The 66,063-nt window shown below is 35.4% G+C and overlaps 1 protein-coding gene across 1 annotated transcript; it reads left to right on the forward strand.

Moving 5' to 3' along the window:
• The first annotated feature begins 5,858 nt into the window (after window positions 1-5,858).
• On the forward strand, window positions 5,859-40,025 carry LOC105230750 (zinc finger protein 423 homolog). The gene is made up of 5 exons (XM_011211719.4): window positions 5,859-6,540; window positions 19,794-20,320; window positions 35,963-36,105; window positions 36,235-38,574; window positions 38,632-40,025. The coding sequence occupies exons 1-5, from the start codon at window positions 6,450-6,452 to the stop codon at window positions 39,374-39,376; spliced, it is 3,846 nt and encodes a 1,281-aa protein (XP_011210021.2). The 5' UTR covers window positions 5,859-6,449; the 3' UTR covers window positions 39,377-40,025.
• The last annotated feature ends 26,038 nt before the right edge of the window (window positions 40,026-66,063 follow it).

The raw sequence follows: 66,063 nt of genomic DNA on the forward strand, positions 1-66,063 counted from the left end.
TTGTCAAATGTGAAAGTTTTCCATACAAGAACTTGATTCCGATCGTTCAGTTTGTATGACAGCTATATGCTATAGTTAACCGATCTGAACAATTTCTTCGGAGATTATATTGTTACCTTAAGCAGTAATCCATGCCAAATTTCGTGAAGATAGCACGTCAAATGCGAAAGTTTTCCATACAAGCCCTTGACTCCGATCGCTCAGTTTGTATGGTAGCTATATGCTATAGTTAACCGATCTGAACAATTTCTTCGGAGATTACATTGTTGCTCTAGAAAATAATCTATACCAAATTTGGTGAAGATACATTGTCAAATGTCAAAGTTTTCCATACAAGAACTTGATTCCGATCGTTCAGTTTATATGGCAGCTATATGTTATAGTGGTCCGATATCGGCCGTTCCGACAAATGAGCAGCTTCTTGAAGAGAAAATGACGTTTGCAAAATTTCAAAAGGATATCTTAAAAACTGAGGGACTAGTTCGTATATATACAGACAGACGGACGGACAGACAGACGGACATGGCTAAATCGACTCAGCTCAACATACTGATCATTTATATATACACTTTATAGGGTCTCCGACGCTTCCTTCTGGGTGTTACAAACATCGTGACAAACTTAATATACCCTGTTCAGGGTATAAATATGGTTGTCAGATGTGTTGAGTATCCATAAGCACATCTATACTATAATTTAATAACGAAAATGTGAAAAATCGATTCACAAATTTTCCCACCTTCTACATATATACTAGACATGTACAGTCGACGCTCGCAAATTAGAACTTTCTGTAATTAGAATTTCCAGAAATTAGAATCAGTGCTTGCAATACATTAACGCTTTGAAATTAAAATCAAAAATTTGAAGTTTTGAGTGTATGATTTAATAATTTATACATGCAGTGAATTATTCTCTACTAAGCAAGTTAGTGATCTTTTGGCTCTCCGATATTGATGTTTCCGATTCAAAATAAACAAATAAAACTGACTATATCTACATATATCAAGTAAAAAGTGTTGAAAATGGTGATTGAAGCGTCCATTTTATACTCGTAATTTATATCTTAGCTTTGAAAATCTTCGCAATTATCTTTATTTTTACTGAGAACACATTATATTTTTTTTTAATTTTAACGAGAAAAATATTTTTGGTAAATGTATTTTTATGTATGTTTTATTTTATTGAATCTGTTTTGTACAGCCATACATACATATGTATATGTTGTATTGAACGTGATCATGTCATTTGTGTTGAACTGCATTGTTTCCTGTTTTTTATTAATAGTGAACATAATACATATACAAATAAACTTCCAAAAATAAAAATTTTTCAGAAATTAGAATCACCTTAAAAGCAAATTGCTTCTAAGTTGTGAGCGTCGACAATGTAAAGCTTTTCGACAATGAAAACTTTATGCTGATTATGTCGATCAGAATGTCAGCTATCTTCATAAAATTGATAATAAAAACATGTTCTTGAGTACTCTTGAATGCTTGGCGTTTCCTAATATGTTTTCTTCGTTTTCACATATGAAGAGCATTTGGTTTTTGTTTTAATTTGAGTACCCAAATAATATAGATTTTAAAAGATAGAACTAAAACTTTGTTATAATACCAGTAATTATTGATATAATTCTGCTAATAATATAGATTTACTCTTTAAAACCTATCTATTCTCCATTAACACTTTTACTCTAATAAAACATTTTAGAAGAAATATTTATACTGTAACGACATATGTATGTACATACATTCTTCCACACTATCCCCACCGAACTGCCACAAAACTAATGTGTGATGCCATTATATATGTGTATGTACATATGTTTATAGGTAAAAAACGTATATTGTATATTTGCGGATGTAACTAAAAGTATTTGTTTCGTTCATTTTAAAATCAAAAGACTTAAGCGAGCAACATGTATAAACTAAAGTGATTTTATTTATATACTTATATAACAATTAACATAAGATATGTACGTATATGTACATATGTATATAAATTTATATATTTGCTTGCTCTCTGTATCATCACTACACCACATACATATATTGATAAGTATATAAAAGGAGAGAATTCACGCTTTAACGTAGCGCATGCTCCGCTCCACCTTCAAAAGAGTCAAATTACTGATCTAAGCGGCCAATCAAACTTCGTAAATGAATGAAGTAGAGAATTCGTTGACCAATCAGCGTTAAGCAATTTCCTACAATAGCATTAACGTTGCTGATAAATGTTTTACAAACTGATTCAAATATTTGTCCCTATTTAAACGATAGACGTACGATATTTCACATATCCACATAAAATATAGCCGTGTACACGAAAATCTGCCCATTCTTCATTAAAAAAAACTTGTTACTGCTAGTTCACTAGTATTTGAACAACTAAGTAGCGATTACGTTATACAAGGGAGTATTTTTTATAAATTATTTTCAATTATTATTTATTTATTATTAACGAAAGCAAAAAACTCGTTCAACTAAGCAATGTAATGCAGTAAAATTCCCCAATGCGGACAGTCCTCATAGCCGGACACCCGCTATAACTGGACAATTTTCATGAACATAACGTTTTCATTATTACTTTTATATAAAAGCAATTCCCATAAGCGGACATGAAAGCGTTCTAATGACCGCACATGGACACTATTTTGATAATATTTCGTTCAAACTATCTCTGATAAACAGGGAAATTTCGTCAAGAAAATTGTGTACAATTTATAGTTCTAGCTTAATTAATTTTTGTTGTTTTGCGACAGTTTTTTTTATAAAAATATAATATGTAAAATGATCATAGCAAACAAATGTCTTGAATTCAACTGAAAAGAAATTTGCTATGCTCATTTGCTTTTGTGGGCGAGAAATTTTGAGGTCCTGTGCCTTTTGATGTAGGCTTTTCAATAAAAATATTTTTTCCTGTTCCACGTTGTTTTCTTCAGACCATTTGATACACTTCTCAAAACAGTCGATGGCATCAGGATGCTTTTTTGGCGGCACAGCTACAACTGCAGCGGTATCACTTTCCTCCTCTTCCGAAATTTCTATAGCTAGTTCATTTTCAGCACTCGGGTTCTCTTCTACAAGTACATTGTCTACACTGTTCCATGCTTCCAAATTATCTGTGTTGAAGTTTGATATTCGCCTTTCTTTAACGATTGTCGTCTCAATGTGCCAGCATGTGTACCTTTAACACTTCTTATCACTTTCCGGCAATTTTTTAAAATTGTGCAAACACTCGATTTTGGAATACCATATTTCAAAGAGATTTCTTTCAGGGTTTTCCCCTTTTTATTTTTGTCAATTATTTTTAATTTGTCACCCAAGCAAAGCCGTTTCCGAATTGAATGCATTTTTAAATAATTTATGCGATATCCTCACTTTACCACTTTGAACTCACAACTGATATTTCGCGCAATGAAGCGTGCATAAAAAAATAAATAGAATTCTTTAAAGAAAATAGCTCAATAATAACAAGAACTAACGGGTATTTAACTGCCTGCATTGTTTATTGTTGTAATACAACCAAAACCAAATACAAACGCCATACATTCGTAATATCGAGTTCATCCAATTTCCAGCTTTCGTTATATAGAGTCATCAATGTATTGAAAACAGCTTTCGTTATACTGGAGCACCACTGTATTTAGATTTAATGCGTAGAGATGGAATTATTTGAAATGTTCACAGAAGAAGATGAGCATAGTCGTTCTTCAGATGGTGGTCAAATTAGAACTTTTGAGTTGGTAATTAAAGGATTATTTTTTTTTAATGTAAAGCTTAATAATATTAATTAATCTGGAAAGCTATCAGTGGAAGTCTTTAAAACTGAATTATGAAGCAAAGGTGAAATGTCGGTTTGAATTTTAGGTTTCAAAGTGAAAAACAAACTAAAATCCAATACAAAGAAGGCAGCAGACTACAATTTTCGGTAAATTTATGGAGCTGGTAACACAGCAATCAGCCATTTCAAATATTTTTTGGTTGTAAGTTATTGTTGGCACTATATTTTATTTGGCGATAATAATATTAAAACCATTCTCAAATAATGCCAACCAGATTTTTAAAATTCTTTTATTAAGTATATGGGGTAAATATTAATCCGATATCATAAATTTATGGCCTTGCGATATATTATTAACACGAAATGATTATCTTTGAGTCACCTCAATATATGAATTATAAAATCAGTTGGATGTTTGGAAATTCTTATATTAGTTATATTAGCTACATATGTATATACATATATATGGGCTAGAGAAGTATTGACTCGATTCAATGAAATGAAATGAAAAATTCTCTCTGAATTTCAATAATATATCTTCGAGATTGACAGATATGTCGGTAGAAAATTAGCCATAGGCTCGGGGTTTACATATTCTATATCTTGTACTGGAGCAGTTATATCTAAATTTTGCAATTTATCCTGAAGTGGCTAGTTATGCAAAGATTTATCATAATATATTTACTGGACCTGAAAAATTTTTATTTCACTTAAAGGTAGGCGGTGCCACCATTGTCTAGTTTTAGTACCGGCCCCAAAAGAAGCTTTTTCGTAGCATTTTGGCTGTGCAATTCTAACCAAACATTACCGTTATATAAAGAGTGGACTGCCGGAAAGGTTGATAACTCTTTAGTGGTTTTAAAATTTCTTAAACCACAGATCCCCTCTGTAATAAGAGAACAAAAGATATAACCGACGCGCCATTGTATACTTGGACGAAATCCCTGAAATCTATTAAGAATGTAGAAAATTTCTTATTATGTTATGTTCTCTTATTATACAATTTGCATGCTTTGTCGCTGTTGTTCACAACATAGCTTCTAAGTGAAAAAATATCTGTAGCAAATGTGGTTTAAATTCATTTTCTATTAAACTTTCTACGTATAACATAAAAAACATTGGTATAAAATAGTTGGAGACCATACGTACATTTATACATGTGAATAGATCGCAGTTTTTAAATATATAATAAATAGTTTCATTTAGCACTGCAATTGCCATTGGTAAAAACTTGGTCAAGACAAGATTTGTAGTTTGAGGAACATTTTTGTTCTAATAATGTATTCTTTCACTCGATTGCTTGTATAAATGTATGACTCAACATAAAGATAAATTAAATTTTATTTAGTAATATAATCAAAAACATCTATATAAAGATCGAGTATGTGCATACATACATGCATTTAATTTTTTGGTAAATCGCCATGTACATTTAGTCATAAAATATAAACCAATATTAAAACATTAATTATGCTTAAAAATTTACAATTTTTACAAATATATACATACATTCATATGTATATATGTACATATATATGTATGTATATACTTGTTACCTTTTGACAAATAGTATGTGTATATAAGTATTTTAAATAAGTGACTTATTACAGTTAACATATGTAAAAGTATATGAATATGCTTCGTATGATTTACCCTACAATTGGGTATTTACATTGCCATCTCTTTTCTGCACTAATAAACAATATATGGCTTTGAAAACAAAGGCGAATATACACGAATGAACACACCAATAGCATCGTTGATTTCAGTACAAGAACCAACACCGTGAAGGCACGAAGTATCATATCGTAGTAAATTATAAAAATGCTTCTGTCGACTGCCGACGATAGCAGAAAATATGTGTGGGCGCTAGCGCCATTTAACAGTTTCGGACAATAAAATCGCCGCCCTTACATCCTGTCTGTATTCTTTCACCCTCTATATACGACAGCAAATCGTGTTCGCTAACGTGCCTTGGCTGACGAACAACAAACTTAACCTGCATTATGTCGCTGTGTTTGTGAAATCAAGTTCTCGTCGGGCCCGTTAACTCTGTGAGTATCAACAAGCATTGGTTTCTCCTTTTAGTTTCTCTGCTGGGAAGATAACATACACACATAGGTGTTTGTCATCAGTGTATTTTTGCTCCCAATCCCAATGCGCCACCAGCAGTGGCTAAGCTACAACGCCACCAAACTCATCAGTTGTTGGCGAACGGTCGTGTTTAACAGTTGTGTTCTAGTGGCAGTACTTGTTCTTGTTTATGGTTTATAGTTTCTAGTTGTAGCGTTTACACATACCAAGCGTACAAATTAAAATTGTTAATCTTAGAGCGAATATCATGTTGATTGCTCAATTAACCCTTTGAGGAAATTACATGCAGATATGAAAACGCCATATAGAAATAGTTAAAGTTCAACGTAGCACCTAACATCATTTATTTAATACAGTGGTAATCATGATTTCAGTCTGGCTTCGGTGTTCGCGTAATTAAGTTGTTTGATAAATATAAGAGCAAATATTGATAAATTGAAGTCAAGTTGTAAGAATCACAGTTACATAGATGATTTTATTAAATTTTAAAATATACGTAAGTGAATATACTTATGTACCTACATATAACAGTAGAACATTAAAAATAGTGAACATATGACTCTAATATAATGGCTGTAAAAATGCTCTATCGAGGGCCAAGTTCAAGACTTGAAAATTTAATTGAAAAGATACAGGCTACAAAGGAAATTGAAACTTCAGGTAAGCTTTCAACAAAACTCAAATTTTATATGTAAATATATATAAATGTTTGATTTAGATCTACTTTGATACAGTGAAATCCGAATATGCCGCCACTAGGACAAGCGAAAATGTCTGATTCTCGAGAAGGCAAAATTTTTGATATTTATTTTTTTCTTCGATTTCGCATGTGTTGTTTAGTTAGGTAGTTAGCACATAGAGTGGTTGCGAACTTGTACTTCATAAATAATTTTGTGTTTTTACACTGGACAAAAGTTTCGACTTTAAAATTTACAAAATATTTGAAAGATTAGCTTTATTGAAAATGATTTAAAAGATGCATTTGTTTCATAAGAATTTAATGTATCTTAACCAACATTGTATTATGTTAGAATCAAAATTTAATGTTGGTCAACAAGTAATATATATATTTCATGGAAATATAAAATATAACTACAAAAGAAACAAAAAAACAATTTCATAGAGCTTCAGAACCCTTTAAAATTCTCTAAATTATTTTTAAGCAAAACTCGAGTGGCATCTTTTTAAACAAATTTTTGAATTAAAAAAATATTGCTTACATTTTATTTAAATGGGAAACTTTGAATGCTTATCAACAATTTTGATACTTAATCTAAAAACCATGCCTTGGAAGGATAATTTTTTCTCTGTATCATTAATAAAAATTCATATGTATTTCTAAATGGCATGATTAGAACGGAAAATAATTTATTAAACTACATTTATAAGTAATGACTGCCTTTTGCCGCCTCTAAACTTTGATACTTTAGATCCAATCATTTCAAGTACATTTGCTCTCAATGAAATTTCAAATTCCAAGTTCCATTGGACTCGTTTCATCAACGTTATTAGATATTATATTTTTAAAGTAAAGAATTATCCCTGATTCGGAGGCATATCTTCAACTGTTGAACTTGTGGGACACCCCCCCACCTATGAACGAGTCGGCATTTTCGGCAGTTTTAATATCATAACTAAAAATTTGAAAGTTCATTTCGGCAATTCCAGTAAGAGTTGCCAAGTACCCGGAAATTTGTTGTCAAAACTTATTGAATATTTTTAAGATTTTCATCAAAATATATTATTGCACATTAATTTTTACGTCATATCCATTGCGAATTCACTAGCCGGCATTTATGAAAATTCTAACTTCAGTAAAACGCAATAAATAGCTCTATAATTGCGGAAGCAAGCTTAAAAAGACACCTTTCCGTAACTTCCACGAGGATTATTAAAACACTACAATGTTCGAATAACAGTGGTTGAATATATTTTTTTTTTAGTTCGAAGAATGAATTTACTATCGATCGTCATTCTTTCAAAAGTCGGTTATTTACTTTTATATGTGCAATATTTATATTCACAAGAAACTCGATCTGTTTAAATTGACGAAGGAGATTATGATTAGTTTATCATATCGTATCATATATGTAGGTATACAGCAATGTTAAAAATTTTAACTTTAACGTTTTAGAAACACTCTACGTTTTTTTCTGGAAGTACGAAACGTTTTCTTAGTTTGCGAAAAGAAATAAATGATATTGAGAATGCATTGCAACTGAAAAACATGTCAATAACACGATGGACTGCTCGGGCTGAAACAGTAAAAGCTGTGTGGATTTCTTTCGAAGGTATTGTTAACGCTTTGGAAGTCATTCAAAAAGATTCAGAAAACAATTTTTGATAACAATACACGTACATTAGCTTCTGGTCTGCTTAAAAAAATTCTGGATTTTGATTTTATTAGCTCGTTATTTTTTTGTAAAAATGTAATGTTTAAAGTAAAAAATTTGACAGAAAGTTTGGAGGCCGAGAAATTGAACGTCATTGACGCAATATTGCTGATTGAAAGCACATCAGCGTCATTCCAACAAATGAATGACGATTCACAAATTAACGCATTGCTAGCGAGTTCAGTTGCATTTGCTGAAAAGTGTCAGATCAACACTGAAAATGAACTTTCGAAACACCACAGAACACGCCGTGCTCCGAAGAAATATGACGATAATCCAGCAACTGCTTGTAATTTTGATTTCCAGACATTTTATAGAAAAGAATTCAAAATTGTCCTCGAAACTTTCACAAATTGTATTCAAGATAATTTGCAAGAAACTATGTCAACCTTCAAACCCATTCAAGAGATGTTCAGGATTCCAGCTAACAAAAGTAATATTACAATAGAACCTATGCAATTTGTTGTGCAATTGGAACATAAGTTCTTCAGTGAAGATCTAGATTGTATTTTTGCTGAAACACAAATTCTTTTTGATTCATGTAAAGAGTGTAAATCTTTCGACGACATTTCTATAGTAGCGTACAAATTGAGAAAGGTCATTCCTTCTGCGTACAAAATTATTCATTACATAATGACTGCTCCTGTCACGTCAGCTTCATGTGAACGTTTTTTTTAGTAAATTGAAATTTGTTTTCAACGATTTGCGTACAACAATGGGGGATGAACGTTTGAATTCTTTGATGCTGCTTTCTTCTTCAAAGGATAAAGTAGACGAAATCGATCTGCGCGATGTTGTTGGAAAATGGTCAATGTTGAAACATCGCAGCGTGAAAATATAACTCAGAAATTTATATTTTTTGCAATTCAAATTCTTAAGAAAATCTTGTTTTTTCCCGCCTAACACGTCGCTGAACAATATATGTATTTTATATTAAGAGAAACATATTAAATGATGATTATACTAATATGTAAAATACTTATTTGAGAATAAAATAATGAATTATGCTATTTTGTTGTCAAACTTCTCCGTAATACCAGAAATGAAGATATCCTTATTTTATATATATTTATAAACATATACATTAAATCGGCAAATTCTTGAAATGAGTCGGCATTTCAAAGGGACTCACCCCCCCGTGATCTGGATCCTCGCGACGCCCCTGGTCAGACGTACAAGGCCGTGTAAAATTACGCTTTACATAACTTCAATAATGACTTTGAAACGTTTTCTCAGCTGTTGTTTTTTGGTGTTAAAACACCCCCTAAACTCAGAGAAAAATAATATTACGAAAGAAGCTTTGTTGCGAAAATATTCATCAACACGTTCTTTTTTAGTAATATGTATATCATGCGCACTATAACCTGCCCCTGCACACCATTTTACGTAGTAAATGGTCAACTTTACAAGCTCCTCATTATCACGTGCATAATTATTTGTCAAGTTGCATAATTAACTCATTCTTTTCCACAGTATAAAAAGGTTTTTCGCAATTCAACTATCCTTATACCCATTTTTGTGCACAAGACAAAACGTGTCCTATAATAACTGAATTTTCGCGAGGGAACTGCTATATTTAAAATACGTTGAGTAATAAAACATTAACAATAAACCACTGACTCGACTCCAGTTATGATCCTACGGAGCAGATCTGGGTCGTCGCGGACTGAGTCTAACATCACTTGAGCCATTTTGGCATAAAAAGCGAATACGAACCAAAACAAGTCCAAGGAAAACAGCTGTTATAAATTAACAACGTTTAAAATACCAACATAACGAAACAACACAATCGAAAATTTAATACATGTAGCTCACAAATGCTTAAATTTCGTAATTTTTTTTTACAAATCATTATACACTATACCACATTAAATGTAAAAAATCTACTTAATTCCATTAAGATATCACAAACAATTTTTTTTAATTAAGCAGTATTATCTGCAATATATACATTTGTTTTAAATATATACACAGTATTTACAATACTTAATTTTCCTCATACTTATTGACCGATATGTACGATATTTATTGAAGTGGAAGTTATAAAGTAGTTCGTAGTAGGTATTCGCCATTTTGAATAGAAAATAGTGTTATTAGAATACACTTTATATAATTATAATAAACGTGTTTTTGTGGGTGTGTGTAGTATATGATGACATTTGACGTTCCCTTTTATTATACCCTGATTAGGGCATATTAAGTTTGTCACGAAGTTTGTAACACCCAGAAGAAAGCGTCGGAGACCCTATAAAGTATATATATAAATGATCAGTAAGTTGAGCTGAGTCGATTTTGTCATGTCCGTCTGTTTGTCTGTCCATCTGTCTGTATATATACGAACTAGTGCCTCAGTTTTTAAGATATCGTTTTGAAATTTTGCAAACGTCATTTTCTCTTCAAGAAGCTGCTCATTTTTCGGAACTGTCGATATCGGACCACTATAACATATATCTGCCACACAAACTGAACGATCGGAATCAAATGTTTGTATGGAAAACTTTCACATTTCACAATATATATTCACGAAATTTGGCCCAGGTTATTTTCTAAAGCAATAATGTATTCTCCGAAGAAATTGTTCAGATCGGTTAACTATAGCATATAGCTGACATACAAACTGAACGATCGGAATCAAGCTCTCGTATGGAGAACTTTCACATTTCACAAGATATATTCACGAAATTTGGTATAGATTATTTTTTAAGCCAACAATGTAATCTCCAAAAAAATTGTTCAGAACGGATTACTATAGCATATATAGCTTCCAAACTGAACACATAGTAACAGAAATGCACCTACGAAGGGTATTTAGCTTCGGTGCAACCGAAGTTAACGTTTTTTCTTGTTTTCATTTATGTTCGTATTATTCAGGTACGTATGTACATACATATGAATATTGAAATGGTGTCGGTATTTAGCTCTCATGACAAAATAGTTTGGTGTCTAGATATCATTCATCATAATTATTTATGGAGTTCATTTTTGAAATAATTTGTTAGTGTCACAGGGTGTACAGGTAGGTGGTAACGGAAATTCTTCGATTACAATAGTTATAAATCTATGCTCTGCAAATTTCTGAACATTGACCATTAAATATACCGGGTCGGTTTATTAGGAAGGTTAAATCTTTAATTGACCGGGAGTTCCATCGGTCTTTATACTCAGGGCTGGAAGTGTTCAAAAATTAATAACAAAAATATAAAGTAAATTTTGAAACTTCAAAAAATAGGAAAGCCAGCCATAGGAAATGTCAGTAATAATCTCTTCAGTCGTACGTATTATTTCATACAAGCAGAAGCATGTATGATAAAATAATGATAAGGAAAAGTATTGATGAGATGTTACGACGAAAGCACAAGCCCTAACAGCTACTTTGCATTTCAAGTGTCGGCACTGGCAATTACATCCTCTTTAAGTAATATTAACTCAGGCAACGAACAGCCATTAGTAAATACGTATGTATCTACGTAGACAAAGTATACTATATATGTATGTGTGTGCTATATACTTGTAAGTATAAATGCGTGTGATCCATCATACTAAAGATTTTATGATACAGTTCTCTAATATTTATCTAACTACTTGGTTGTATGTTCTTGTATATATTATATATATATATTATATGTATTTATAATGTTTGAATGTCTTTTTTTTAATTAATGCTTAAGGCTCAGACAGTCTGACATAAACTACCAATATCGAATGTATCTGTGATAAATATAGCAAAGCATATTATCAGCATGCACAATATGTATGTGTATTGTATATCTGTATATATAACGGTATTTTAATTAAATTAATTTCGTGATGTGTCTCCCGCATGATTCGTTGAAATTAGATTTCCGGTGTTTTTAGCGCCTTTTAACAAAAGCTTAATAATTAATACAGCCTTAGTTAATAAGGATGTGAGTGACACCCACGCATATGCGTATATGTGTGTAGATACTGGCAATTAATCGCGTGGGCTGTTCAGTTATTAAATGCGCTTTTAAAGCAATTAGCTCGATTAAGCTGTTAAAGGTTTCGAAATATTCTTAAGCTCAATATGCTCATTAAGACATTATCTTTGAGCATACAAATGTTGTATAGTCCTCTTGAAAAATATAATTTATTGAATATAAGTTCCACAAAATTATATAACAAAGTTAGTTAGTTCTTAAAAAACATAATTTCTTGACACAAAAATATATTACAAATTATATCGTTAGAAACATTAGATCTGGACAAAAAACCATTTTATAATCGCCTTGGGCTAGAGCGTTAATTCCATATGTCTTCTATAAAAATATATATTTTAACTCATTAAAATAAACACATTTTGTTTACTGTTTTTGATACAAATTCGATCTTTTGTTTTGAATTCATTTCGCTAACTTTGTTGCAATAATTAAGAGCACTTGTGAATGGCTTTTATTTATTTTACAAAACTGAGGTACACATACGAATTTAGAAATTCGAACACAAATTTTTTCTTGTCGTTGTACGATCCAATGACGGGACACGGACAATATTTTGTTCAAATTATCTCTGATGAAGGAACCAGATTATATAAAATTATAATATGTTATATTATATCCAATATTAAAAGTTTAGTTAATTTCGACGAACTCTTCAAGATCTTACCATATATAAGGTTTATAGGAGTATTGACCCGGTTTGATCTTTTTTGCCAATAAATGCTCCCAAGTTTCATCAAGGTTCCTCACATGTAATTACTACACATATTGAATAAAACCAGCCGGGTGTTCGAAAATCCCGACATTAGTCAAAGATAGGCTAAGTCAAGTTCTCGCCTAATGTTATGTCATTTTGGCAAAAAGATACTCTGTTTTGAGTAAAACACGCCCTCTTAATTTTATTGCGATAACTACATATTGATTAATATTAGGGTGCTAAAAGATATATTGATTCAACCCATTTTAGACATACAGGTACATACATTCTTTTATCAGGAAAGAATTTTCTCCGAATTACAATTATGTATCTCACACATTGACCAATATTTTATGTAAAAAGTTAATTATAGGTACTTAGGTCTGTAAATTAGGTACCTAGGGGCATGATGCGATTTGCACAATTTGAGGTGGCATATTTCAAAGGCAATATGCGTTCAAAGTTTTATCTCGTATTTTATTTTTTCTAGGTTTGTACACTGGGACGTCAAAGAATCAAAAACAATTTACTGAATTTGGTTGAAATCGGTAGTGGGGTCTTGAGATATGTGATCATTTATAAGTGGGCGGTGCCAGGTCCATCCTCCAATTTTGATCCTGGCTCCTTTAAAGTCCTTTCATACTATCTCGGTGATAGTATTTTATGTATGCCCGTTATATAGGAAGTGAGTCGGATTATAATCCGATTTCAACCACTTTCACACTGTCGCCAGGAGTTCTTTCAAAACTTACGATAGACGAATTTGGTTATTGTAGCTATAGTGGTTTTCATTGGTACTGTTTTTTGACGTGGCGGGTCTCAAACCCAGCGCACAACCCTGTGGAGGGGCTTACACTCCTGCTCTCTGAGATTCGGTATAAGGAAACTGTGGGACGGCATTTCAAACTCTTTGCGTTTAGCTGCAACCGAAACCATTGGTTTTCGGAAAATGCAAAAGAACTGCTGGTAGGACTAGGGGTGCGGTGTCGCTGCGGAGAGAAAGCAGACTACCTACCTCACAACGGTACGATCGACCACAACACGTGCGGGATGGGATAGATACCGAGAGTTGAAAAGGGAAGCGGAACACATTTGTAGACAGAAAAAGTAAGATGCCGAAATGAGTGAGTATGAAGCGCTTGACAAGGGTAATGCTCAAAAATTCTACAAAAATATGCGGCGGCTAACAGAAGGTTTCAAGACCGGAGCATACTCTTGTAGAAGCCTAGAAACCCAGTGAATGCATAACGTCAGGAGAAGGCGAACCCGATTCCGAAATCGATGTCGATGGAGCAGACGTTTCTTTGCCCGACCATGAAGAAGTTGCCGGCCGAGCTATCCAAACACGGCGGTGAAGAACTGATAATGAGCATGCATCAGCTTCTTTGTAAAATATGGTCGGCCGAAAGCATGGGCAACAATTGGAATTTAAGTGTGCTCTGCCCAATCCACAAAAAGAGGGACCCCACAATCTGCGCTAACTACCCTGGACCTTATCAGTGTGGCTTTAGACCTGGCAAACCAACATCCGACCAGATATTCATCATGCGCAAAATCTTGGAAAAAACCGTGAAAGGAAAATCGACACACACTACTTTTTCGTCGATTTTAAAGCTGCTTTCGACAGCACGAAAAGGAGCTGCCTTTATGCCGCGATGTCTGAATTTGGTAACCCTGCAAATCAAAGCTGTGTAAACTGAGTTTGAGCAAAAAAGCTTCGTCAGGATCGGGAAGGACCTCTCCGAGCCGTTCTATACCAAACGAGGTTTCAGACAGGGCGATTCCCTATCGTGCGGCTTCTTCAATCTGCTGCTGGAAAAATAATTCGAGATGCAGAGCTTAAACGAGTAGGTAAAATCTTTTATAAGAGTGTTCAGCTGCTGGCGTATACCGATGATATTGATTCGCGTTGGCCATGGCGAATATCGCATTCGATGGAACGATGAGCTGTATGAGATATATGATGACATTGACACTGAAAGCATAATTCAGTGAATTAAAAGAGAGCGGCTACGCTGGCTATATCATATTGCCCGAATGGACAAAAATGCTCCAGCTCTGAAAGTATTCGACGCAGTACTCGCCGGAGGAAGATGAGGAAAAGGAAGACCTCCACTCTGTGTAAAGAAGGAGTAGGACCTCGCTTCGTTTGGAATACCCAATTGGCGCCACGTAGCGAAAAGAACAAACGACTGGAGCGCTGTTGTTGACTCGGCTATAATCGCGTAAGCGACGTCTACGCCATTAAAGAAGAAGAAGCTACAGTGGTTTAGGATATATGGACATTACACTTATTGGAGAACGGGGCTACGTCCACTTTTTTCGGATGACTTTACTCCATATGATTAGTGATGGTATATGAGGTACCTTAATGAATCTCAATTAATGAGTTTGTGGCATGTTAATAGTAAGTAGTATTAGTAAAAATAAATAAAATCGGGTCGATACCACCCCAAATCCTATATTCGACATATGAATAGTGTGCCGAATAAACATTATGTCGAATTCGTTGGTCGGTGTATGAGTTTTGTATATGTATATACATATATATATACCGGCTAGAGTTATGTTATTTTTGTTCAGAATTGTATGTAATTTCATCATGGAAAGTCTTTCGTTTGAACAAGGTCTATAAAGCATTTAACTGTTTTATTAAAACTCACGTTCTATCACGTTCGCACGCTTCGCTCAACTTATATAATATATCAACATAATCGACCATGTGAGAGCATTATTCGCCACACCATCTTAAGACCCAGTATTTATTCCGTCATTCGCAAAAACTCTGACTGACGTATGGAACGTTTTGACGCATTTTACGTTGGGATCTTAAATTGGAAGCATACAAAATACAGCATGTCCAAGAACTGAAGCCGCGCGACCTTCCCAAGCGCGATCGCTTTCAAGAAGGTTCGACATTTTCGAGACAAATTTTGTTCAGCGATAAGGTCCATATCTGGCTCAATGCGTATTTGAACAAGCAAAATGCAGTAATTGGGACGTAGAGTAACCTCAGTGGCGTAGCTACAACTTCGGACGCCCGGGGCCAAGGATGTTCTGCCGCTCTCCTTTATCTACCTACCTACAAGTTTCATGAGGTGGTTCGAACAAAAGTGTTTTTTTACAAAATGTCTTCGATATTAAGTATATAAAATTTAGGAACTAGAAGCCACACAAATTCTGAAGTTCCAAAATTCTCACCATACGGTTTTTGAGGAAATTGATAGTAAATTTACAAGACATCTTATTAAAAGCCATAGAAAAAACCCATTTTCGCCCTATACGAGTATCTTGTACATTTTTGACACAATTTTCAGGAATTTTTGCCCGAATTAGAGTTTTTAAATACCATTTTTGAAAGTTTGGAGAAATAAAAGTATTTGTTACATTCAAAGCATAAATTAACTGTGAGAGTGACACGTCGCGAGGACTTTGGACTCAACTAATGAACCATCAGAGACGCGGCTGAGGCCAACATTTGAAAGCAATAATCTTCAAAAATAAATGCCAAAGAACGTTTTTTCGAATGATAATAAACATTCCTCATTAAATTGAAGTTTCTGTGTTTTTTCTTTAAAAACCTCGAAATGGATTACCCTTTTTATGTATGTATGTATATTTTTGTATAATATATGGATTCCGATCCTCTGGTTAACGTAATAGTAAAAACTGTTCTTTTGCATCCGAATATAGCCCGTGATGTCGTTATCGTATGGCTACGTACAAATATACAATTTTTGGTCACCTCTAGTGAAAGGAATTGAGTTATTTTTCATTTTGATAAATCGTTGCGTGCGTATTTGTTCAATTTAAGAATACGATATAAGTAAAGTGGTACACATTCATCTATATACATAAATAAAAACGAATCGCCAAAATGTATGTACGCGCATCACTTTCATACGACTGAACCAAATTTGATAATTCTTTTTTTAAAATGTTCGTTGAGGTTTAGGGATGGTTTATGCGGAGAAAAAAACTCGAAAAATTGCCGGAAAACCCCTAAAAGCGGCCCTTTTCTTTTTCCCATAGAAACGAATGGATGTTTGTTTATTAGCAACGCTAAGGGAACGACTGAACCAATCTTGATGAAATTTGCAGAGAATGTTCTGCGTGGATTGGGGAAAGTTTAGAAATAAAAAAACCTGTATGTCATTCATGAGGAAAAGTCGGAAAATTGAACAATTCCAAAAAGTTAATTTTTTCCATACAAATTTTTTATTCAATTTTTTTGTTTTGGTTTTCAATTATTTAAATCTTTCAAATTTGGCGTTTGCTTCAAAAATTTTTTAAAATTATACAGTGAAAATGTTATGTGTTTTTTACACAAAGTGATCAATTATAGATTGAAATTTGTCACGATGCCATGAAGAGGTCGCGCTAATATCGGTCGGCGTTCTTTTTGGCATCAACACATTAGCAGCCCAAGGCACATGAACGAGTGCTCCCAGGATGCGATGACATTCGTACGGTATTATGGGTCGCGATCAATCAGAAAGCGATCGTCACGATGTCACAGCAAGACTTTTCAAGCAACAGCTTCGATGGACATTATCTTGAAGCAACGCATATATGGTGCTGTTAGACGCTAGATGTACCCTGTTGAGTGGCAAAAGAGAGGTTTGCCGCACGCACACATTCTTCTTTGGATGGTGGAAGGTGATTACACCAGATCAAATTGATGAAATCATTCAATCATGCGGCAATTCCTGATGCAAAGAAAGATTCAGTATTATACGAAGTGATGAAAACCAATAAGATTCATGTCAATAAATGCACGAAACAGTATCCACGTACTTTTCTTTCGGAAACACAAACTAGAAATGATGGATATCCACTCTATCGGCGTCGCTCACCAGACGACAACGGCAGAACATTTAGCATTCAGTTAAGAGGCGGGAGTATCGAAGTTGACAACACATGGATCGTACTATATTCTCCACTGTTGTCTAATTCACATTCAAAACTCATATCAATGTTTAGTATTGCAGTTTGGTGTAATCGATAAAATACGTTTGTAAGTACGTCGCCAATGGACGCAACATGGCGATTATTGGTCTTGAACGATACGGTCGATACGTGACCTGCAATAAAGCGCTTTGTAGGATATTTACTTTTGCAATTCATGAAAGTTTTCCGACTGTTGTGCGTCTCGCAGTTAATTTGGAGAATGGCCAAAGAGTGTATTTCAACCCAGAGAATACAGTATAGCCAGTGGAAAACATCGAGAGCAACAAAATTAACATTGACGAGTTTTTTCTCAACTTTCGTCAGTGATTCGTTTGTGAGAACATTGCTCTATTCGAAAATACCTTGGTATTATACATGTAATGCATCGTCGAATAGTTACGCAGAAAGTAAGGCCAACCAGTAGATTGACATCCAGGTGTCTTATCAACTAATGCATTAGGACGAATTTACACAATCCAACCGAAAAACGACGATTGTTTCTATCTTCGGTAGCTATTGATTAATGTACGCGGTTCAACTTTATTTGAGTCATTGTTTACTGTGAATGGTATATGGGAATATGTGAAAGTTTTGGAGAAGTAAGCCAGCAATTACAAATGCTGGAACACGCTAATCACTGGAATGAAAATGAAGTTCGCATACTTTTCGATATAAACATCGACATTGTCAAAGACATTTCACATCCTCTTCGCTAAAAATTGGAAATGGTACAATAACGGTTGATACTTCCGGTGGTTCGATATCAATTCCATCTTCCCTTTATCAATTCACAAAAGATGAACTCATCACAAATGTTCGGACATTGGCCAAATTATCGTAACTACGATTCCTTAAGTGCACGTGCAATGTTAGCTGCCAAAAATACCGATGTTTTTGACTTCAACTGGAAGATTTAAAGTCAAATCGATCGATCGTATGAAGACGATGCCGTGAATTATCCAGTGGTAGTACTAAATTCTTTGGACAGGCTTGGTATGCCACCGTATCATTTGCGTCTCAAAGTAAGATCCGTCCGTGTGTAATGGAACCTGACTGATTGTGACGCACCTATCGAATACAAGGAGGAGAATGCTTGATTCTACGAATTCTTTTGAGGTCTAAGGATTTCTCTTTTAAGTTCAAAGGTATTCCGTTTCCAGTGAAAATTGAATTTGAGATGTCAATCAACAGGACCTAAATATAGTCGCATAGTGTGAGGCATAAATTTGGAAATGCTATGTTTTTCACACGGCCGTGGCGTGCTCACGAGTTGGAAAACCACCTTTTCTGTACACCGGAACAGAAACCGAAAAATGTTGTTTATAAAGCTGCGTTACATTGAAAAAAAAATTAAATGAGAAATTTAACTTTCTTTTCATTACAAACCATATAATTTCACGCAGGACAACGGCTGCGGGGTCAGCTAGTTTATTATATATCTGCCTTTTTGAAAAATCCGTTGTAAATTCATGATTTTTGACATGATTTGCGACTAAGGTATATCACTGTATAGAGGATGGGGCGATGATCCGATTTCGCGCACAGGCAATATCAACATTCTCAATGTTCCAAAGTTCCAAGGAATAAGGGCAAGTTTATCAAGATATCTCAATTTTTACTCAAGGTATCGCTTTCATAGACAAATGAACAGACGAAAAGGAATTTAATTCGCCTCGTCATTTTGATATTTATGTACATATAATATAATATTATATCTTGATTAATTTTAAGTGTTACAAGTAATTGTTAGATGAACCATTATGTTCTTTATACCATGTTACGAACTTAATTAATAAATAAATCACCAGTTGTATTTGTTAAGTGGAGTGTAATACGAAGGGTATAATGTTAATATTCACAAAAATATATACATTTTTGCAAATTTGATATCGAAAGTTTGATATTTTTTATTTGCAGATATATACTCAACGCAAACATCCTCAAACTATTCACCGTCTGTATCGGATGGCACATTAACACCAAATTCGGTACAAAATCATGAACACATAACACCACATCTTGCTCATATACAAACCATGCAATACTTTCCGCAACAGCGTTCCAACGGAGGTGTTAACCAAAACGAAAATCAAGGTAAACGAGTTAATATTGACGGAAACGAAATGGGAGGTAATGAAGATGCCAAACCAACAGAAAAAAGTTCTGCGGAGACACTTAACACAACTAAACTTGAAGAAAGCAATGTTAATTCGAATATTCAACACAAACGACAAGTGCGCCTTCATCGGCAGCACCTTTACCACCATGGAGAGTATCACACTGCGAAGCTTGTTACAAAACTGAGAAAAATCGAAAGAGTCGCGACAAAGTTTGATAAGTTGACAGGAGATGGCATTAAGGGAAGCAACGTTGATGGGTCTTATCAATGTCAGTTCTGTGAAAAATCATTTCCGCGGCTTGGTTATTTAAAAAAACACGAACAGGTGAGACTCAGTAAGATAGGGGTAATAATACCCTTTATAATAGTATAAGAAAAATTAAATTTTTTAATTTTTGTTCATTTTGATTTATTTACACTATATGTTTATATCAATTTAGTTAAGTATAAGATGAGAAGAAGATTAGGAATAAATTTCTTATTAATTATGGCAATATGGTATGTTGGTTTAGGACCAGCTTAACGTATGCAATAAAAATATAAAATATTTTGATTTATGAAATGCATTTTTGGTAAATCCCTTACGACTCTTGTTAATTGTATTTGAATATTTGCTTACATTGCGGATATAAGTTGGTAAGCAAGCAAAGTATCCTAAATTGATAAAAACTAATATTGAGAAGTATCGACGATCCCGTATTTTCCTCAAACATAAACTTTTTGGAAATATTTTGATGTTTCATAAAGAAACAATAATTTTTTTAAACAAATTTCTTGGTAAATTTAAAAAGCCATTAATGATAATAATGATTTCCATGATAAAAGAGAGGGACTATTCTTGGTACTTTGGAAGATAATAATACTTAATCTGTTCTTCTTCTTCTTTATTGGCGTAGACGCCGCTTACGCGATTATAGCCGAGTTAACAACAGCGTGCCAGTCGTTTCTTCTTTTCGCTACGTGGCGTCAATTGGATATTTCAAGCGAAGCCAGGTCCTTCTCCACTTAGAGTGGAGGTCTTCCTCTTCCTCTGCGTTGAATACTTTCAAAGCCGGAGTGTTTTCGTCCATTCGGACAACATGATCTAGCCAGCGAAGCCGCAGTCTTTTAATTCGCTGAACTATGTCAATGTCGTCATATATCTCATACAGCTCATCGTTCCATCGAATGCGATATTCTCCGTGGCCAACGCGCAAAATACCATAAATCTTTTGCAGAACTTTTCTTTCGAAACTCGCAACGTCGACTCATCAGTTGTTGTCATCGTCCAGGCCTGTGCACCATATAGCAAGACGGAAATTATGAGTGACTTATAGAGTTTAGTTTTCGTTCTGCGAGAGAGGGCTTTGCTTCTCAATTGCCTACTCAGTCCGAAGTAGCAGCACTTGTTGGCAAGAGTTATCCTGCGTTGGATTTCCAGGCTGACATTGTTGGTGGTGTTTATGCTGGTTCCCAATTATACGAAACTGTCTACAACTGTCAACAGTGACGTGAGAGCCATGTCGCGAGTGCGACGACTGTTTGTTTGATGACAGGAGATATTTCGTCTTGCCATCGTTCACCGCCAGACCCATCTCCTTTGCTTCCTTGTTTAGTCTGGAGAAAGCAGAACTAACGGCGCGGGTGTTGAAGCCGATGATATCAATGTCATCGGCATACGCCAGCAACTGTACACTCTTATAAAATATTTTACCTGCTTGGTTAAGTTCTGGAGCTCGAATTAATTTTCTCCAGCAGCAGATTTAAGAAGTCGCACTATAGGGAGTCGCCTTGTCTGAAACCTCGTTTGGTATAGAACGGCTCGGAGAGGTCCTTCCCGATCCTGACGAAGCTTTTTTGCTCAAACTCAGTTTACACAGCCGTATTAGATTTGCGGGGTTAGCAAATTCAGACATCGCGGCATAAGGCAGCTCCTTTTCGTGCTGTCGAAAGCAGCTTTGAAATCGACGAAAAGGTGGTGTGTGTCGATTTTCCTTTCACGGTTTTTTCGCAGATTTTGCGCATGGTGAATATCTGGTCGGATGTTGATTTGCCAGGTCTAAAGCCCCATTGATAAGGTCCAATCAGTTCATTGACGGTGGGCTTCAACCTTTCACAAGCTCGATAGAAACTTATACGCGATGTTGAGGAGGCTTATCCCACGGTAGTTGTCGCAGATTGTGAGGTCTCCCTTTTTATGGATTAGGCATAGCACACTTAAATGCCAACCGTTGGACATGTTTTCGTCCGACCATATTTTACAAAGAAACCGATGCATGCTGCTTATCAGTTCTTCGCCGCCGTGTTTGTTATTCTTCAGGCGGGTAATTGCTATTCGAACTTTTTTTTGATGGATGAAGTCATGTGTAGAAGTTCACGCACGTGAGGAAAGTTCTCTGATCGCCATTCACTTGGGAGTGGCCAAAAGCGATTCTTTTACATATGACTCAAGCAGCTCACGACTTCTGGTCTTTCACCAAGTATTCTCTGGGTAGCCTAAGAACATCCGATTGAAGGCGAGCTAAAGTGAGAAGGCGAAACATCCGCTACATAGGCTGGGTTTGGGACCCGCCACGTAAAAAATCATACCAATGAAAAGGAACATAATCTGTTACTAATATAAAATAATTACTTTATATTAAATAATGTTGCGAAAGAATTGAACATATATATAATATAATACATTATTCGGCGAAAGAGTGAAGTCATTGTTATTTTATCTATATAAATAAAAATGAATCGCCAAAATGTATGTACGCGCATCACTTTCATACGACTGAACTAAATTTGATAATTCTTTTTTTAAAATGTTCGTTGAGGTTTAGGGATGGTTTATGCGGAGAAAAAAACTCGAAAAATTGCCGGAAAACCCCTAAAATCGGCCCTTTTCTTTTTCCCATAGAAACGAATGGATGTTTGTTTATTAGCAACGCTAAGGGAACGACTGAACCAATCTTGATGAAATTTGCAGAGAATGTTCTGCGTGGATTGGGGAAAGTTTAGAAATAAAAAAACCTGTATGTCATTCATGAGGAAAAGTCGGAAAATTGAACAATTCCAAAAAGTTAATTTTTTCCATACAAATTTTTTATTCAATTTTTTTGTTTTGGTTTTCAATTATTTAAATCTTTCAAATTTGGCGTTTGCTTCAAAAATTTTTTAAAATTATACAGTGAAAATGTTATGTGTTTTTTACACAAAGTGATCAATTATAGATTGAAATTTGTCACGATTCCATGAAGAGGTCGCGCTAATATCGGTCGGCGTTCTTTTTGGCATCAACACATTAGCAGCCCAAGGCACATGAACGAGTGCTCCCAGGATGCGATGACATTCGTACGGTATTATGGGTCGCGATCAATCAGAAAGCGATCGTCACGATGTCACAGCAAGACTTTTCAAGCAACAGCTTCGATGGACATTATCTTGAAGCAACGCATATATGGTGCTGTTAGACGCTAGATGTACCCTGTTGAGTGGCAAAAGAGAGGTTTGCCGCACGCACACATTCTTCTTTGGATGGTGGAAGGTGATTACACCAGATCAAATTGATGAAATCATTCAATCATGCGGCAATTCCTGATGCAAAGAAAGATTCAGTATTATACGAAGTGATGAAAACCAATAAGATTCATGTCAATAAATGCACGAAACAGTATCCACGTACTTTTCTTTCGGAAACACAAACTAGAAATGATGGATATCCACTCTATCGGCGTCGCTCACCAGACGACAACGGCAGAACATTTAGCATTCAGTTAAGAGGCGGGAGTATCGAAGTTGACAACACATGGATCGTACTATATTCTCCACTGTTGTCTAATTCACATTCAAAACTCATATCAATGTTTAGTATTGCAGTTTGGTGTAATCGATAAAATACGTTTGTAAGTACGTCGCCAATGGACGCAACATGGCGATTATTGGTCTTGAACGATACGGTCGATACGTGACCTGCAATAAAGCGCTTTGTAGGATATTTACTTTTGCAATTCATGAAAGTTTTCCGACTGTTGTGCGTCTCGCAGTTAATTTGGAGAATGGCCAAAGAGTGTATTTCAACCCAGAGAATACAGTATAGCCAGTGGAAAACATCGAGAGCAACAAAATTAACATTGACGAGTTTTTTCTCAACTTTCGTCAGTGATTCGTTTGTGAGAACATTGCTCTATTCGAAAATACCTTGGTATTATACATGTAATGCATCGTCGAATAGTTACGCAGAAAGTAAGGCCAACCAGTAGATTGACATCCAGGTGTCTTATCAACTAATGCATTAGGACGAATTTACATAATCCAACCGAAAAACGACGATTGTTTCTATCTTCGGTAGCTATTGATTAATGTACGCGGTTCAACTTTATTTGAGTCATTGTTTACTGTGAATGGTATATGGGAATATGTGAAAGTTTTGGAGAAGTAAGCCAGCAATTACAAATGCTGGAACACGCTAATCACTGGAATGAAAATGAAGTTCGCATACTTTTCGATATAAACATCGACATTGTCAAAGACATTTCACATCCTCTTCGCTAAAAATTGGAAATGGTACAATAACGGTTGATACTTCCGGTGGTTCGATATCAATTCCATCTTCCCTTTATCAATTCACGAAAGATGAACTCATCACAAATGTTCGGACATTGGCCAAATTATCGTAACTACGATTCCTTAAGTGCACGTGTAATGTTAGCTGCCAAAAATACCGATGTTTTTGACTTCAACTGGAAGATTTAAAGTCAAATCGATCGATCGTATGAAGACGATGCGGTGAATTATCCAGTGGTAGTACTAAATTCTTTGGACAGGCTTGGTATGCCACCGTATCATTTGCGTCTCAAAGAAAGATCCGTCCGTGTGTAATGGAACCTGACTGATTGTGACGCACCTATCGAATACAAGGAGGAGAATGCTTGATTCTACGAATTCTTTTGAGGTCTAAGGATTTCTCTTTTAAGTTCAAAGGTATTCCGTTTCCAGTGAAAATTGAATTTGAGATGTCAATCAACAGGACCTAAATATAGTCGCATAGTGTGAGGCATAAATTTGGAAATGCTATGTTTTTCACACGGCCGTGGCGTGCTCACGAGTTGGAAAACCACCTTTTCTGTACACCGGAACAGAAACCGAAAAATGTTGTTTATAAAGCTGCGTTACATTGAAAAAAAAAATTAAATGAGAAATTTAACTTTCTTTTCATTACAAACCATATAATTTCACGCAGGACAACGGCTGCGGGGTCAGCTAGTAAACTATATTATAGGTCGTAGACTCACTTAGTCTTGATATCTGGAATATTGGTACTAAAACCCACCTCAAATGAGATATATGTGATATAAACTCAACCAAAGAGACTATATTTAAAATCCTGAGTGTAAAAATTCAAGAGAATATATATATATACATATATATATATGAGACGGATATCACTATATTAGGTATAAGATCTTGATGATCCACTTTTCGTTTCCTATAACCATTCGCTTCAGAAATGATTCGATTTCATTTCGTTTCAGCAAAGACTTTTCTTCGACTTTTACAACGACCAAGGTGAAGTGCATCTTTCACATCGAAATTTCCAAAACGGAAGCAAGAGAATAATTGTTTTGCTACACTAGCTGATACAGCATCGTCTCCGCAAACTTCGCAAATTTCATTGGTATCTTGCGCGGCATTCTTCCCTCTTTTATACAAAAATTTCAAAATATAGCGAATTTCTTTATTATTTTCACTCGTTTTCGAACAGCTGTAATATTTTTCCCAACTTCGCCGAATTTAATTTTATAGTTAAATGAAGCCTAAAATTTCACCTTTCCTGTACTATAAGATATAACACAATGTGATTGGTAGCACTGGAGATATACGACTGCAACGACTTTTTTGGTTTGTGAAATATGTATATTAAACCCATTAAGGGGAGGGGTCACATACTAAATAAGAGCTTTATGTCATATTGTGAAGCGTAGTTATCACACTTCATAAGTTTTCATTTAGTGGCCGTGGTAGTCTTCAGATTACGCCCATGAGTCTCCTTTGGATGCCAAGGCACACGTATACCAAGTTTCAAATCTTATTAAAGTTAGCAAATAAACGGATAGACAGTCACTTAAACTTATCCCGTCATCCTGATCATATTTATATATAAAAAGTACGTGTCACGTTGTTTTTCAGCGATGGACTCCTAAGCTACTGAACCGATTTTAGTAAAATTTAGCACACTGTGTCCAGTTCGGACCAACTTAGAAGATAGGATAGTTAAAACCATTCATAAATAAATAATATAGTGAAAGCTTTCTTAAAAGAACGCGCTATTAACCACACGCATTGTTGATGTGTATTAAGAACGGTCTATTATGCGGACAATTTTATTAACTGGACAGAAACACTAGTAACCAGACATTGAAAAAGCAGTCTTAAATTCGTTATTTTTATACTCTCGCAACAAAGTTGCTAAAGAGAGTATTATAGTTTTGTTCACATAACGGTTGTTTGTAAGTCCTAAAACTAAAAGAGTCAGATATAGGGTTATATATACCAAAGTGATCAGGGTGACGAGTAGAGTTGAAATCCGGATGTCTGTCTGTCCGTCCGTCTGTCCGTCCGTCTGTCCGTGCAAGCTGTAACTTGAGTAAAAATTGAGATATCATGATGAAACTTGGTACACGTATTTCTTGGCTCCATAAGAAGGTTAAGTTCGAAGATGGGCAAAATCGGCCCACTGCCACGCCCACAAAATGGCGGAAACCGAAATCCTATAAAGTGTCATAACTAAGCCATAAATAAAGATATTAAAGTGAAAATACAAAGCACAAAGGATCGCATTAGGGAGGGGCATATTTGGACGTAATTTTTTTGGAAAAGTGGGCGTGGCCCCGCCCCCTACTAAGTTTTTTGTACATATCTCGGAAACTGCTATAGCTATGTCAACCAAACTCTATAGAGTTGTTTCCTTCAGGCATTTCCATACACAGTTCAAAAATGGAAGAAATCGGATAATAACCACGCCCACCTCCCATACAAAGGTTATGTTGAAAATCACTAAAAGTGCGTTAACCGACTAACAAAAAATGTCAGAAACACAAAATTTTACGGAAGAATTGGCAGAAGGAAGCTGCACCCAGGCTTTTTTTTAAAATTGAAAATGGGCGTGGGGGTCGCCCACTTATGGACCAAAAACCATATCTCAGGAAATGCTCGACCGATTTCAATGAAATTCGGTATATAATATTTTCTTAACACCCTGATGACATGTACGAAATATGGGTGAAATCGGTTCACAACCACGCCTTCTTCCAATATAACGCTATTTTTAATTCCATCTGATGCCTTCTCTGTATAATATATACACTAGGAACCAATGATGATAGCGGAATAAAACTTTACACAAATACGGTATTTGAGCTGAGGTATCACGTTTAAAAAAATATGTAAATGACGGATAATGAAATCTCGATTATCACTTTATCATGCGAGAGTATAAAATGTTCGGTGACACCCGAACTTAGCCCTTCCTTACTTGTTTCCAATGAATTTTATTTGTATGAACATATTCAAAATTAAACCTTGAGTACAATCCCTTGGATTCTTATACCTACAAAATGTTTTCGCCTTTATACATAAATAACAACGCGTGGCCGGATCCCCCAGTTTATATATATTTGAATTCTTGCCTATCTCAATTAATTTTCACTATTACAAACAACCGTTAGGTGAACAAAACTCTCTTGAAACATGTTGCGAGAGTATAAAAACAATATCAAAATAATTAGTTCAGGTCAGAAATTTGTTATAGTAAGTAAACAAGAAAACCGAACGCATTTATTATATATAGCTTTCTAGTAATTATAAAGCATTATCCATGAAGTCCCAAATTTAAACTTCCAACTTCGAGTTTTCACACACACTCTCAATTTTATTAAGATAACCCAAATATTGGCCGAAATATGCGGTATAAAGTCAGCCGGAAGTTCGAAAAGCTTTATTTTAGGTATATGGAGACTAAGAGAAGTATTGACACCATTCAACCCACATATAGCACACAGACGTACTACTATCAGGAAAGAATTCTCTCTGAATTTCAATTATACGAGTATGTATCTAACACATTGACCAATATTTTCGGTAAAAAGACCACTACAAGTATAGACAGTTCAGTACCTAGGGGATTGAACAGTTTTAGTTGAATTTCGACAATTTTTGGTCATAAAGTGCAAAGTTTATCCCCTTATAATAATTGCTTTTGATTTGTACACTCGAATAGAAAGAATCAGATGGAATTTAAATTTGTATTCTAAGGAAAGTAGGTGTTGCTGTAGTCCGATTGTAACATTAAAATGTCAGAGGACTGCCACATATCAAATTTGGTAGAAATCGGACTAGCGGGTCCTGAGATACGTGATTTTACCCAAAAATCGACGGACTACTCCCATTTTACAATATTGACACCGGCTTGTTCAAAATCCTCTCATAGCACCTCGGGCAGTGGCGGATTAAGTATTTTGCCGCCCTAGGCCCTGTCTGATTAACCGTCCTTTTTAAAGGATGAAATTTTATTTCTTTGAGTCCGTTCATATTATTAAGATATAATATTTATTTCATAAAAGTATAATTATTAAACAATACAAATAAATATTAACAACATAAATAACAGTCAGTTTTCTTAAACTATAATGTATAACTTAATTTTCAAATATCTTCTTTCTGGCTTTCGTCTGAGCAAAATCATCAATTATGTCGTTGTAATCAATTTCTTGAACTAGTTTGGGCTTCAATTGACAGTAATGCTAAAGCATTGAGTCTCTCTTGGCCCATACTTGCGCGTAAATACGTTTTGACTCTTTTCAAGGTGGAAAAAGATCTTTCTTCTGAACAGTTCGTAGCCGGAATACTCAAAAAAAATACGTAGAGCAATGTCTACATTGGATAAACATCTTGAAGATTTTGAGAATGCAAAAAAATTGTATATTCCTTGCGCGGAACGAATATCTTTTGTGTTCATTAGAGAATCTTTGAGTGCAAATGAACACATTAATTGGGGAAAGTATCTTCCAAATCATCAGAATACTTAGTAACTAATTCATCTGCAAGAATTTTTAATTCATCGGTATCTATTTCATATAAATTGTCAAAAAAATTAAATTTTTCGTAAAGATTACTATAAGCACTATTACGTCCTGTCAATTGTACACTTAAAGTACCTAAAATTAGATAGTAAACGTTGGTTCGAAAATTTTCTTCTCCAGATAAAGCTGTTCTTTCATTTTCCCGTGACTCGTCAGCCTGAAGTTTTCGGGTTTTTCTACTACGGGTGTCATAGTGGTAATAATTTTGAACTCCAGATAGTGCTTTGGCTTTTTTCATTATCAGAAAATTGCTTATCTCTCATATCATGGAGAAATAATGCCAAAGAATTATATATTCTTATCACAGATGATAAATCAGCTTGAGAATCCTGAAGCTTCTTACTCGCAGCATTAAAGCGATCCAAAATTGCATTCCAAACAACGACTAGAATTGCTGTTTCTAGATGTTGTAATTTTTGCTGCAGTCCTTTAGCTTCAGCTCGCGTAGGAGGTTTTTCATCTTTGTTTTCACCAATAAAGTTTAGTGCAACAATTATTCCAGGCAACTCTTTTTCTAATGTGTAGCATGCATGCATGTCGAGCCGACCAACGACTTTGAGAAAGGCTTTTAAGTCTTAAACTTGTATGCTGTCTTAAAATTTCCCAACGATGTGTCGAAACGGTAAAAAAATTATGTAATTCTTGCAAAGTAGAAAAAACGTCAACTGCTTCGGTAACAGATTCAGCTGCACAAGTTCCCACTAAATTTAAAGAGTGACCAGCATAAGGAACATATTCAGCAAATGGATTAGTTGTTTTGATTTGTGCTTGCACTCCTGAATATAAACCTGACATGTTGCCTGCATTATCGTAAGATTGACCATTGACCATGACAATTCATTATATTTAAACCATTATCCTCAAGAGATTTTAACAAAGCATCTTCAATATCTTTAGCCTTATGGCCAGTATTTGGAATGATTTCCAGAAATCTTTCGACAATTTTACCATTGTTACGTACATATATAAAATACTTAGCAGATTGCACTTCTTTAGAAATATGTTGCAATACTTTATTTTGAATTAATAATATAATTTATTCGTAGATTGTTTTAGATAAATACGAAGTATTTCCACGGCCAGGGTACGCATATAATTTTAAATGTTCTGATAAAAACGGATCAAATTTAGCAAGAAGCTCGACTGAACCTAAAAAATTTCCATTATGGCGATCTCCAATTCATTCTGAATGTCCTCTAAATGACAGTTCTCTTATTGCGAGAGATTTAATTATCACAATTACTCGATGCAAAACTTTTTTCCAGCATAAAATTTCTTCATCGAGCTGCTCCATTAAACGTTGATCAACACGGTCTTGAATGACAGCTCGAGCTTTGAAGTGACTAATGTTAGTTTTGTGAAAATCAGAATTTTCATGAGCTTCAATGCGCGCTTTTGAGTTTTTCCGATCTCTAAACCCTTCACCAGTAAAAGCGTTTACTTCGCCACTCCTACCAAATAGTAAACATAGAGCACAAAATACTGATCCTTTACTTTCTGAATAAATTAACCACTCACGATGTTGAATTTCTCCGTTCTTTAAATTACTTTGGAATAAGCTTTTAGAACAAAACCTCGTTTTATCATTATAAAAATTTCGTGAATTTTTAAAATCCGTTACATTACTTTGTGGTAAACCGTTTATAGTTATAAAATCTCGCGTTTCATCATTTATATTCCATAGAAAAGGATCACCACTCAATTGAAACATATCAGTTGTTGATTGACTTTCTTCCGTATTTTCTAATGAAAGAAAAGTTGACGATGTTTTGTTTGTATTTGTATCTTGAAATAAAGGAGGATTCGATTGTATTTCTTTGGTATCTTGTGCTAAAGTGTCATCTAATCAAGGCTAAAAACCAAATATTCTTTTAGCCACGGGCATTAATTCATTCATTAAATTAACAAACAAATAATGATATTTTTAGCCCTTTTTAGCCTTTTAAAGAACTTTGTCAATTGTATAAGCTCTTATTGCTTCTTATGACTATGTGTGCTATTTGTGTGAACTCGCTGTATATATACTTGAATTTTAATAATATTTTACAATAATTACGAATTATTGCTTTAAGCTATAAAAGATCGTTAATATGCGTCAATATAATTCACAATATTGCGAAAATGAAACATCAATGTTATTAAATTTTTATTTTCTTCAAATTGTTTCTATTTTTCAAAAAATTGGCTATAAAATGAATATATGTATTCAGTTATTTGATTCTATAGAAATCATTTTTAAGAATAAAAATATTTTTATATACAAACAAAAAGATGAATTTTAAATGAATACTTATGTACATCAATTCATATATGAAACACCGGAATCATTGTAAATAAAATTATAAAACATTGTTCAATTTTTTAATCGGCACAATTGTAATATTAACTATTAAAGATACAACAAGTCAACAGAGCTTTGAAAATTCGTCAGAAAAAGCTTATCAATATTCAATTATTTCTGTTATAAAACATTTTTGATCAGTATTGCACTCACGAATAAAAAAGTTAATCAGAAAATGAATTACATTCTATTCCATAGAATTTGTAAATTTATATAAAAAAAATCAAAATAAATTCTTAAATTGTATTGGCGTTACATTATATCAGATTTAAAATTTTGACATTCTGAAAAATTTGCCGCCCCCCAAATTGTGCCGCCCTAGGCCCGGGCCTCGCGGGCCTAGGCGGTAATCCATCACTGACCTCGGGGGTTAAATTAAACGTCTCTAGCACATTTAGGCTTTAGTGAGGAGTTGACGAGGTTAAGTATTATCCGATTTCATCCATTTTCACGCTATCGGTGGAGTCCTAATAACATCTGTATTAGAAGAAGGCCACGCCCATTTTATGCCCACAGGTGTCCCTTGCTACTGTGATCCCTTGTGCAACTTATGGCACTTTATATGTACGTTTTCGGTTAATGGCGCTTTGTAGGAGTGGCAGTCATTTACGAACTCGTACTTTTTTTTTTGCAAACGAACGCGCGTACCCAGTTTCATCAAGGTATCACAATTTTTACAGCTTGCACGCATGGACGGACGATCGAACATACAGACAGTCTCGCGAATTTCTACTCGTCTTGTCATCTTCATCATTTATATATATAACCCTATATGCATCTCGATTAGTTTTAGGTGATACGTACTTCCAAGCAACCATACTATAATCTCAGCTTCTGTATACACTCGTTTCGATGTTACCAAAAGTGTTGTAAATGGTATAAAATAGCAATTGGGTTTAACCGCAAAAACACCATTTCATGGTGCCACAGTTATGCTGAAACGACAGCAATAAAGTGTGCGAGATTCTTATCATTTGTAAAATTTTGCACTGTCAAGTTTTGATATACTTCATCAGTTACTTGTTTGTCTTGACTAGCCGACAGCACCTCCGTTGCTACTACCATTTGTCTTACGATATTTTCTGTATTTATGTTCATGTCTTGATGATTTGGTGAGCAGTTTAAAAAACCATAACCAACACGATAACTTGTTCATATGGTGCAATATGCGTTATGAATCTGCATACAAATTGGCTCATTTTACGAGTTCGTAAGGCGTCTTCGGTGTCAGCGTCAACGTCGGCTGGTACCATCACTGTTCAAAGCAAAAATGCCGCTAAAACGGCTGAAACTATGATTCACCATGTACATATGTACATACAGTACATACGAAATTGAAATGTGTATGTATGTGTTTCTGTGGTGTATTTAAACTTAGATTCATTTAGATTTAGATGCATACTAAAGTATTAGTAAAAGGCTATAGAAGTTGGGGGAAAAATTTATTAAGATGTAAACAAATTTATATCTTGTTATGCCAGTTGGAATGTAGCATTTTGAAGTTTAAAACGAACACAATTACACAAATAAAAATATTAATGAAACGAGAAAAATATTATTACATTAAAAATTTGAGAACAGATGATGTTGCTTAGCCTACTACTACGCATTTGATATATGCACACTAGAGTGGGTCAATTTGTATGGAGCAAAAAAATGCACCAAGCGGTTATCAAAATCGTAAACTACGATGAATTCTAAGAAAATTTGCCCAAGAAACCATGGCTCTAAAATCAAAACGGAGCCTCCGGTTTTTAACGAGAAACTTTTCATTTTGTTTTTTTTTTTTTCAATAAATGAAATGGAAAATAGTAACAACTACTGGAGCCGAAAACATCAAGCTGTGACCGTACAGGTGCTGCTACACCTTCTCAGCAGCGTTCTTTTTGTGATGCATATCAAGTTGATCTTAAGATCTCTATATACTTGCAATTTTGAGAAAGTGCTCTACACAAATTTAAAACATTCAAAAATGTTATTGAATCTTTTAAGAAAACTAACAGTAGTGGTTATGTCTGGATTTGTTCGAAATGAAATTCCAACAGCTTTAGAAGCTGTATAGATAACGGTCTAATTTTGATGTTTAGCTTAATGTTAAAAAAGTTTTTTATGAAATTGGCCATTAAATCATCAATACACAAGAAATGTAAAAGCTCATGGGTTTTGTAATTTTAAGAAATAAAACGTTGTGACCCTTAAAAATAAATTAGATATTTATAAAATAATAGTATTTAGATCGGGTTTTAAAAAGCTTCGGTGATCGGACGAGAACCGATGTATTCAGCGTGGTATGGTCGTTGGCCGCTGTGGTCGGTGTGTGTATATGTTACCTATCCACCCATAAAAATTAAAATAATAATAAATAAAATTCAAACTTTAATAGCTTTCATCTTCCGCGAAATCGTATTGCAGTTAACAATATCATTTTATATCTATATATAAAACAAAAACTTAACTGTTAAGGGCCAAACAAAATATAATATACTTCTAAAGTTCAGAATTAATTAGTTTTAAGGTCTTGTTTGCTGTCCATCCTAGATGTTGCGTTTCGACTTGCAACCGTGACTGCCATAACACCATCGCGATTTTTTTCTATAGTTCGACGTGAAACGCTAGTCAGCAGTTGCACAAAGCGCTCGGTTCCTTGAATATGTGGAGGAATTTGTGGATCCGGAAGTGGAGGATTGTCAAATTCTATGTATTCGAGCAAATGGTCATAGGGTATGTTTGCAGTGAAGGGCGGCTCCGACAAAATGCTATTGTTATCTAAGTTTGATGTTTTTTTTAATAAATGAAAAGGAAAACAGTAAAAACTACTAGAGTCGAAAACATAAAGCAGTGACCGTACAGAAAAATACCGTTATATGGGAGGTGGCCGTAGTTTTTGCCCAATTTTAATCATTTTCATAATCTCACCTAACTAGGTACAATCTAAAATGTGTACCAAATTTAGTCGAAATCGATAAAGAAGTTCCAGAGATTTACATATGCACTCAAAAGTGGGCGGTGACATGCCAAAATTTTCATATTGTCGAATTTCTGGCTGCAATACAACACCGAATACCAAACTCAAGATGTTTCCCTTCAACAGTTATTAAAATTTCCGATCTTTAGTGTTTTCAAAAATTACCGTTATATGGTAGGTGGGCGTGGTTATTATCCGATTTCGATCATTTTCCAGATATCTCTTAAGTAGGCATTGTGTAATATGTATACCAAATTTGAACGAAATCGGTGGGGTGGTTCCAGAGATATGCATATGAACTCATAAGTGGGCAGTGCCACGCCCCCTATAAAAAATTTCTGTACTGTCGAATTTTCTGCTTAAATACAACATCACATACCAAATTTGAGCAAATTAGCTTCGATAGCTACAAAACAAGCAAACAATCGACAGTGGAATAGGAATTGGATTTTTTTTACAAAATACAATATACGAAATTTTCTCGCTAAAAACCGGAGGCTCGATTTTCATTTTAGACCCATGGTTTCTTGGGCAAATTTTCTTAGAATTCATCGTAGTTTACGATTTTGATAACCGCTTTGTCAAGAAGAAAATTGACCCACTCTAATGCACATACATAACCTAGGCATTTATATATCTTGAATTAAGATCAGATTTATCATAATGATACATTAAATTAGCAATCAGAATTACCAATTTTCTACCATTTGGCTCGCAACCTAAATATGTATTAGAACTTTTACTAAATACATGCTTAGATGTGTTACACAATTTTGTGCTTGAGTAATGCAAATGAACGTATGTACATGAAAAAGCGGCAGATTTTATTATTTTTAAAGTAATAACGCGACTAACTTTCTTATTTCAATAAAAAATAAAATAAAACATTAATTACAATTATAGTACAAATAAAATAAAAAAATTAAAAATATATTTTTTTCATCGCATGTCAGTCTCTTATACAATATTTCGAGCTCAATTTGTAAGGCACACTAATTTTGAAATTACTTAGTCTAAGCCCTGAATGAGTTTTGTTTTTAATTGTTAATATTTATGATAAATAGCATCTCACTAACTTAAGTATCGCTATAAAGTGTTGACAATATGCGCAACACTTGAAAACTTTGAATCGTATGTTGTGCGTGGCCACAGGTGTAACACAAAGATCGCCCATACATATGTATATCATGATACCGTAAATTTTTTTGTTTTTAATTCTGTGAATTTCTTTGATAAAAAACATTGGGTATCTCTTTTTAAGCTCAGTAATTACTTCCTTTATTTAGTTTTTAGGGTATAACGAAAATATCTCCTTGTCTTATTTATATTTCATTAGCCTAACAATATTTATAGTTACTTTTTATAATATTGCCATATTTTACTTATCCAGATATGTATGTATATGACTATATTTTTAAGTAACAAAGTACAATTATTTTTTCAAATATCGTTGTTAATTAGTTACACGCTACTACGAGTAGCATAGTTAAAGAAATGTTTTATTGTATACAATATAATAACGAAGATTTGACATGGATGTAATAAATTGTAATTTTTTAGAGTCATGCCGAACATCTACCTTTCAAATGTGAATATTGCGCTAGACTTTTCAAACATAAAAGGTCTAGAGATCGGCACACCAAGCTGCATACTGGGGATCGACGATACCGTTGTCCACACTGCGAGGCAGCTTTCTCTCGAAGGTAATAGAGATGTAGTGAAGAATTTTCGTAGTTGAAATGGTCTAGTTTTCAACCTATGAAATTTTAATTTTATTTATATAAATGTTGAACTGCCGATAAAATTTTAATTATTAAAACTTTTAATTTTAGTGATCATCTAAAAATTCATATGAAAACCCACGATAATCAGAAACCATTCCAATGCACGGTATGCAATCGTGGCTATAATACAGCTGCAGCATTAACTTCGCATATGCAAAACCACAAGAAACAAGCAGCCATTTTATCGGCAGGGGGAAACCCTCAAGCTCTTAATTACAGTCCTCGATCAAGTGGATCGGTATCAAGTGGTGGAAGTTTACAAAAAAGGAGCTATGGCGCATCATTAATTACCGGTGATGGTAAAACCAATCGAATGGACCATCCGAAACGACCCAGCACAGTCAATCTGCTGACGTGTAATTATTGCTCCAAGTCCAAGTTTATTTCTATTGAGCAGTTCAATGAACATATTAGCTCGAACCATAGCAATGATTTCATTTCCGTAAAGAAACCGGCTTCACAGCTTGCTATAAGTAACGCTATTTCGGATACAAACCCGTTCCAGCTGAGTTGTGAATATTGCACTAGAGAGTTTGGAAACCTTCCAGCTTTATTTCAACATATACGCCTCGCACATGTCGATCGATTGGCCAGTCCCAATTCATATTTTGAACATTTCAATCGTTTGGCTGCATGTGGTACTTTTAGTCCTCGTTTGGTAAGTGACAAAACAGTTGAAAGTGAAGGCATCATGGTAAATGAGAGTAATATAAAACTAGAGCCACTTTTACCTTCAGCAAACGTCCATGCTGAAAAACAAGAGGATGAGCCCACTGATCTTAGTCAAAATAATCGACGTTCATCAACTGCGCTCCCAATGCCCGAAGAGACTCTCCAGCCAGATATGTTTTTTTGCAATCAATGTAATGCTGGATTACCAGATTTTGATACGTTTCGAAACCACTTAAAAACACATATAACGCAAGACTTAAACCTTATTTGTCATCATTGTGGTTTGGCTTTACAAGAACAATCAGAACACGAACGGCATGTGATTTCACATTATTTAATAACAAGTTCTGAATATATTTGTGCAGGCAACAAGTGTGCCAAATCACATTCAAAACCGGAGGAACTTCAAGATCACATGTTTGAGCAGCACGCAATCCCTATGTTCAAATGTTCTGTGTGCTCCGAACTATTTGAGTCAAAAATGGCAATTCAGATGCATTTCGCTTGTACACATTCCATTGAAACTAAAATATTCCGTTGCTCAGCCTGTATGGAAATATTTCGATCTGAAAATGAGTTTAGTACGCACGTCAAATCACATCATCCTGGTCTTAATAGACCGATACCCAATTCCCTTCAATGCATGTTTTGCCGCACTATCTGTTCAAATGAATTAGAGATGCATTTTCATTTAGCTGCACATGCTCGTCAATTCCAGTGCCCTTCATGCCCGGAAACATTTCATGTAGAATTTCTTTTAGATCGACATATGCAAAATCATCACACAGACAATAATCGAGAAACATTGTCTTCGAACGAAACATACGAAGAAGTATCAACATCATCAAATATGCCGAGTCAAATAAACTCTCTTTATATGAATTCCTTAATAAACAAAGCGCCACAAATGCCTATTTCTTCGCAAAATAACAATACTAGCGTTCTTGACTACAATATTGCTTTTGCGGCACATCTTAATAAAAGCATTTTCCCTGGTCCCCATGAGGCTGCGACAACATTGACCAATGGCAAGTTTTACAATGCTTTGCAAGTGGATACAGACACCGTGAAACATCCCGATCTCATGTATGGCCTTAGTCGACGGTATTTTGACACAAGCCGGACATTGATAGAGATGTATGCACAGCATAGAATAGAGAAACCAAAAACTGTGGAAAACTATTACAACAGACCAAAACAACAACATTTAAAATCTCAAACAGATTCAAACCGAATACGATCACCCGTAGAGTCAATAATTCCAACTTCCATTTCTTCGAACTCTTCAAAGGGTTATAACTGTGATATTTGCGAACGTAATGACTTTCGATCAGAAGGAGAAGTTAATTCGCATCGTAAAATCGTTCATAACATAAAAACGGGTGTTAGTCTGCGCTGCGCTTATTGCTCAGGAAATTTTAAGTCACGCACTGAGTTGGAACATCACATGAGAACTTGTCATAATTCCACCGGTAAACACAAATGTCTCATTTGCGATGAAATTTTTCCCTCGCCAGCTATATTGGCAGAACACAAATTGCAACATTCCAAGGTTGGTCAATCCGGAAAATGTTCCCACTGCAGCAAACCATTGGACGATGTTGCAGCGTTTAAAGCACATCTCAGTGAGCACAACATTGAGAGTCAGCTTCCCATGCAATGTATCTGCTGCCGACAATCGCTCCACTCTGATTTTGAAATCAGCTTGCATGCTCAGTAATGAAACAGATAAATAATTTTGAAGTATAAATTATAAAAATATTTTATTTTTAGGTTCCATACTAAATCTTCGAACGTCCCAGAAAGTGTATGTGCCCTTTGCTTAGAGTCTATTCCGAACCCGATTAACGGAGAAGCAAAAGTTTGTGACAAATGCTGCCGGAAACACAAACTTGGCGCACATTTTAAGGGCCAAAGGTTACGTAATGTCCCTTATGAACCAAGTTCCGAAGCTTGCCGAAGCACATTGAAGGTTGAAAGTCGTTGTAATATCTGCAAATTGATTCTACCATGCACCCAAAAACTCCAAGAACATTTAGTCGAACACACATTTGCTGGTTGTGAAGAGCGAGGCTTTAATTGCTATATATGCTCTGCTGTGTTTACTGCTCCAAGTGGTTTGCTATCCCACATGCATGAGCATGGATTGCAGAGCAGGCCCTACGACTGTAATCTATGTAGCGAAAAGTTTTTTTTCCGAACGGAACTTGAGCATCATTCACTGACTCATGAGAAGCGGGACCTTCTTGAGCCTAAAAATAAAGAAAAATGTGAGAACAAATTTTCATTTCTGAAAGAAGTCGATAACTCTGCGTCCCATCTGACTGAAGTTAAAAGGGAAATACTCCCGGTTGATGATAAAATCATAGCAGGCGAAGAGGATGAATATATCGAAATAGAAAAAGTTACTGATATCCATCAGACATATAATAATGTAAAGCAAACTTTTGTCACACATAAAGAAGGCTTACCAATGGAAGAATTAAACCAAAATTGTGCCGAAGAAAACCGTATTTAATTATTTATAGTTGTCTACTTTGATGCCTCTTAGAAAATATTTAATATAATTATACATACATATGTGAACATACACAATACTATTGTTGTATGTCAACCATGTTAAATTATTCACATAAATTTGCAATTGATTGTTTCTTTTACAGTTCAGCGTTTTAGCACTTTTACAGTTATGAATTAGAACATTTTGTTTTTTGTGATTTTATTGTTATATAAATGCCCAACACAAAACGCAAGATAATTTTCCACTAATCTAAAATAAGGCGATTTTGTAGAATGTGAGAAGTAAGATACAAGAAACTTATAAATACGTATTCAGATTTCATTCTATAAATATCATTTCAATGATTATTGATGATATATTTAGTTTAATTGTAGAAAATTAATTTGATTATTAACCTAAAAATAATCCTGCTTACATAAATCTAGAAACAGTAAGCATGAACCTAAGGGGGTACTAAATAGGATATCTATTATTATATATTTATGAAACTTTTATCAAACGAGCAAATATATGTATAACAGTGTGACTATAAACTAATAAAAACTTGTTTTACTCTTCATGATAGCTGTTAAATACCATATATACATACATACATATGTAAGTATGTATGAGGTTACAATTGCTTCGCAGCACCCCATATTTCACTTGAATCAGATAAGTATACACAGACACATACATAGGCATATGTCTATGTCAGTGATGCCCAGACGCACACTACCAAACTGTGTGCTTGTGTTGGAGTATGAGAGAGCTTGCTGCTACACCCAAAAAAAATACAAAACTTTAGTATTAATTAATATAAAAAAAATTTGAAAGTGATTCGACAACTTTTACAAAATTCTGAAATTAATGAAATTCCTTATTAATTTTTTATCAATTACAAAAATAAAGACAATTCACCTGTCAAAAAGAAATTAAAATTCAAAAAATTTTAAATATTGAATTTATGTTGAAGTTTTCACCTAAACGGCTGTATGAAAAAACTAAAAATCAATATTTTCATGGTTTTGAACCAAAATTGTTAATCAGCGCGCACATACAAATTACATGCGTAGCAGTCAACAGTCGTTGATCAAGTGATTTTCAAATGCACATTAATTTTCCACAATGTATAGAGAGCGCTTGACTAATACGTGTGAGCAAATCTGTGAGAGAGCAATAAAGTCGGCCGCCCGCGGGCTAGGTAAAGCGCTTCACTGGTCTATGTGATCTTCTCTGAGGAGTTAATCAGCGCAACGATTATTGTCGACGCTACCCTACGCATACCCTGCCAGCCACGGCTAACCACTTTTCTCAAATATTTCAATACAACTACGCCCCTTCCAACCACGGCTAACCATCCCAGCCATCCACGGCTACCCGTATTTCAACACAACTACACATTTTTTCTCTATGCACTAACACCAACGCATATTTTCGGGTTATTTTTTGTTGTATGATCACATGTATACGTACGTGAGTGGGTTAAATATTCGCTCGGCCTAAGACACACTCTATATGTTTATCCCCACGTTTACCCCATGTTACCCACTGATTATCTAGTTTTTTACCCGCTGATGGGATTTTTCTCAAATATTTCAATACAACTACCCATTTTTTCTCTATGCACTAACACCAACGCACATTTTCGGGTCATTTTTTGTTTACCTAAATGCGATGAAAAAAAGTTTCTTACATTTCTTGATTTATTTGAATAAGTGCGAAGGAGAAAACATAATTGTCAATAGTGCCAAAAGAAAATACCAAAAAGGGTAATAAAAAAACGATTGATCGTGCTCGTACAACAAGAAGGTAAGTAAGTGAATTTTATGTGATTTTTTTTTTAAATAATTTGCAAATAATTACTTCATTTGTCATAGCATTGGAAATAAGAATGAATTGGAAATAGCAGCAGTAGTAATATCATCAGAAGCAGCAAATATCAATTGTTAAGTAAGTATGTGAAAAAAAGATTTTATCACTATTTTTATTTAATTAATCTTTGCGTTCAGAGTAAATTCTATTTTTATTTAATATATTTTATTTTTTTAGATAATATTGATCTTTTCTTTCAGATATTATTATCATTTTATACAATTAATCTTTCTTTTTCTTTTAGATATTACAAATTCAATGTAATTATTATTTATTTTCAGGTATCAATAACGTTTTTGTTTAATAAATCTTTTTTCAGATATGAATTATTTTTTAAATTAAATATATTTTTATTTATATAAATTATAATTAATTTTATGTAAATATGTAAAAAATAAAATAAAATAAAAATTTTTAAAATAAAAAAGTTTTGTTCGAAATTTTAAAAGTAGGAATCAAAAAATGCAACCCTTCATCAGCTGATTAAAAAGAGAAAATGCAACCCTGCATCAGCTGTCGATTGGCGATATTAGAACAGGACAGATATACTTTTTTTATATGACACTGCTGAATGAGCGCAACAGAGATGTATGATCACATGTATACATACGTACATATGTGTGAGGGGAAAAGTGGTAGCCACTTTTATCACTACTTTTGTACCTACTGTTTCACGAGTTTCCCTTCCACACTTCCATATGACCCCAAATGTAACGACCGGTTGACACATTTCAGACTGCACTTAACTCATATGTATCTTCGCATTGCCGCTGTTTTGCCGTAGTGGTGCCAAACATTTCTTCCTTTGCTATTAAAAAGTAGCTGAATTTTTTATTAAAATTGTACTTAAAGTTTAACCTTCTGTTAAAAAATACATAATACTAACTCCATACATATTCACTGAATTTACTTATAAATTAGAGACGCATGAGGTTTTCAGTTGTATATTTATTTTTTATTACACCGAGCGAATTTCTAATTTGAGATCGTCTGTAATCAATTCAATCCAGAAAAATCGACTAAACCCCATGATTCAATAATTGTTTTGTTGTTTTAAATATTAAATTTATTCACCAAACTAATAGGATATAACAAATTGACCAAATTGCAGGGAGTCTCACCACTCACCACACGAGATTTTTAACCAAAATAAAATATATCTGGTTGCTTCGAATTAAAAGTTTATTGTGTACGAATTACAAAAGGGATGTATTATAAATCTATTACCCTATATTATAAGTTTTATTATATATATAATTCGTCGATTCGGCGCGACAAACAGCCGATGTAAAAAAGCTGTCTGCTCGAGGACAGACGTTTTTGCTCGTTGGGCGCAGGAGAATTACAGTGGGTTGGTATCCTACGTGTGGTGATGTGTGCATATACCGCAGATTACCGGTGTGATGTATTGATTGTGAGGTCGGTGTGGACTGCTTTTTCCTGATGTAGAGTGTTGTATGGTGTATGTTTTAAATAACAGGAAGGGAAGCTTAACTCCTTTCAACGTACATATATTCAACGAGAATAATAAAATAATTATAGACAAATAGTCGTACATAAGGGCAATCAAGATTTTATTTATTATTTTCCGAATATCCCCCATCTAGTAGTAGTAAGTAGTCTAGTAAGCGACTACAAATTAAAACAAGTAAGGAAGGGCTAAGTTCGGGTATCACCGAACATTTTATACTATCGCATGATAAAGTGATAATCGAGATTTCATTATTTTATTTATTATTTTCCGAAAATCCCCCATCTAGTAGTAGTAAGTAGTCTAGTAAGCGACTACAAATTAAAACAAGTAAGGAAGGGCTAAGTTCGGGTGTCACCGAACATTTTATACTCTCGCATGATAAAGTGATAATCGAGATTTCATTATCCGTCATTTACATATTTTTTTATTTTGCTGTAAAATTAATTAGAATTAAATTCTGAGAGATTTACCGATATTTTCGGTGAAAAATTAGGTTAGGTTAGGTTAGGCACTGAGTTCTTCGTGTTCGATATCAGGGACCTTGAAAAGTTATAGTCCGATCACGACAATTTTTCCACAAGGGATACCTCAGCTCAAATACCGTATTTGTGTAAAGTTTTATTCCGCTATCATCATTGGTTCCTAATGTATGTATATATTATACAGAGAAGGCATCAGATGGAATTCAAAATAGCGTTATATTGGAAGAAGGCGTGGTTGTGAACCGATTTCACCCATATTTCGTACATGTCATCAGGGTGTTAAGAAAATATTATATACCGAATTTCATTGAAATCGGTCGAATAATTCCTGAGATATGGTTTTTGGTCCATAAGTGGGCGACGCCACGCCCATTTTCAATTAAAAAAAAAACCTGGGTGGAGCTTCCTTCTGCCATTTCTTCCATAAAATTTAGCGTTTCTGGCGTTTTTTGTTAGTCGGTTAGTGCTATTTTAGTGATTTTCAACATAACCTTTGTATGGGAGGTGGACGTGGTTATTATCCGATTTCTTCCAACTGTATATGGAAATGCCTGAAGGAAATGACTCTATAAAGTTTGGTTGACATAGCTATAGTAGTTTCCGAGATATGTACAAATAACTTGGTAGGGGGCGGGGCCACGCCCACTTTTCCAAGAAAAATTCGTCCAAATATGCCCCTCTCTAATGCGATCCTTTGTGCCAAATTTCACTTTAATATCTTTATTTATGGCTTAGTTATGACACTTTATAGGTTTTCGGTTTCCGCCATTTTGTGGGCGTGGCAGTGAGCCGATTTTGCCCATCTTCGAACTTAACCTTCTTATGGAGCCAAGAAATACGCGTACCAAGTTTCATCATGATATCTCAATTTTTACTCAAGTTACAGCTTGCACGGACGGACGGACAGACGGATTTCAACTCTACTCGTCACCCTGACACCTTGGTATATATAACCCTATATCTGACTCTTTTAGTTTTAGCACTTACAATCGTTATGTGAACAAAACTATAATACTCTCCTTAGCAACTTTGTTGCGAGAGTATAAACAGTACCCTTCGGCGTTAACTGTGCCCATATTTAGCCGTTCGAACACTCCATGAATTGGCAGAAAACCCCAAGTCAGAATTTTCTCTAACAACCCAGGTGTTAAAAACACAAACGTATTATCGCCTACATCTACTTGTATATCTATCGTATCGTCCTGTCTGAAAGCCTCAGTCTTCCACAAGCATACGAGTCACTAGTATAAGGAACATTTCCTTTAAGGGGGTAAGGTTTGTTTCGTCGAAAAAATACATTTTTTTCATGAATTTTTATTTATTATTTGTTTTATTATTTATTTATTGCTGTAGGTTTATTTAACTTATTATTATATGAAAGTACAACATTTGAAGGATACTTAAAAAAAGTTTTATAGAGAAATAGCAAGGAATAACGGATTTATCATCGATCTCTGCAGGCACCTCGAATAGAAGTTTTTGTGCGGTGACCAGCCTATAGCATCACTGGATCATCTGAAACCAAAAAATCGAAATGCTTTTTTTTAGTTTATTAGTTTATCTTTCATTTGACGTCGATTTTTTTTAATTTTTAAATTTTTGGTACCATTTTCAAGCCAAAATGACGATTTTAGACGAAAAAATCGACTTATGTGTTATTATAAAATTGTTAGTAATTAAATTTTTGGAAAAACTCGACGTCATTCGAGAGCTATATATGTATACATATGTAGAATATTTGTACAAAAAACGATCGATCCAGTAGTTTTTTCTGTAGGCTGGTCACCGACTTTAAAAATTACATATTTGGGAAAATCGATTCAAAGTTCTCGCCGCTCAACGCGGGTAGCTGGAAGGCGCGCAAACCTAAGTTAGAGGTACCGTTATTCAACCTGCTTTAACTTCGTTAATTTTTCTCCGAATGACCTAACACAATATTCTTGAGATGTTGGGGGGGTAAAAAGCTTTGTGACATCACATTTCAAAATTTGTGATACGTCCTCCCATCTGAAACAAGTTCCATATCATAGTTATTGCCCTAGTGCCTAGTCATACTTATTTAAAAGATCGTGTAGCATATGTGGCCTATAATTTTCTTCATATAAAGACAAACAAACACCAAAAAAAAATCAAGAGCTGTTACCTATCGCGAAAATTCGTCCTCAAAGTATTGTGGCTAGACGTGCCCGAGAGATTCTGTATTTAATGAATGATGACGATGCTTTATGGATGAAAGAAGACGATGTTGATACGAAAGATGTTCCTGACATACAAATTCAAAACGAAATTGAAGTGCCTGATTTACCACTAATAAATGATATAAAGGAGTGGGTCAAAAGTCCATGGACACAAGATGATTTAGTTTTGTATTTTTAATTAGCATAATTAAGTATCTATTATTTCTTGACTAGTCATTCGTTGTTTCTATACTTTAACATTTAACTAAATATTGATTTTATTAAAGAGTATTCAATAAATATAAGAATAAATAGAATACCCTTTTTTTATTTTTTGATGAATCCATAAAATTGGAAAATGTGTGACGTAAGGACATGGGGTGAGAAAGTCCTTAAATTCGTGTGACGTAATTTATGGACGGCCCCTAACATAAATTTCCTTAAATTAGAAAACGAAATCAACATCGGCATTATTCCCCATAACAAAACAACAAATTATATCCTCTGTAACAAAACTTTTATTCCCTAGGATGGCTTTCGTCAATTATGATACAAGCGAAAATCCTAATATAAAAATTGGGGGCAGACGGAACCGACAGAGACGAACAAGTAAAACCACTTCGTTTATCAAAGTGGTCCCAATTCACAATATTTCACAGACATAATTTTCAAGAGTAACGTTGTTATGATATTTAATAATGGCAGGATGTATTGCAGATGTTTGAAGTGGTACAAGTAATATATGCAAAATTAGCCGGAAGATCGAAAATATTTCTAAGTATTACATGTAAGGGAGCCAAGCTATTATTGATGCGATTCAATCCATTTTTGGCATACAGATATATTTTTATCAGAAACGAATACTTTTCGAATTTCTATAATAAAAGGTTCAAAAAAGAAATGGGATTCACATATTCGGTTTCTGGGGGCTTCATGATAAAAAAGTTTCCAAACAAAAACTATGACAGCATATAGCTGTAGTAGATAGTAATCCGACCTAAACAATTTCTTCGGAGATTGATATCTCTTTAAATGAAAAAGTTGTTCGTACAATAACTTATTCCGATCATTCAGGTAGTACAGTAATGGTTCGAGGTTACCAACAAATAGGCAGCAGCCAGCTTCTTGAGAAGAAAAGTACGTGTGCAAAATTGCATGTTGATGCTTAAAAAACTGTGGGACTAGTTCACGACCTTTGCAAAAATGGAGATGCATCAAGCTATGTATTACCTGAAAAAAGTAAATGACGTAAATAGCTTTAGCAACATATTGCGGTTAAATTATCCAAATTGGCACCTTTACTAGTTCAAAATACTTTTTGGCTTATATTGCCTAATTTTTGCGAATTTCGAGACTTGGTATAAATAGCACAATAGTGAGCGTCAAACCAATTACTACAAAAATCCAAAATATTTTTACCTACAAAACCATCTACATCTGTGATATAGAGCTCGTGTTATTAGAGCTCGTATTTAAAAGTCAAATATTCCGAAAGTATTATTTTAGGAGATTTGATTTATCACAGTAAGAAGTTATTGAACTATTTCCGGTGATATGAAAAATATCTATACCAGTTATTTGGAAAATTTTCCTTCATTTTGTGAGCCCTGGTATTACTTATATATTTTCTAAGAACAATATTATATTATAGCAATAAAACCTTAAACCAGTTATCGAGACTACTAGCCATCTTGTCCAGAACTGAAGTCTTTTTAAAATAATGTTAATGAAGTGGATTGGCAAAAGAGCGGTTACAGCTTTATCTAGCTTCCATGATTCGAATAAAATTATCAAGGTGAATCAACTGCAAGGGAATGGGAAAAATCGATAATCCGGAGATTATACCGGTTTAATTAATAATAATAATATAAACTCAATAGGAACTCAATAGGAAAGGACGCAAATGGAGGCACAGAATATTGTTTCACTTCCGTTCAGTTCCTTGAAGTTGCAGTTGTTAATACTTTTATCATCGCCAGAAATACAGGGAACTAATTACAATATAAGGTCTTCAAAATCGATTTATTTTGAACCCTATGAAAATCTGGTTCATATTTAACACCTATTTTAGCAAAGTAAAATAAAAGAAAAATTGTAGTTCGGATAAAGAAAAATAAACCGTTCGTAGATCCAAGTACACGATTCTCATCATCTCACCAACCAGTCAGAATCAATCAGTCTGTGAAAATTCAGTGGTACATTGTCCACGGGAGTTTGCTTTCTAAATCGCGCTAAACTTTACTAATACAATTCTAACATTCGTACAATAATTTGCAGATAATATATATGTGTGTATAAGAATGTATGTAGATTAATTGAAGCTTAGGTGACAGCTCAATACTAACAATTTTTCATAATGGCAGTTCGCAGAAACCTTAAGCAAATTATTTTCAGTACAATTAGCTATATACATACACACTATATATATATATATATATATATGTATATATACTATATACACATACACTCTGAGGACACTGTTTTGATTCAATTGAGGATTGAAAGCTAAATCGAAGAAGGTTTTGATGGCCATCACGACGGAGGATATTTGTAAGTGCTTTAATAACTAGAAAATTCGTTGGCATTAGTGTATTGTAGCGGGAGGGGATTACTTTAAAGGAGATGAAATGGACAAAATTCAGCTTTCAATTTGAACACAGTAGTACGAGTATATGCATTCATATATTTATTTATGTGGGTCAAAAAAATTCGAATGTTTTTTTGTTTGCTTTTTACTTTGAAAAATTGGTTAATGACACCACTAAGAAGGTCTCTCAAGTGTGAGCTCTTAATTGTAACGGGAAGGTAATACTATCTACTCATACTTGAAGATCCTTTCTTGGAGATGTCTATCAACTAGTTTTTCAGTGTACGAAAGAAAAAAAATTCGTTATTTTTACCCACCCTATAATGTACGTATGTATTTGTCATCGGGCTTCCGCAAACAATATGAAACTTAAAGTTCAAGTTTCTAAATAAGGCAGTTTCTGCGGACACCTACTATGTCTGTACTTACAAATATTTGCGCTCACAAGTTGATTCTGCACCTCGATTTAATATTAAATCGCATTAATACACTTATATCTATAAAAGAGTTCTCATAGATTTCCGCTTTCTTGGAATATTTACTTTTCTTAATTCTTCAGTAATCCTATATTCAAAACCCCTCTAGTGAATCGAAGACAAAAGTATTGAGTTACTTTTTTAATACAAAACATCATTTAAATTAGTTACATATGTGTATTCTTGACCTAAATGTTTAAGTTCGTTCTAGTACTGTTAGTATTACTAGTTTAATTCTCAGGTTCTCTCAATATTACATCGTAGCTTTTACTAAATACTCATTAAGAAAAATGAAAAATGAAATGTTTGAAAAGAAACACTTATCCAGTGGAAAATATAAATTACGTTTTCATTATTTCGTCCTTTAACAGAATTACATATATGCGTATTTCTCAAAACAAATATAGTAGATCTAAATAGGTACATATATAACTATTAACACTTGTTTTAAATTTTTACATACAATTTATTTTGGGACAAAGTTGCTAAACAATTTTTTTTCGATAGTTTATATTTCCAAAAATATTTTGTGGAATCGGCAAGATCGTATCTGGAATATTTTTTGAATGGCAGCGTTCTAAGAACAACCGCTCGGATGTACAAACATATATAATTGAAATTTTAAACGCGTTTTTCTCGAAACAACGTTTTTCAAAATTGTTGATATCATAACTCATACATTTACTATACGAGTACAATGACCTACAATCATTTTGATTGATTGAAAATTGTCAACTTGCCATTAAAAAAACGACAATTTTTTACCTAAAAGAACGCGTTTTTTTTTAATTACGCCATTTTGTTAATTTTTAATATTTTTCAAAGATTGTAGGGGTCAGTGTATAGGAAAAATCTTTTAAGTTTAATAAACGTTCAGAATTTTTTTGTTTCAGCTACTCATTAGGCCGGAATCATGTCAGTAGTTGGGACACTTTGTTTTTTGCCACCTCCGAAGACAACACAAAACTCCGTTATTTTTCAACAATTTTGCAAAAATAAATCTTAAAATATAACTGAAAATATACTCTATTACGTTCAAGGAAGTTCGAAACATTCAATCGAGTAATTTCTTTGAAAAAATTCACGAAAATCTCCTAATCTTTCATACGTTACACTGGTATCTGAAAATACATTCATCATGTTTATGTTTAATTTTTGAAATTTTATCATGTACTTTACATACATACATACATACATATATTGTCGTTACATTTTTATAATATTGTAACACCGACATTTGTTTGTTTAGTTCTTCGATTAATCTTAGTAGTAGCGTATATTATATTTACTATAGACTGTTCTCACTGGGCTGCCAATATGAGTAAGCCTGTAATGATAGTAAGAAGATACCGCAACAGCACCAATACCACCAATTATGAAAAATCGAAGCCACATGCGCTTGCATCGATTGTATGGTTGAATGTCTACTTATTGGCACATAAATAGTTACAGCAGTTGATGATGCTACTGTCTCCTCCATTATCGTAGCTAGTTTGGTGATGTTGATACCGCCCGGTATGCGGTATGCGGGTAATTTCGAATATTTGCGCTACAGTTGGCGGCTTTTTGCTAAAAGTAGCTATCTTTTGTTGTCATTAATGTTTGCGGCTAAAGCGGCAAAATGCGGCTCTACTTGTCAGTAAGTGCGAGTTTTCTTGTTGGCATATTATAACATACCAATGAATTTGTTGATGTCGGTCTATCTTTATAGAAGCGGATATATCGATTATAACAGAATCAATACGAAGAAATTAGTTTGTAGGGATTTACCTTTTTTAGCATTTGAAAGATACCAATTGTGGGGCTTATATTAGTATCCACAATAGTTGCCGGAACTGTAAATGGGGGTGTGTTCCAGTTTCTCAACGGCACTGTTGGTAAAATTCATAATGAGTTTTATTCGTATAATAACGTGTTAATTATTGGATTATCAATTTTAAAGTAGTTTAATATCAAAGGTTAATGCACTTCCGGCTAACTTCCAAACATTTACGTTGGTCAATAAGTGTGATATTAGGCGTGTTTTATTTGACCGGCAAATTAAGCTATTAGCTTATTTTGTATGGAAGACTTAGCCAACATAATTATGTTGGCTTGTCATAAGCTATCATAGCTTGTATATTGAACTAGAGGCATTGACAGTTCTTCGCTTTTTTCCTTCACAACAGCAAGGTTTTCGCCAAAAAAAAGTACTTGGGAAAACGAGAAACCTCATTTTGACAGATGAAAAAGCAAACAAACCAAAATTTTAGATTTTTTGGATAAGTATTGAGTTAAAATTATGACAAATATGAGCACTTGTTTTTAGTTTTTGGTATTATAGACCTCAAATAACTAAAATAAATATATTTGTTTGGCATATTAATATTCCGTTTACAAATTTGAAATTTCAAACTAAATTGTATATCACCGATTGTTCTTGTCCGCATTACCAACCCAATTCATTTTTAAGCGAATATATGGAACAAGTAAAGTACATTTTATTTGTCCATGATTTAACTATTAGCTTGTGATGGTCAAATGAAACACGGCTATTGTATTTAAATTAAGTTGACTTATGACATTTTTCTAGATCTTGCTCTAAACACCATAACCTAACATAATAGGGATATTCGCTTGCTCTTGCAAAACCCTTGCACGGTGCAAGAATTGCATATATTTCCTCTTGGTGCACCGGCACAACAACAAACACACGCAGAAATTTATTTGCAATGGCAGTAAAATATGTCAGACCAAAACCCATGTATATTTGCGTGCAATGTCACGCAAAAATATAATTGCAACCCTGTTTTGGCTGTCATTTTACATAAAGACATATTTCCACATTAAATTGTTGAGGAAGGTAAATTTTAACAGTTTTTATAATTTCTATTCAAATTATAAAAATTTATTACAGTTTTTTTTTGTTAAAAATTTATGTAGAAGGTGCGCCAATTCACAATAGCCATGCATAATAGTCATTCACAATAAATTGACCGAATCAGCCGTTCATATATCACTAGATTCTGCAATGGGTGCTATCGTGCCCTTGTATATTTCGGTATAGTATTTTTGCAATCTGCAATCTTGCAAGAGCAAGCGAATACCCCAAATGTTTTCTGATAGATAGAATTAATTTTTCCAAACATACCCAATATATTAAATGTAACCTCTTTGGTAGAGTCCAGTTGTTAATTTTTTTATTACGAGTATGTTAATATACTCATACATACATGTGACTGATAAGTGATACATTTTCAGCTGTATTCAATGCTTACTTTGTCTGTGGCAACCGCTAAGGTTAGACGTGTTTTACAAGTATGAGTATGGCAATGTTAGTTTATTAAAAAAAGAACCTTATAGGCCGTTGTTTTACAAGAAAGATGAAAATCACTGAAGGAGCTAAAGGCTATCCCCAATTATATTTTATATCGAACACGAAGCAAATTGTTTGATGCTTAAGATAGTGTTTTGAAATATTGTAGTATATATGTATATTTATGAGATATGTACAAATTTCGTTTCTAGAATTTTCATTCGATTAAATTTTTCTACATTATTAAATAAAATTATTTAACTTTGTACTTGTCCACCACTTAATTAAAATTTTTCTCTTTGTATATGTGCTATGTTTAAAACCTACACTAGGGGTATTCTCTTGCTCTTGCAAAACCCTTGCACGGTGCAAGAAACGCAGACTTTTCCACCTAATACAACGGCACAACAACAAACGCGCAGAAAAATATTTACAAGGACTGTAAAATACGTCAGACCAAAACCCATGTTCATTTGCGTGCAATACCAAGCAAAAATGTAATTGCAACCCTGTTCTGTCATTTTACTTAAGGAGTTAGGGGTAGTCAGAATTTTCAAAAATTATTTTTTTTTGCATTTTCGTGTGTGTATTATCTTAAAAATATTCTCTGAAAATTTCACGTTGATTTGATAGTTAGTTTTTGAGTTATTCGACAAATAACAAAGAGAGCTCGGGCACTTCAAACCGCTCAGTAAGTAGATTTTAATGAAATTTATCCAGCTTTTAGAATACATAATAAACTCGGGCCTGATCGAAGGATTTTTATTTTTCGAAAATTTCGTTTTTTTAAGGCCAATTAACTGTTGATTATTTTCCCAAAAGTCTGCCATTTTTTTTTTAATTTTTGAAAGCAATTAACTGTTGATTTTTTTCTCAAAAGTCTGCCATTTTTTTTTAATTTTTGAAACAAAAAACATCCTTCGATCAGGCCCAGGATTATCCATTCATAAAACAAATTTTTGTAGTCCGATTGATTTTAGATGAATACCAAGGACTTATGGTTGTCACCGCAAGTACCTTTTTTTGGAACTGGGTCAACACAAACAACTAATATACATGTATATAACTTTAGAAATTAAATTTTTTTTTTTGAAATTTTCGTGCCTTCAAGTCAACACCTTCTATAATAATGCCATATTACTACTTTTGTAAAATAACAAGATTTAAAGCAAAAAAAAAAATACTGAAAATTCTCATTTCTTCGTGCCTCTGACTACGCTTAACCCCTCAAATACATATTTTGACGTTAAATTGTTCAGGAAGGTTAATTTTAAATATATTTTATAATTTCTATTTAAATTATAAAGATTTGTTACCGTTTTTTTGTTAAGAATGAATGCAGACGGTGCGCCAATTCACAATAGCCATGCATAATAGTCATTCACAATAAATTGACCGAATCAGCCGTTCATATACAATATCACTAGATTCTGCAAAGGGTGGTCTCGTGCCCTTGTATAGTATATTTCGGTATAGGATTTTTGCATTTCTGATATGAATAAGGGGTTACATGGGTTTCACAGTTTCAAAAAATCGATTTTTTTTATCTTATTAAATTCTATAACATCTCTAGAATATTGTCCTAAATTTTCAAGTTGATCCGACTAATAGTTTCGGAGATACAGCCTTGAAAAGGTGGACGTTCGCGGGTAGCTAGGCTAAGTGTGCCGTCTTTAAACGCGTTTTTCTCAAAACTATGTTTTCAAAGTCGGTTGTCAAGATTTCTCGCGAACTACTCAACCGATCTTGATGAAATTTTACAAAGGTCTTCAAGATATCATTTACAAGGTCTTGAACAATTATTAAAAAAAAATGTTGAGAAATTTTCATCAAAATTTGCATTTTTTTATAAAAACGTCTTTCAAAAATCCAATTTTAATTTTTTCCTTCGTCCAATACCTAGTTTATTGTCTTTCCTAAAACATGTATTTTTTATTTTTATTTCAGATGATCCTGAAAGAAGTTCTGCTGACAACGCGGATACACCTTTTTTCCGAGCGACTGCCGGAAATGGCGTCGTAATGACTGCCATTTTGATACTTTTTTTGAAAATTTTACAAAATGTTTATTAAATACTATGAGTCTTTTAAATAAAAAAATTTAATTAAAATTTTACATTTTTTATATGTAAAAAAATTATTGAAAAGAGGCCGTTTTTTGCCAGAGGAAACCCATGTAACCCCATAATGAATGAATAGGGGTTATGGTTATCTTTCAGTTCTGTACCGATTTTCTCAATATATGTAATAGACGATTGCAATTTATTGAGCTAAACTCTTCTTTTATGTATTGAATAGGATGTCATGAATTTTAGAGCCATTTAGAGAAGTGCACAAAATGTATTTTTAATACTATTCGATACAATTTGTTTTGGCAAACATTTCGCAAGCAGAATAAAGTACCAATGACTAGAAAAAACGGAAATTTTTTTAAATACACATGTTTATCGGTGTAGCAGGATTTCTGTCCGAAATACTGAAATAATAATTTCGAACTTACGTGTGATCGTTGATCATGTAAAAAAAATGCTCTATAAAAGAGTATAACTTTTAATCTTTAATGCTGCCATATTTCTTTTATTTTTTCTTGTTTCAAATGGCAATTGAAATTAAAAATGTATTTTTCTTGTTAGTACTTTTATTACTGATATATTTGAAAATTATTCTACCACTCTGCCATCTCCTTCAAAGTAATCCCCTTGGGCAACTATACAGCGATTTCAGCGCGTTTTTCCATGCGTCCTAACATTTCTGGAACGCTTCGACTGGGATGTCCGCGAGTACCCTCGTCACGGCCGCCTGGATGTCCGTAATCGACTCAAAATTGGTTCCGTTGACCATCGATTTTGTTTTATGAAACAAAAAAAGTCACAGGGTGACATGTCGGGCGAAAAAGGCGGCTGTTGCAACACGGCGATCCTTTTAGAGGCCAAATATTGGGACACGTTGAGGGCGGTGTGGCACGGCGCGTTGTCGTGATGAAGGATCTAGTTACGAGCGATATCTGGTCGCACCCTGTTGACTCGAGTACTTGGCAATAGAAGACTTGATTCACAGTTTTTGGAACGAATTTTTTGTGGACGATTCCACGGCTATCAAAAAAGGCAATAATCATCGTTTTCACCTTCGACTTGCTCATGCGAGCTTTTTTCGGGCGGGGGGTGCGCAGAGACACCCATTGTGAGCTTTGGCACAACTAAGAGCACTATTACCATACACTCATACAATTGTAGCGTACGTTTCCGAAGCTGTTTCGTCCAATCTGGCGCAAAATTTTATCGCGACGCGTTGCTCTTGATTTCGTTTTTCCATTTTCGTGACGAGCACTACAAACACACGTCTACTCAACTTGACGCAGCAGGCGAACTAAACAAGCTAGAGCGATGATACATATTTCAATAGAGAGGGGAGAGATGCCGGAAAAAGAGAAAGGGAATTTTACACACAGGTGTACCACAAGCGCGGCAATAAAATCAGTCTCATTACTTAATTGTCAAACCTCGTATGTCAACCAGCGAGAGTTCACATATATCGACATAACTTTGGACTAATTTGTACATTTTTGTTTTGTTTAATTTCTTTGTGATATTCAATAATAAAAACTATTGCTGTTTATTAGCGAATAATTATGTTTTAATATACTCTAATGCTCGTACACCACAAAAGAGTTGTTGAATATTGTTGAATATGATAATATGGCTTAATCATCTTGTATACAAAACATTTGAAAAAAAATCGTGGTCTTATTGAGCGATTGACCATGTAATCGAGTTCATGATGAACCACAGCACGGTACTCATAGAAAACGATGAAAACATATGCGGAAAATGATTATTTTATACAACCTTGCCTAAGAAACTTTGGTTCCAGTTTCGGGCCAGCGATTTTCAAGCCGTAGTTGAGCTTTTAGGATTTATAAATACTTTTTCGGCAACTTAAAAGGTTCCAAAATGAAATTTAATATAAAGGTGTTTTTCGAGATTGATTTGATTACTTGCCGGAATCATACTTTACACTATATACAACTATAACATAGGTATATAACCCATACCACCGAATATTCCGATTATTTTTTTTCTTCTGCAAGGCTTTTATGTGGTTTTTAATATATAATTTTGCAAAATTTTCCTTTAATATATAATAATAATATTGGAAATTAACATAAATATAGAACCATAATATAAATATATCTCCCACATAACAAAGGGACGTATAGTTACTAAGTTTGAAAACTAAGCTTAAATCTCTATTTCTCTGAAGTCAAAACTGCAACTTTTCAGCTTTTTCTCATCAACTAAGATAGAAGACATGCATGAGACAAGTTTATGGTGACTTCCCAACCTTAGCTTTCGGTTTCGTGGGACTAAAATATCTTATTTCGTGATTAAAGTAATCTCCAAAATATGTTTGCAACTTTTTCAAAGATTTCGTAACTGTCCTATCTTTGAAAACACAAAATTTTAAGTTAACTCGTCATTCACTTTTTGTCATGGTGAAAAATCGACACATAACCTTTCACGTCGTAAACAAACATCTCCCACACAACGCATTACATACTGATGGGATAAATATTTTTGCTTTTTAAGGATTTATTTTGAATAGTTAGAATGATCCAATTTAAATTTTAAATATGAATATTCAAACCATGCACATAGCAAAATCTTTCAGACACTCAAGCTGGAAATTTCGTCCAAACGGTTTTTCGCAAAAACCATGTGGCACCCATACATCCAGCATGGTTCAAGTGCTTACTTGACGGTCAGAATCCACAATTTCCATTGTTTTATAGATAGTTACTACAATTATCCTTCTAATACGTGGTGCACCTTTGACATTTAAATTTATAGGAACGGAACCGACAATACCAAAACTGGTATTGGACTTTTACAATTCACAGCACAACTAACTTTCGAAATCGACTTTTCCAATTAATTGCCATAAGTCAGGTGCTCTTCAGACTAGTTCGAATTTTTCATTATACGGCAGACCAACGCACTCAAATAAATAATATATGCATACTATACACACTAAATGACATCAACTCTCGTATATTTAAAGGAGAGGGGAAAAACGTTATGAAGTAGAAGCAATTATATTGAAACCGAATTAAAATTTTGGTTATAATTTTGATATATGTAAGTAAATATTTGGAGAGGTAAGACGTTATATAAAACTCAAATTCGAATTTTTTGACGATACGTTGTTTTGCATTTTAGGTGAGCATACATATGTAAATACATACATATATTTAGTTTTTTTGTACAACCATAAAAATTTTCTCAATGCTTATTGCTACCACTTCAGTACTCAGTAGATCCTTTTGATTATTCCAAGCGATTTGAAATTCGATCTCAACATGAGATAATAAAGAAAACAATATAGCCTTAGTGCCTTACTTATTGCTTACCTTTAGATTTGTACTTATGTATGTGCTATCGTGTTATCCATCAGAATGTATTTGAACAATCTCAATTTTGCTATTGTGCACGCGAATTTGTAATGCATACATACATGCGTATAAATAGGCATTCCCTTATGTATTGAATTCATATGTTGAACGTATTATAATTGTCGTTTATTTGTAATGAATTCCCATTAATTGTTCTCATTATTTATCAAATCAACAATATAAAGAAACCAGCATTTAGCGTCCATCTCCCATCATGTAATGCAATACTTTTGAATATATTCGAAGATGTGTTAAATACACGCTTAAAACTATTGAAATAAACCCGTGTCATTGCCAAAGTTGCGGTTGCCTGCAAAAGCATTTTGGTGCGAATTGTAGGCGGAGGTGCTATTTGACAGCAAGCGTCAGCAACTTTTTAAATGATAATAAGTAAATATTGGTTCGAAATTTTGCTATAATATTTTCTTTTCTGAACCTCTAAATGATTGATATCAAATACTTAAAGCATGTAAGAAACTTCTAAGTTCAGGCATTCGAATTGCAATGTATAATAAATTAAAGATTTTGAGTACCTGAAATAAACGCTATTTATATGTGAAACTAATTTTTGAGCAGCTTACATATTTCTTGAAATCCAAAATCTTTACTTACAATACCAACGTGAATAGCAGATATTAATATATTAAAACTAGCTGACCCCGCAGCCGTTTTCCTGCGTAAAATTACATATGCATATATGTATGTGTTTTGAAATGAAAAGAAAGTTTAATTTATCATTTCTTTTTTTCAATGTAACGCAGCTGATAAACAAACATTTTTTAGTTTCTGTTTCGGTGCGTAAATGACAGAAAAGATAGTTTTCCAACTCGCCGCCATTGTAAAAAACATAGCGGTTCCAAATTTATACCACACATTGTCCTGACGATTTCCATCTCAAATGCAATTTTTACTGGAAACGGAATCCATTTGAACTGAAATGGCAAATAGATAGAACTCAAAAGGAATTCGAGAATCAAGCATTCTTGTATGCGATAGGTGCGTCACAATCAGTCGAGTCCCATTACACAGTTTCGGCGCTTGCAGATTGCGAAAACATAATACCGGCAGATCCAACTTTGAGACGCAAATGAATGCGGTGGCATACCAAGCCTCTCCAAAGAATTTAGAAATTCCACTGGATAATCACACGGCGTCGTTTTCATTGTCAAGACGATCGATCGATTTGTATGAGCGCAAGTCTCCCGGAATTGACTTCAATCTTTGAATCGTTCCGGCAAGTAGCAACCGGAATTAATCTATTTCAGCAAAATTGTTAGCACACGAAGGATGGGATGTAAAAATGTCCGCACGTGGCACACGCAATTTTTTGCTCTTATTCCATAACAGACGGACGGATTTGAAGGCTGATATGTCGAAATGATTGTGTCGCGCATTAAAGTGTACGAACTTCATTGCGCCAAGGGCTGGCTTAGCTGTCTACGAGAATTGTGGCACAAACCGTATCATTCACATCTACACAAGCTGATCCCAATATCTTTAGAAGTTGCAAACGAAGGTGTTGAACCAATAGTCGTTTTTTCGGGTCTTGGATTGATGTAAATTAGTTGATTAGTTAGATAACACACCTGGAAGTCCATCTACTGGTTTGCTCTGTGTTCTGTGTAACACACTCTTTGACGATGCATCCTCTATGATAATAATATACAAGGTATTTCGAATGTCTCGCAAACGGATCATTGACGAAAGTTGAATAATTTGCCCTGGGTGGAATACACTCTCTCTGGCCATTCCTCAAAATAACCTGCGAGACACACAACAGTCAGGAACAGCTTGAACGATATAGATCGAGAAATGCAAAAGTAAAGATATCACTACAAAAGTGCTTTAGTGCAGTTCAACGTATCGACCGTAATCCGTTCAAGACCAGCAAAGTTATTCAGCCCAGACATGTTGCTTCCTTTGGTGATGTACTTACAAACGTATTTACTCGATTACACCAAACTGCAATACTCAACATTGATATGAGTTTTGAATGTGAATTAGACAATAATGATCAAAATAGTACGATCCATGTGTTGTCAAACTTCGATATTCACTTCTCTAAATTGAATGCTGAATGTTCTGCCATTGTCGTCTGGTGAGCGACGCCGATAGAGTTGGATATCCATCATTTCTAGTTTGTGTTTCCGAAAGAATGGATACTGTTCGTGTATTTATTGTCAGACATACAAACCGAAGTGGGATTGTGGTGTCGGCAAGGTCCATGAACCTTATTTGGTTTTCATCACTTCGTTGAATACTTCTCTTTCTTTGCATCAGGAATTTCCGTATGATTGAATGATTTCATCAATTTGATCTGGTGTAAACCACCATCCACTATTCAAAGAAAGAATGTGTGCATGTAGCAAACTTGTCTTTGGCGACTCAACAGAGTACATCTAGCATATAACAGCAGCCTAGAGACGTTACTTGAAGATAAAGTCCATCGAAGCTGTTGCTTGAAAAGTCTTGCTGTGACATCGTGACGATCGCTTGCTAATTGACCGCGATCCATAATACCGCACGTATGGCATCGCATCCTGAGAGTACTCGGTCATGAGCCTTGGGCTGCTAATGTAAGTTGATGCCAAAAAAAACGCCGACCGATATTAACGCGACCTCTTCTTGGCATCGTAACAAATTTCAATCTGTAATTCATCACTTTGGGTACAACACACATAACATTTTCACTGAATAATTTTAAAAAATTTTTGAAGCAAACGATAAATTTGAACGATTCAAATAATTGAAAAACAAAACAAAAAAAATTGAAAAAAAAAAAATTGTATGGAAAAAATTAACTTTTTGGAATCGTCCAATTTTCCGACTTTTTCCTCACGAAAAGCATACAGATTTTTTTATTTCTAAACCTTCCCCGATCCCCACAGAACATTTCTCTTAAAATTTCATCAATATTGGTCCAGCCGTTCTCTTAGCATTACTAAAACGAACAAACATTCATTCGTTTGTATGAGAAAAAGAAAAGGGCTGTCTTTAGGGGGTTTCCGGCAATTATTCGAATTCTTTTCTCCGCAGAAACCATATCTGGATCTCAACGAACATTTTAAAAACAGAATTATCAAATTTGGTTCAGTCGTATGAAAGTTATGAGGCGTACATACATTTTGGCGATTCATTTTTATTTATATACATAGATAAGATACATATCGTCACCTGAAATGCAAAAATAGCGTATCATCAAAAAAATTCAAAAATTGAGGTTTTCACTGATTACGAATCACCACATCATATTACATATGTGTCACAAATTTTAAGCTTCTGGGATCAAAAATACCCAAGCTATATTAAAATTCCAAAAAAATCATCATCATCATCAAGTGCTTGATTTCGTTAAACAAAATAACGTTTCATCACTCATGTATGTAAATATAACAGAGTGTTTGTTTTTTTATATCGAAGTTAGCCTTCATTTATTGTTTATGTTTATTTTTAGTAATTAAGTTCAGTGTTCTTTGGTTAGTTTGGACTACATGGTTGATCAGACGTGGACTACTATATACATATATGTAGCCCTTTGTGAGGCCATAGAAAAGAACAACCCCTGTGTTCGAACTTATAAATTAACAAAACGCTTCCCGCCAGTTCGGTGGCATATCTGAAGGTATGCGCCCTCAAGTGATTCAGTCTTGACCTCCCTAACGCAAGACAGCCAAGAAGGAAGTGTTGAGTTGTTTCCACCTAATCTTCTTCCATACAGCTTCTGCATATGACGTCTGGTAGGATTCCCAGCCTTACTGCGTAGAAGCCAATAGGGCAATGACGACAGCATGTGTAAAAATTGTGGCCCAGCGCTGACCAAGCTTTCGCGACGCCCAGCTATTCAGTAATAGTATTCATTCTACCGATAGCGGTTCTAGGGTGCCTCTTCTTGCTATCTTATGTTTCCTGCTATTCCGCTGTGGTCTGGCGTTCATATCATTCTTATCACAAAGACACTCGATGCTATTGATAGCGAGGTAAGGGCTTCGATCAGCTCTGAATTCTCTCATTGTTAATGAGTTCAAGGCTTGAAACGCCACTCTGCTATCTGAGTCGATGGTCACTTCTCTGAAAGAGGCTGCACTCCGGAGTAGTAAATCTACTGGAGTTGATAGAGAGCTCCTGACAGCAGACCCCTCCACCTTTGACCCATCTGTGAAGAAGCTCACTGTTCCTTTCCTCCAACGGCTTCTTCCCACCCACAACTCCCTCGGTATATGGGTAGAGAAGGAGCCGCCAGAGTTCGGCTTAGCGACTCCATGATCCAAGTGATCAGAGCCGTGCTTTTTTAGGAATTCAGCAGTCTATGCTTTTACAAAGTTTAACAATAACTAAGAAGAATGGCAACATCTGCAGGACCTAAAAGCTTTAATTCCAGCAAACTGGTATTACTTTTATGATAATACTTTTATGATAATATATTGAATAATTAGTTATTTTGTAACGTGGCTTTTGCCACCTTCCAATAAGTTACGTCAACTTCGCCCCACAGTACACCATGTACCCGCACCATACGCCTTGCATCATGTACCCGCACCATACGCACACAACGATGCTGAACCCCGCTAGAGCTTTCCACCATACGTCCTAATGCACCATACGCATACTCACCTCGCTACCGCGACGAAAGCTGCGCTGTGCTTGCTATATAAGCAAGCACTTCGCACTGAGTGCGCGCATTTGCTCCAGTTCGCCGAATCGGACGGTCACCGGGAACAGCAGTAGGCAGCGGGAAGTCAACGCCGGCTCATCAATCCCGTTCGTTTTCATCATCGTGCCAGCTTCACTAAGCGTTAACGCTGGCTCATCAATCCCGTTCGTTTTCATCATCGTGCCAGCTTCACTAAGCGTTAACGCTGGCTCATCAATCCCGTTCGTTTTCATCACCGTGCCAGCTTCACTAAGCGTCAACGCCGGCTCATCAATCCCGTTCGTTTTCATCATCGTGCCAGCTTCACTAAGCGTTAACGCTGGCTCATCAATCCCGTTCGTTTTCATCATCGTGCCAGCTTCACTAAGCGTCAACGCTGGCTCATCAATCCCGTTCGTTTTCATCACCGTGCCAGCTTCAATAAGCGTCAACGCCGGCTCATCAATCCCGTTCGTTTTCATCATCGTGCCAGCTTCACTAAGCGTTAACGCTGGCTCATCAATCCCGTTCGTTTTCATCACCGTGCCAGCTTCAATAAGCGTCAACGCCGGCTCATCAATCCCGTTCGTTTTCATCATCGTGCCAGCTTCACTAAGCGTTAACGCCGGCTCACCAATCTCGTTCGTTTTCATCACCACTGTACACATCACGCTGGTCTGGCTGTCCACTGAAAGGGGGGGCGTGGACAATTCGTTTATTAAAATCAAATCTTTTATTTGCTAAGGGTTCATGGGTCCCAAGGCTGACCCTGGAGCGGCTGAGCTTACCTCAGCTATGGACGAGACCCCATTACAAATGGCGCCCGAGCAGGGACCTGACTTTGTGAGTGATAGTGAAAAACATGAAACGGTCACCAACGCTCATGAATCAGGTTCGCCGCGCCCCCCACACAATCATAAGCATCGCAGTACTCCAGCGAACAAGGCTCTAACGCTTGAGACGGACACGACCAGTTGGATTTACTGGCTGAAGAAGGACCGATTAATCACCGAGTGCAGACGACACCACATCGCTGTCGAAGGGCGCACCGTAGCAGATCTCCGTACCGAGCTGAGCGCCTGCATCCGTGCAAAGCGCCACAATAAATCCACGGAAGATCTGGTGAAAGCTTTGGAAAGGGAAATGAAGGAGGAAGATAACGCCACCATACTCGTTCCAACCACCACAGTGAGAATCCCCAGCAAAGCGATAGCAACACGTGACATAACCTCAGCCGCAAGAGTGCCGGATTTGGAGGTTATAAACTCCGTGCGGCAATGGAACATACGCTACAGCGGTCGCGAAAATTTACACGACTTTTTAGAGCGATGCGAGGAACTCGCCGAATGCTACTCTATAGCAAACAACCAGCTTCTTGCTACTATGCCGGAAATTTTGCAGGACAAAGCGCTGCAATGGTTTCGTATAAAACGCAATGTCATCAACACGTGGGACGACTTTCGTTACGAGGCTCAACGGTTCTTTTTACCGAAACGTCACCTCGCATATCTGGAGGAAACCATCCATCAGCGCAAGCAATTACCCAGAGAGAAAGCAAAGGATTATGTGCTGGCCATCCAAACGCTCATCCGCCAGCACCCGAAACTACGCGATGAAGATCACACCGAGCGTATATATGACGGTCTAAGGGTGGAATATCGCTTATATGTCCGTCGGAGCGATTTCAACAGCGTGGACGAACTACTCGAATTAACGGAAGAATTCGAATTGTTGAAAGGCGAGGAGACCAGGCAAGCGAGAAACACCAATCACTGTTTGACGGCGGTAAGTAATAAGTATTGCAGCGAGAACGTTTGTTGGCGATGTAAGCAGCCGGGACACCGAAGACACCAATGTCGCAACCAACAGCGAATATTTTGCTCTCGCTGTGGACGCGACGGAATCATGTCGCGGGACTGCAATTGTCCTACACATACGACAGTGCGAGCTTTTCCGTTCAAACCCAGTACAACAGCACTCAAAGCAACGATTCCGTACCCAGAAGGGAAACCAGATGGCCGTTATTATTTGCCCATTACTGTCGCAGGCATGCAGATAGAAGCTCTGGTGGACACCGGAGCCACGCTCACATATATCGGCAAAGAACTTCAACGTCATCTAGATAAACACCAAATTAAAGCCAGACGCCAGACCAGTCGCATTCAGCTAGCTAACCAGACGTATATACCTAGCACGAAAATGTATCCTGTTACGATAGAGCTGGGAAACAAGTCTACGCACCTACTTGTATCAGCTCTACCGGACGCTTTCGGAACATGTCATCTTAGGCATGGATTTCTTAAGGAAGCGAGACCTGACTATCACCATCGATGGTCAAGCCCTAACCGCAACACGCCTAAGCACACAGGCACCTACCGATCACCTTGCTACGCTAACCGAAAGGCAACATCTTACGGAACAGGAGAATCACCAATTGAATACTCTCCTCACTGAAAACGCAGCAGTATTCTCGACGATCACCGGCCCCAGCACAGCCACCGAACACATAATTCGTCTTAAACACGACCGTCCACTAAAGCAGAGATATTCTCCACGCAACCCAGTGATGCAGGAAGTAATCAATCCAACCGAGCACACAAACAGAATCGTGAAAGCCATGATTGCACGACGAGCAAAGGCCGATCATCAAACCTGGGACCACCAACTAGCCGAAATAGCTTCCGCAATAGATACATCACCACACGACTCGACAAAAACATCAGCAGCTGAGATAAACTTCGGGTACACACCGGCTGCACCGAAACAAATCCGTAAAGATGGGAATGTGCCTGACGAAGAAGCCACCATCGTGCCGACACTCACCGAGCTTTGGCAAGGAATTTTCTCGCAACTTGTTTACTGCAGCAAAACGCCAGAAGAAATACTACGATTTGCGCAGACGACCATGGAAGCCACTCATCGGCGAGAAAGTACTCAAAAGAGCTCATTCCGCTCTCTTCCGCAGTAAACAGATTTGCACAGAAGCTTGCTCCGAAATATTCTGGCCATATATCGTCAGAAAATTCAAGTCGACCAATACAGTCGAGCATGTGCATCTGCAAGATTTAAAGCAGCTGCCAACCGAATACTCTAGCTCCGAGCCACTTAGCACTAATGTAATGCAACAATAGACGTTGCCAACGCTAATCGAAGCGTCCGTTTGCTCATCTCTTTCCAGATAATCAAAATGACAAGAAAGATATTAAAATTAATTTAAAAATTGGTAATACTAGTTTATAAGACACCTTGTACAATAGGTTAATTTAAAAATTTGTAATACTAGTTTATAAGACGCCTTGGTACTATAGGCTAAGAAACTACTATTAAATAAAGGTTTTCACACCCGCTCCCCGTTCACGGCACACGCCAACTAGGACAGCCAGCCAGCCTCCAGCCGAACCATCGTGGGAGATCTCCTCCCACCTGCCGCCAGCGAAGGATCATTGTCCGAAGTGAGGGGGGGACTGTAACGTGGCTTTTGCCACCTTCCAATAAGTTACGTCAACTTCGCCCCACAGTACACCATGTACCCGCACCATACGCACACAACGATGCTGAACCCCGCTAGAGCTTTCCACCATACGTCCTAATGCACCATACGCATACTCACCTCGCTACCGCGACGAAAGCTGCGCTGTGCTTGCTATATAAGCAAGCACTTCGCACTGAGTGCGCGCATTTGCTCCAGTTCGCCGAATCGGACGGTCACCGGGAACAGCAGTAGGCAGCGGGAAGTCAACGCCGGCTCATCAATCCCGTTCGTTTCATCACCGTGCCAGCTGCAACAAGCGCCAACGCTGGCTCATCAATTCCGTTCATTTTCATCACCGCGCCAGCTTCAACAAGCGTCAACGCCGGCTCATCAATTCCGTTCGTTTTCATCACCGTGCCAGCTTCACTAAGCGTTAACGCCGGCTCATCAATCCCGTTCGTTTCATCACCGTGCCAGCTTCAATAAGCGTCAACGCCGGCTCATCAATCCCGTTCGTTTCATCACCGTGCCAGCTTCAATAAGCGTCAACGCTGGCTCATCAATCCCGTTCGTTTTCATCACCGTGCCAGCTTCAATAAGCGTCAACGCCGGCTCACCAATCTCGTTCGTTTTCATCACCACTGTACACATCACGCTGGTCTGGCTGTCCACTGAAAGGGGGGGCGTGGACAATTCGTTTATTAAAATCAAATCTTTTATTTGCTAAGGGTTCATGGGTCCCAAGGCTGACCCTGGAGCGGCTGAGCTTACCTCAGCTATGGACGAAAC

Source organism: Bactrocera dorsalis, unplaced genomic scaffold (assembly GCF_023373825.1).
Source record: "Bactrocera dorsalis isolate Fly_Bdor unplaced genomic scaffold, ASM2337382v1 BdCtg093, whole genome shotgun sequence".
Classification (NCBI taxonomy): Eukaryota; Metazoa; Arthropoda; class Insecta; order Diptera; family Tephritidae; genus Bactrocera; species Bactrocera dorsalis.

Coding starts and splice junctions, on each gene's coding strand:
- LOC105230750 (XM_011211719.4), top strand. CDS start 6,450: ATGGCTGTAAAAATGCTCTATCGAGGGCCAAGTTCAAGACTTGAAAAT. Junction 6,541..19,793: donor AAAGGAAATTGAAACTTCAG/GTAAGCTTTCAA, acceptor TTTTATTTGCAG/ATATATACTCAACGCAAACA. Junction 20,321..35,962: donor ATTTAAAAAAACACGAACAG/GTGAGACTCAGT, acceptor GTAATTTTTTAG/AGTCATGCCGAACATCTACC.